This window comes from Dromiciops gliroides, chromosome 3, assembly GCF_019393635.1.
Source record: "Dromiciops gliroides isolate mDroGli1 chromosome 3, mDroGli1.pri, whole genome shotgun sequence".
Classification (NCBI taxonomy): Eukaryota; Metazoa; Chordata; class Mammalia; order Microbiotheria; family Microbiotheriidae; genus Dromiciops; species Dromiciops gliroides.
The window spans coordinates 648,209,332-648,281,420 of record NC_057863.1 but is presented as its reverse complement, the minus strand read 5'-3'; the positions used below and the strand labels follow the sequence as shown (position 1 = coordinate 648,281,420).

At 42.9% G+C, this 72,089-nt stretch overlaps 1 protein-coding gene and 1 pseudogene across 1 annotated transcript; one reads left to right on the top strand and one right to left on the bottom strand.

Annotated features, from left to right (window-relative positions):
* The first annotated feature begins 19,351 nt into the window (after window positions 1-19,351).
* LOC122748239 lies at window positions 19,352-20,419 on the top strand (annotated as a pseudogene).
* Window positions 20,420-26,378: 5,959 nt separating this feature from the next.
* On the bottom strand, window positions 26,379-58,860 carry LOC122751722 (carcinoembryonic antigen-related cell adhesion molecule 20-like). The gene is made up of 13 exons (XM_043998871.1): window positions 58,809-58,860; window positions 54,139-54,495; window positions 39,421-39,702; window positions 37,542-37,820; window positions 36,239-36,517; window positions 34,299-34,580; window positions 33,556-33,658; window positions 32,599-32,639; window positions 32,104-32,165; window positions 31,591-31,617; window positions 29,952-30,047; window positions 28,365-28,460; window positions 26,379-26,566 (listed from the first exon to the last, which is right to left on the bottom strand). The coding sequence occupies exons 1-13, from the start codon at window positions 58,858-58,860 to the stop codon at window positions 26,513-26,515; spliced, it is 2,010 nt and encodes a 669-aa protein (XP_043854806.1). The 3' UTR covers window positions 26,379-26,512.
* Window positions 58,861-72,089: the final 13,229 nt, after the last annotated feature.

Genomic DNA, 72,089 nt, shown 5'->3' with positions numbered 1-72,089 from the left:
ATTCAGAGATAATATTTGATAAGCAGTCAGCACAATGACTAGCACATCCTGTTCAAAGCCTTCCGAACATTGTGTGCCTGATCCAAAGATACCTGAGAAATCATCCTTCCTCACTCCCTCACTTTACTGATGAAGCAACAATGGCCTAGACAATGCATTAGAGTTCCAAGGATGCAGGGACCCGCACTCAACCTGGAGTCCAGATCTCCTCATTCTCAGGCTGAGGAGAGAGATTCTGCTCCACCTTCCAATGAGCAGATGCAAGAGACCTTCCACCTGCCCTATTCATTGTCCCCAGGGCGGAGCACTTCCTGTGTATGGAAGTGCTGATGGAAAACAAGCTGGCATCCTGGCAAAGTGAGGCCAGAGGGGCCCAGGGCAATGCCCCTGTGTCAGTCCCTCCCAGAGACCACATTCCAGTCCGAGGCAGTCACTTTCAAGGGCCAGAGGGAGCCTATTATTCTCCAAGAGAGAAGTCCATGACCAACCCTTGGGTCCCTTCTCGGACTTTTCTCTTTCCTGCCTTTGAATCTACAGCAGATGGATGGGATATCGGAGTGGAAAGGGAGCCCAGAATATTTTAAGTAGAGAACACAGAATGTCAGAGCATAGGAGTACATATCAGAACACAGAACACAGAGATGGAAGGGGCCTTAAAATGGGACAACTGGGGGCAGCTAGGTGGCACAGTGGATAGAGCACCGGCCCTGGATTCAGGAGGACCTGAGTTCAAATCCGGCTTCAGGAACTTAACACTTACTAGCTGCGTGACCCTGGGCAAGTCACTTAACCCCAATTGCCTCACTAAAACACACACACACACACACACACACACACACACACACACACACACACACACACACACACACAAAGAATGTGACAACTGAAAGAGACTAACAGAGAATACACAGTCAGTGAGTAAACCTTGATTAAGCATCTACTATGTCCCAAGCACCTGCTAAGTATTGGGGGCCTTAAAGGTCACCATCTCTTACAAATGAAGAGATAACAAGAGGAAGGGACTTGGCCTCAACATCAATAAATGAGTGTCACCCAAGGTCACCCAAGCACCCAGTTCTCTGGCTTCACATTCCAGTTTTCAGTCAACAAGTATTTAAGTGCCTACTATGTGGCAGGCGCAGTTCTAGGCCTTTAGTTCACTTCCTATCTACCCTATCTATATCTTCTTTGTACATAGTCTCCCCCATCACACGCTAAACTCCTTGAGGCCAGGGACTCATTTTGCCCTTCTTGGTAACTCAAAACCTTAGCACGATGCTTGGCACAGAGTAGGTGATGAATGAATGCTTATTAACTTGACAACTTGATTTGACTTGATTTGTGACTCAAATCCAAGAGTCGAATATTTCCTGCTATTGCAGATAGTTCATAATAATTAAGGAAACAATCAGCTATATGATTTAATAGCCAAACAGCCAAACTGACTCCCAGTCAGTCCAAAGACCCTGAATATAGAGTGAAATAGATTTTCATGTATGAAAAATAATAAAAATAGGACCAATTAATTAAAAGAAAACAAATCATCAGGATCCCAAATTAAGTAATCTGATTTCTAATTGGAGGAAAGATTAGGGACTTCCCAAGTTGGGAAGTGAAGAGTGAAAAGGTGCAATTCCCTGAATTCAGAAAATAAGGTATCCCACTCCCCCCAAGTATCTGTAAACAATCAAAAGAATAGGGAAACAATAACTGATTGACCAGCGGGGGACCAGTTATCAGATAAGACAGATGGGTTACTTGAGATGTACAATTGTTTTTTGGGGATTTGGGGGGGTTTTTTTGGTGGTTTTGTGGGGCAATGGGGGTTAAGTGACTTGTCCAGGGTCACACAGCTAGTAAGTGTCAAGTGTCTGAGGCCGGATTTGAACTCAGGTCCTCCTGAATCCAGGGCCGGTGCTTTATCCACTGCAACACCTAGCCACCCCCGAGATGTACAATTGTGAGGAAACTCCTTGCATCAATCTTTGGGTCCTATCAGATTTCTGGTCAACATATTCAGGTCCTTAGTCAATGGTCTCTAAGCAACAGGAAAAGGTGATCCAGCTTCCCAACCATGCAAGGCTAGGATCACTTACTATTTTAATTCTCTCGCTCCCCTAGAGGAGCTTACAATCTAGCCAGGAAAGACTGATGAAAAGGCATGGAACCAGAGCAGGTCAACCTTGGTTTATTCCATGTCTGAAGAATTACATTTTTTTGTCGAGATTGTCTTGGTGTCTGAAAAACTTTATGGGACTGGAAAAGCTAAGTCTGAAATGTGACCCATGACAAATTAAATTTTTAAAAATAATAAGCTATCTCTTTTGGACAAAGAGAATAAGGAAGTAATTGGGCTTATCAGTTTGGGGCAATGGCGTAATGTTAACAGACATTTAGAGGAAACCATGACTTGGGGCCCATTTTACTTCTCTATTTTCTATCAATGAGAATTATTTTCTACTAAAGAAGATCAAATAAATGTGGACAGAAAGGGGTGCTTGAGAAGAGAATTCTTGCTTGGATGTAGAATAGACTAAATAGATTTGGAGGTTCCACCTGTAATTAAGGGAATGGAATCTAATTATGAGTAAGGAGATATAAAAAGAAGTCCTAATGACATTCAATGAATCTAAGGCTTAAGAACCTAAAGATTGAAATGCCCTGTCTTGACACTGCCCATCTGGTTGGCCACCAAAAATAGCCAACAATGGCCTTAGGTACCAAGAAATTAGAAGTGGAAGGCACCTCAGAAGCCATGAGACCAATTCCTTCATATTACAGAAAAGGAAACCAAGTCCCAGAAATGGGAAAGTGACTTCCCCAAGGTCATTAGAGCGAGAAACATCAGGACTGGGCTTCAAACCCAGGTCCTTTCACTTGAAATCCAAGACTCTCTATCCAAGGCCTTGCTGCTTCTCTCCTCAGGTGATCTTATAAGAAGAGTACAAATAAGATGAGGAATGAGAAGTTTGAGAATGCTGTTGTAATTTTTTTTTAATGGTGAGAAACATGGACTCCACAAAAGCTAAATCACTGAGCCTGGAATCCATTTCCAGCAAGATAATGGAGTGAGCTATTAAACAGATTAGTGGTGATCACTTAGAGAAGGAGAAATCAGAAAGAACCAATGAGGTTACTGAGCTTCATTACTAGACTCAGGGATGGAATTATAATAATGGTAATGATAATAGCCATCATTTATAGAGCACTTCAATCTGTTCAAAAATCTTTACAAGTACTATCTCATCTGATCCTCACAAGAGCCTTGTGAGGGAGTGGTGTTATTATCTCCATTTTACAGATGAGGAAACTGAGTCAGACAAAGGTGACTAACTTGCTCAGGATCACACAGCTAGTAAGTGTCTGAGGCTGGATTTGAGCTCAGCTCTTCCTGACTCCTAGTTAAGCACTCTATCCATTCCATCCACTAGCTCTCTCTTCTATCTACCTCTGAATTCAACCCATTCCTGATCAAGAATCCCTCCTACTTCCTCTCCAATAATTGATCATCTAGATTTGGCTAGGAGACCTCTAGGGCCAAGGAGCCCACTACCTCCCAAGGCAGCCCATTTTACTGTAGAACAATTCTTTTTTCAATCATAAAAGTATTTTATTATTTTCCGGTTACATGTAAAAATAGTTTTCAACATTTGTTTTCATGAGATTTCTAGTTCCAAATTTTTTCTCCCTCCCTCCCTTCCCTCTCCCCTCCCCAAGACAGAAAGCAATCTGATATAGGTTATATATGTACAATCACATTAACCATATTTCTGCATTAGTCATGTTGTGAAAGAAGAATCAGAACAAAAGGGGAAAACCTCAACAAACAAGTAAACAAAAACAAAAGTAGAAACAATGTGTTTCAATATGCATCCAGATTCCAAAGTTGTTTTTTTTCTGGATGTGGAGAACATTTTCAATCATGAGTCCTTTGGAACTGTCTCAGATCATTACACAGCTGAGAAGAGCTAACTCCATCACAGCTGATCATCACACAATGTTACTATTACTGTGTACAATGTTCTCCTGGTTCTGCTCACTTCACTTAGCATCAATCCACTTATGTCTTTCCAGGATTTTCTGAAATCTGCCTGTTCATCATTTCTTACAGCACAACAGTATTCCATTACATTCACATACCACAACTTGTTCAGTCATTTCCCAATTGATGGGCATTCCCTTGATTTCCAATTCTTTGCCACCACAAAGAGAGCTGCTATAAATATTTTTGTGCATGTGGGTCCTTTTCCCTTTTCTATGATCTCTTTGGGATACAAACTAGTAGTGGTATTATTGGGTGAAAGGGTATGCCCAGTCCCATAGCCCTTTGGGCATAGTTTCAAATTGCTCTCTAGAATGGTTGGATCAGTTCAGAACTCCACCAACAATGCATTAGTGTTCCAATTTTTCCACAGCTTCTCCGATATTTATTATTTTCCTTTTCTGTCATATTAGCCAATCTGATAGGTGTGAGGTGGTACCTCAGAGTTGTTTTAATTTGCATTTCTGTTGAGCAATTCTTACTGCTAGGAAGATTTTTGTTCCCAGTTTTTGCCTAAATCTATATCTTCCATCTTTGTTGTTCAGTCATTTTCAATCATGCCCAACTCTTCATGACCCCTTTTGGGATTGTCTTGGCAAAGATACTGGAGTAGTTTGCCATTTCTTTCTCCAGCACATTTTACAGATGAGGAAACTGGGCAAACAAGGTTAAATGATTTACCCAGAGTCATGTAGCCAGTCAGTGTCTGAGGGCAGATTGGAACTCCAGTCTTCCTGACTCCAAATCCAGCACTCTACCCACTGTGCTACCTAGCTGCCATCTTCCATCTAAATTCCAGCTATTAATATTTGTCAAAGCTTGAAATGAATCTGTGATCTCATCGATTTGCATATTCCTTCCAATGAAGCACATAAATTGTATCCCATCCACACCTACTCAAGCTGTTCATCTTTTGTCTGGATCTCCCAAATTTCACCAGCAGGGGCTACCCCAACAGGAACAAAGAATCCATGAAATAAAGAGTGTCTACTGTTCCTGCTTCTGTCTTCTGGGGCCAACAGGAGTGAATCTAATCCTTCCTGTACAAACAACATACCTTCCCATAGTTGAAGGAAATCTCAAGGATGTGTAGGGCTGGAGCACTCCTCTATTATCAGCCTATCACCCAAAGTTGTGCTCTTCACCTCTCTTACTACCCTCAGTTCCCTGTTTGGCATGCTATCCAGCTTGTAACTCTCTTTCCTAAAACTGGGGGCCTGGAACTGAACCCAGTGCACTCCGTGGAGTATCAGTTGGGCAGAGGATAGAGGGATTATCTCCTTCCTGGCTTTGGGGTCAGGGCTTCTCAAGGCAGTCCTGAGCATCTTTGTGCTGTTATTTTCTTCATTCATATGGAGTTCAAAGCCTAGGAGACACCATTCCTTCTAATCCTCTTCGTGTGAATGGTTACCTAGGCTGTCCTTTTCATTCCTGCTGCTTGTGAAGTGTTTTTTTAAACCAAGTGTCTGTTCTAAGGATCCTCCCAGCTCTGACATTCCCTGTCCTAAGGGTCCTCCAAGCCCTGACATTCCCTGTTCTAAGGATCCTCCCAGCTCTGACATTCATGTTCTAAGGGCCCTCCCCACCCTGACATTCCCTGTTCTAAGGGCCGTTCCATCTCTGACATTCCCTGTTCTAAGCATCCTCCCAGCTCCAATATTTTAGATTCAACTGGAAATCATAATACATTAATTTTCTCACAGAAAATCTCCTTATAAAAATTAAAAGGCCACAAAATGACTTTTTTTATTATTTCACAGTGGTGTAGAGCAGGAAAACCAACTACCTGTGACTCACTCTTTCTCAACCCCAATAATCTGTGACTGTTATTCTCTCAGAGAGAGGCCTCAGCCTAGTGGGGGATGGGGAAGAGGGGTCAGGCAGGCAGCAGGGAGCTGAGCCCAGCCCTTCCCTGCCCATTTTTCTAGCAGTGTCACAGCAGGGAGAGCTTGCCCAGGTCACAAGGTAGGGCACTGAGGTTCTGAGGGTCAAGGTCTTCTTCTGGTCTGTTTCCTCAGCCTCCCAGAATGCCCCACCCTACCCAGCCCATCAGGGTTTATCTTCCTCTTAGCATGGTCCCCATGGAATGAAAAGTCTTTGTCTGTTGTACCAGCTTCCACTTTCATTCCCCTACCTGTAAAATGGGAAGAAGGGTGGGAGAGAACCGACCTTGCCCTGTCTCTCTTGAAAGATTCAGTGAGATCATGGAAAGCCTTGCATCAATTGGGTGATTTTGGAGGATTTTCTCTACAGAAGCTCACCTGAATAAGCTGGGGCCTAAATGGAAGAGGTGGAAGAGGAGAAATTAAGAGAGAATGAGATGGAAGTTGAGGGGGTGCCCATCAATTGGGGAATGGCTGGACAAGTTGTGGTATATGAATACAATGGAATACTATTGTGCTGTAAGAAATGATGAGCAGGAAGAGTTCAGAGAAACCTGGAGGGTCTTACATGAGCTGATGATGAGTGAGATGAGCAGAACCAGAAGAACATTGTACAAAGTATCATCAACATTGAGTGTTGACCTACTGTGATGGACTATATTCTTCTCACCAATGCAATGGTACAGAAGAGTTCCAGGGAACTCATGATAGAAGAGGATCTCCAAATCCAAGAAAAAAAAAGAAAGAAAGAACTGTGGAGTATAGATGCTGATTGAACCATATTATTTCTTTTGTTTTGGGTGCTGTTGTTTTTTTTTTTTTCTATTTTGAGGTTTTGCATCACTGCTCTGATTCTTTCTCTTGTAACAGGATTAATGCAGAAATAGGATTAATGTTATTATGTGTATATATATGTGTGTGTGTATATATCTATATCTATATGTATATGTATAGAGATATATAGATATAACCTATATCAAATTATCTGCTGTCTAGGGGAGGGGGGAGGGAGGGGAGGGAGGGAGAAAAATCTGAAATTGTAAAGCATGTATAAACAAAAGTTGAGAACTATCTTTACATGTAATGGAAAAAATAAAATACCTCATACATTAAAAAAATTGATGTCAAAATTTGCTTTTACATGTAATTTGGAAAATAAAATTATAAAATAAAAAAATAAAAGGAAAAAAAAAGAGAGAGAATGAGAAAGGTTTGCTATAGAAGGTAATCCCACCTTAATGGGACTTCAAGGAAACCAGGAGGTGAAGATGAGGAAGAACATTACAAGCATGGTGGACAGCCCCCATGCCCATGAAAATTCCTGGAGTTGGTAAATGAAGTATCTTCTTTGAGGAACAGTGTCATTGTACCGAAGAGTAGTTGGCCAGGAGGAGTATAACATGGGGGAAAGGAGGAGGTGCAGATTTTGAAGGGAGTGTCAAACAGAGAATTTTATATTTGATCCTGGAAGTAATAGGGAACCACTGCAGTTAAATGAATAGGATCAGGGATGGCCTATGCTCATGTTGATAGCTGATGGACTAGAGCAGGGAGACCAACCAGCAGGCTATTGTAATAGTCCAGATATAATGTTATAGGGGTCTACACCAGAGTGGTAGCAATTTCAGAAGAGAGAATGGGGCATAGGTGAGAGATGATGTGAAGGTAAAATTAATGGGCCTTGACAACAGACTTGATGGGGGGGGGGGAAGGGATGGCAGTGAAGAGTTGGGAATGGCATTTAGGTTTCAAGCTAGGGAAATGGGGGATGGTGGTACCCTAGATATTAATAGGGAAGTTTGAAAGAGGGAAAAATTAGGGGGCAAATATAATGAGATCAAATTTTGAATATGTTGAGTTTAATATGTCTACTGGACATCTAGTCTGTGATATCCAATAGGCATTTGGAGATGTGAGAGTGGAGGTCAGCAGGGAGGTTAGAGAAGTCTAAGTATACATAGGCATTAGCATAAAGATGATAATTAAATCCATGGGAACTGTTTTGATCATTAAGTGAAATAGCATAGAGGGAGAAGTCCCAGGAGAGTTTTGTGGGACATCCACAGATATCTAACATGACCTGGATAAAGATCCAGGCTAAAGGAGACTTGTTGTTTATCCTTTGTTCTCAGAGAGGACCAATGACATCAGGACAGTGATATCTTGACTTGCAAGTGAATTGGATTTAAGTGAGGTGGGGCTGTGCAAAGTCACCAACCTCACTCTCTCCTCCAGAGCCATCTGGGTCCAGCAGCAAGACATAGATCCGGATGACGGAGATGGCCCAGGACGCAGTAGGAGACCTTGGCCTTTTTAAGCTAAGGTCTTTCCCAGGTCTCCATTTGTCTGGGCAATGCCCATTCAGTGAATAAAGGCTAGGGAAGAATTGAGGCAAAAGGTGGCCTAGTTTGCCTTCACAAAAGAATCAGTCTGGGAAGGGAAGACCCTGAGTGTTTCTGGTCAGAACAGAAACAGTTGCTGTTTTCTCTCATTCTGAGCCATCAAAACCCAAACAATGAACAGGTGAGGCTTGGGCTGGGGCTCAACTGACCAATCAGTGAGAACCAGTATGATTTGGTTTTAGAGGAATCCGGAGGTAGCTTCATTTGTATCCCAATGAGCTTTATCTTTTCTTTCTTTTTTTGTTTTCAACAAACATTTATTTTATTTTCCAGTTACATGTAAGGGTAGTTTTCAACATTCATTTTCATAAGATATAGAGTTCCAAATTTTTCTCCCTCCCTTTCCTCCCCCCTCCACAAGATCGCAATCAGGTTATATATGTACAATTCACAAGTGTTCTTTGTATCAGTTCTTTCTATAGGGGTGCATAGTAAGCTTCCTCATTAGTTTCTTGGGATTGTCTTGGATCATTGCACTGCTGAGAGTAGTTAAGTCATTCACAATTGCTCATTGAACAATACTGCTGTCACTATGCACAATGTCCTCCCAGCTCTGCTCACTTCACTATACATAGATGTTCATTAGTCTTTCCAGGTTTTTCAGGGATCATCCTGTTTGTCATTTCCTGTAGCACAAGTCCATTCCACTACAATCATATAGCACAGCTTTTCCCATCATTCCTCAATTGATGGACATTCCCTTGATTCTCAATTCTTAGCCTCCACCAAGAGTTGCTATAAATATTTTTTGTACAATTCCCCCTTTTCTATTTTTCATGATTACTATTGTTAACTGTTTACCTTCCATACTATTCCCTTCCCCATGATATTTATTCTATTATCCATCTTCTTTCATCCTATCACTCTTCAAAAGGGATTTGCTTCTGTCTGTCCCCTCCCCCACTCTGCCCTTCCTTTTTTTGCCCCCCCTCTCTTTATCCCCTTCCCTTCCTATTTTCCTGCAGGGTTAGAGAGATTACTCCACCCAATTGAGTGTGTACATTATTCCCTCTGAGCCAATTCTAATGAGATTGAGAGCTTTGAGTCAATTCTAATGAGTGTTAGGCTCATTTACTGCCCAATTTAAACAGATTACTCCACCCAGTTGAGTGTGTCTGTTAGTCCCTCCTTGAGGCAGCTCTGATGAGTTTAAGGTCTTTGAGCCTTTTCTGATGAGTGTAAAATTCATTTACTGCCCTGCTCCTCTCCCATCTCTTCCCCCACTCCATAAGCCTTTTCCTGTTACTTTCATGTAGGATTTCACTTCTTTTTTTTTTTTTTAAGTGAGGCAATTGGGGTTAAGTGACTTGCCCAGGGTCACACAGTTAGTAAGTGTTATGTGTCTGAGGCTGGATTTGAACTCAGGTACTCCTGACTCCAGGGCTGGTGCTCTATCCACTGCGCTGCCCCAGGATTTCACTTCTGCCCTTCCCCTCGCCCAGTGAATTCTCTTCACCCCTCAGTTTAACCCTAAAGATATCATCACCTAGCTAAGTGACACAGTGGACAAAGCATCACCCCTGGACCCAGGGGGATCCCAGCCAAAACCCAGCCTCAGACACAAGACAGTCACCCATTGTACAACCCCGGGTATGTCCCCCAGCTCCAATTTTTTATGGTTCTCTAGGGTCTTGTATTTGAAAGTCAAATTTGCCATTCAGTTCAGGTCTTTTCATCACAAATATCTGAAAGTCTTCTTTTTCATCAAAGTCCCATTTTTCCACTGAAAGATAATGCTGAGTTTTGCTGGGTAGGTGATTCTTGGTTGTAATCCCATTTCCTTTGCCCTTTGGAATATCATATTCCATGCCCTCCAGTCCTTTAATGTAGAAGCTGCTAGATCTTGTGCTATCCTGACTGGCTGGGGCTCCACAGTACTTGAATTCTTTCTTTTTGACAGCTTGCAATATTTTCTCCTTGACCTGAGAGCTCTGGAATTTGGCTATAATATTCCTAGGAGTTTTCCTTTTGGGAATCTCTTTCTGGAGGTGATCAGTGGATTCTTTCAATTTCTATTTTAGCTTCTTCTTCTAGAATTTCAGGGCAATTTTCCCTGAAGAATATCTTGGAAGATGGTGTCTAAACTCTTTCCTTGATCATGGTTTTTAGGTAGACCAATAATTTTCAGATTATCTCTCCTGGACCTATTTTCCAGGTCAGCAGTTTTTCCCAGAAGATATTTCACATTGTCCTCTATTTTTTTATTCATTTGGATTTGCTTTATTGTGTCTTGGTTTCTCATAAAGTCACTGGCTTCCATTTGTTCAATCCTAATTCTTAGGCAATTATTTTCATCAGAGAGCTTTTGTACCTCCTTTTCCATTTGACCAATCTTACTTTTCAAGCTGTTGACTTTTTTCTCATGTCTTTCCTGCATCACCCTCATTTCTCTTTCTATTTTTTCCTCTACCTCTCTAACTTTATCTTCAAAGTCCTTTCTGAGCACCTCTATGGCCTGAGACCAATTCATATTTTTCTTGGTAGCTTTAGATATAGGGGCCCTGATGTTGACATCTTCCTCTGAGGGTGCCCCTTGGTCTTCCTTGTTACTGAAGAAACTTTCTATGGTCCTCACCTTTCTCTCTCAGCTCATCTTGCCCTTTTTTTAACTTGACTTTTAGCTCCTTAAAGTGGGGCACTGTTTCCAGGCTGCAGTATCCCAAGCTTAAGAAGTCCCAGGTGGTATGATTTAAGGAGAATTGGGTTCTTCACTCACTTGGCCTGTTCCCTGGTCCTTAGATGACCCCAGACCAACTTGCTAATCAACCAGCTTTGTGTGTTGTGGTTGGCAGCTCTGATGAGCCTGTGCCCCTCCCCCACCTGGGCCACTGCTACTCGAGCCTACTTCCTGGTTCTCAGCAGGGGTGTAAAATCCAAGCACCAGCATAGACCCCTGTAGTCTCCCCCCTGCCCTGGGCTCAGCCCACTCACCAGACTGTGAGCTTAGTTCCAGATGACACTGGTGCTGATTCGGAGGCCCTGGGGGTCTCCTTCTCTGGTGAGGCCTTCCTGGGACTGGATCTGTGTCAGGGTGACTGTGGGGTTGAGCTCGACTCCTGTATCAGCACCGCAGCTCCCTCCTTCTGACCTTCCAAGCCGTTCTTGGTTAGAAGATGATTTCAGCACATTCTTCTGTGAGTTTTGCTGCTCTAGGCATTTTCCTATGGTGTTATTTGGATGTTTTTTGGAGTGATTGTCTGAGCTTTATCAAAGACTGGTTTTCCAGAGCTCTATTTTAAGAAATCATAAATGAAAACTACATGAGACAAAAGAGTTACTTGTCCCAGTTTGTTTTTTAATGATAGAATAAATAAGTAGGGAAGAAAATAATCTAGCCCCCAAACTCCAAGATACCTTGTAAAGTATAAGCAATCAAAATTTATATTCCATTGGATAGATGTAAGGGTATGACTCCACATGTGGAAGAGGAGGAGGAAGAAGAAGAAGAAGAGGAGAAGAAGAAGGAAATAGCAGCACTGTCCAAATAAAACTGGCCTATTGGGTCCCCCAGGGGACAGCTACTACTATAAACAGATTGTTGTTTGTCCTTCATTCTTGAAAAGGACCCATAACATCAGGAAGGTGATGTCTTGACTTGCAAAGGACATTGAAAATGAGACAAAAGAGTGGTCAGACAGATAAGAGGATAACCAGTATAAAGTAGTCCCATGAAAGCCTATGAAGGAGAGAGTATCAAGGAGAGTGATTCATAGTATCAAAGGCCACAAAGAAGCCAAGGAGAATGAGGACTGAGGAAAAAAAGGCTGTTGGATTTGGCAACTAAGAGATAATTGGTAACTTTTAAGAGAGGAGTTTCTGTTGAATGTTCAAATCAGGAGTCAGACTACACAGAGATGAGAAGAGGTTAAGATTAAAGGAAGCAGGAGCAGCTAGGTGGCACAGAGGATAAAGCACTGGTCCTGGATTCAGGAGGACCTGAGTTCAAATCCGGTCTCAGACACTTGACACTTACTAGCTGTGTGACCCTGGGCAAGTCACTTAACCCTCATTACGCCGCCCCCTCCCCCCCAAAAAAAAGATTAAAGGAAGGAGATGTCTGGATTTTAGACAGCCTTCTCTCTAGGGGAAAAGGGTGGAGAGAGATGTGGAATGGTAGTTATTAAGGATGGATGATTCAAATGAGAGTTTTCAGAGGATATAAGAGACATGGGTATGTTTGTAGGCAATACAGAAGGAGCCAGTAGATTGAAGGTTAGTGATAGAATGAGGATGACTGAAGGAGAAATCTGCTGGAAAAGACAAAATGGAATGGGATTACTTGTTCAGATAGAGGGGTTAGCCTTGGTAAGGAGAAAAGTCCCCTCTTCATGTAATACAAAGATTAAGGAAGAGATGGTGTCAGAAGGCATCTGATAAGAGATGAAGAGAGGGGAAGAAGAGGGAACCCTCGGAGAATTACATCCATTTTTTCTGTAAAATATGAGATAAGGCTCATGGTTGAAAGAGTAGAGGGAGGGGAAACCATGAGAAGTTTGAGGAGGAATGAAAATTTTTGAAGAATAACTATGGTGAATAAGATAGTGGGTTAATTAGAGAGGTGTAAAAGAATTGCCTTGCAGCAGTGAGTGCCCACTTGAAGCTGTGTAATATAACTTGTAGTGCACCCAGTCAGAACAGTTGTGTTATTTTCTCCAGTTGTGTTCAACAGCTTGTGTATAAGAGTTAAGGGTAGTGGGACTGATTCAAGGCTGAGGTTTTATAGGATAAGATCTTAGATAAGATAAGGGGTCCAAGGACTTCAGAGTAGAGAACAACATGAAGTTAGATGGGTTCACTAAGGGGTCAAGAAGGTAGAAAGAGGAAAGTGTGGTTAGTGCCTGGGGAAGAAAACAGGAGTCAAGAGACTGGAGGTCATGGTATGGTTTGCCAGGCCAGGGTTTGGGGTTGCAAAGCAGAAGGAGAGGTGAAGTAACAATAGATTGTGATCAGTCAGGGAATGTCAGAGTTCATAAACACAGGAGCTTGTGAGCCAAGGATAGGACCATATTTGTGTGTGGTCATTGGAAATGAAGTAGAGGAACTGTGATGTTTGGGTATTTGGGATAGTACCAATATGTACAAGTTCCCTAATGTGAAGGCAAGAGTTGGTGAGGAGAGAAAGACTGTGAGCCAGGGACTGAACTCCTTGAGCAGAAGGCTGTTCTGGGGGCCTTTAGACATCAGCTACCAGAGTCTCGGTTGGGTGGCAGATATGGAGTGAGTGAATCTCAAAGTAGGAGAGCTCACTGAGTGATAGATGGGTGATACACCTCTGCTTCATGCTGCATATGATGAAAGGTTATTCGAGAGATGGAGATAAAAATGTCTTGCTGACCTGAAGACTCATCTAATTTAAACTCCCTTGATAAGCTATGGACCAGATTTGGGTGAATGGATTGCACAACAAAGGTCCACCTAATATCCAACATAATAAAAATGTGGCTTCATTATGAAGAGTTAAAGAGCCCATGTCGAAATCTTGGGAACTCAATGACAGATTGTGACAAGAAGCCTGGTGAGGACAAGTCAGGTGGTATTTGGCATCTGGAACTCGTCTCTGTAGATCTGCTTGTTAGTTCTGTCAATCAGGGCTGCCAGCCAATTAGCTTTGTGAGTGTGGTCAGCCCTGTTTCCTGTGGGAGAGGAGACTTCTGGAAGAGAGAAGAGAGGAAAGCAGACTTTGGCACATACAAGAGAGGGAGAGGGACACTGCGCAGCTGGTTCTCTTTGAAACTGCTGTTTCCAGGTGGTGGTGAGTTTGCAGATCGTATATTTTTTCCTTCCACTATTCCCTTTTTCATTATCCCTAGCTTTATTAACCTCACTTGTATTTTAAATTCGTTCCCATTAATAAACCCTGTTTTGATTATTGAAAAGAGGCTGTTAATCTCCTTTCTTACCCCAATATTACGGCAAGCCACCCAATTAACTCTCTCCATACTAAATTTGGCCCTTACATGACTTTGTCCCCAGTAATTACCATGCTGTGGTAACTGGTCTATATTTTGTTATTCGGTTGTTTCACTCCTGTCTGAATATTCCTGACCCCATTTGGGGTTTTCTTGGCAGAGAAACTGGAGTGGTTTGCCATATAGTTCTCCAGCTCATTTTACAGATGAGGAAACTGGGGCAAACAGGGTGAAGTGACTTGTCCAGGGTCACACAGCTAGTAAGTGTCTGGTGCCAGATTTGACCTCAGGAAGATGAGTATTCAAATTCCAGGTCTGGTGCTCTGTGCACTATGGTGCCACCTAGTGGCAACTGACCTTTATATAAGGCTTGAAAATTTGTAAAGCACCTTACAAACCTCTCTTTGAGCTGTATACCAACCTTGTGAGGAAGGTACACAGCTATTGTCCCTATGTTACAGGTTAGGAAATTAAAGTCTAAGTGATTTACTAAGGCTCACACAGCGGTGAGTGTTGTGGAAATATTTTAACTGACTAGGGGGGGACTAATCTAACTGGGGGGCTATATCTTATTGGAGGACTAATCTGGGGACTTTTGACTGGCTGGCTATCTGACTGCTATTAATTTAGTATGGGCTGTTTAAAAATTTCTCCACACCGCTCTCAAATTGATAAGCAAATGATTAAGAAGCCTCTTAATTAAATAACCAAAGCAGAGTTTATTTACAAAAATCAATGTAAATTATAAGGGTTAAGAAATGCAAATCACGGGGGCAGCTAGGTGGCGCAGTGGATAAAGCACCGGCCCTGGATTCAGGAGGACCTGAGTTCAAATCCAGCCTCAGACACTTGACACTTACTAGCTATGTGACCCTGGGCAAGTCACTTAACCCCAATTGCCTCACCAAAAAAAAAAAAAAGAAATGCAAATCATGCTACCTGTCTGCTTTTAATAGAATAAGGGCGGTTGCTGCCTCTTGCCTTAGCTTTCTCCTTAGCCCCTTAGGGTCCTCACCTCTGTTGCCAACCCCCTGGCATCTCTAGCGTCTCTGTATCATAGCCCTTCCCTGCTTTCTCCAACCTCCTATACCCTCTCCTGTTCTCTTAATCTTCCAGCCTCCTCCCGGCCTCCTCCCAACCTCCGTATGTCTTCTCCTTCTGTTCTCTTAATCTTGTAGCCTCTCTGTGCTGACCACCTGGCTTTCTCCAACCACCATACTGTCTCCTCTGTGCTGACTGCCCCCCTTCAGCGTCTCTCCTTTTTCTATCCTCCAGCATCCCCCCCTCACTGTCTCACTAGCTCTCCACTTTTTCTCTGTCTTCCCCCACCACCACCACTTTATTAATCTTCTCTCCCAGGTGAAACCCGGGCTTGCTGCCCCCAGGGCCAGCTGAGTCCCGTGCTTTGCAAGCCGGCAGCTGGGGCTGGACAAAGCAAACCCCAGTGTCCCTGAGGGTTTTTGTGGGCCTTTCTGCTGTGTGCCTGCCGTGCCGTGGCCTGGGGTTTTTCATCCACACAGCTTAGCCCAGCTCAGAGGCCCCCCACAGCTGAAGCGGAGGGGGGGAGGGGAAGCTCAGCTTGTGGAGCCTGAGGCTAATTTCAATGCCCACCATGTCAAAGGTGGACCTGAAGGGAGAAGAGGATTTTTCTCTGTTCTGGTAACATCCCTAGCCTGGTTCCCCTCGATGCATTGGCACATCTTCAAGTTATCTTGATCTGACCTCAATGCTTCTGTCTAAAGAGGAGGTGGAATGGGGTGAATTACATCATATGAAGAGGTGCAAAAAACCTATTACAATAGAGGGAAAGAAAAGAGGGGTGAACATTGTCTCAATGCTTCTGTCTTCCTGCACTCTTCTTGACACTGTGCCCTCTTTCTGCTGGGTTCTATTGGGCCACCTCACCACCAACTGCCCATGCCCTCCATTCTGTCTGGTCTTCCCCTGTATCCTTGAAACAATGGGCTAGCATCAGCATCCTCTTTTTTATTTTTATATTACTTTCACTTCCAAATACATCTCTGTCCCTTCCCCTACCCAAGGAACCAGTCCTCCCTTGTAACAAAGAATGTGAGAGAGACAGAAATAGAGAGAATAGTTCTGTAAAACTAACAAATGGGGACAGTCTAACAGTTTATACAAAGTTCCCCACTCATAGTCCCCTCCCATCTAGCTGCATTGTCCTTAAAAGAAAGCTAACAAGGTCATAGCAAATACCCCAGAGGGTCTTTCAGCTTTCTCCTGACACCTAAGTCAGGAGTCAGAGGGATGTGGATGTAAGTCCTGGGTTGGAATCCTGGTCCTGTGGTTTATCAGTGAGTGATATAACCTCAGGTGAGTCCTCCAGTCTCATATGCTTTGATAAGTGAGAAGAAAGCAGTGGTCAAGTTGTTTCATCTACTTTAAATTCTAGAATGGGGACCTTTGTGTGAAGCACACCTCTCCTGGAGGTAGAAATAAGCCCCAGTACCTTGCTGAGAGGACAAAGGGAACTCAACTGATGGGTCCCCAGGGACTGGAGTTTCTATCATGATTGGACACTGAGAGGGGAAAGAGAACTGTCAGACTCTTCTGGGAAGAGGTGATCTTTTCTCCTAGGTTGATAAAAGTAAAACCACAATTCTGGTTTCTTTTCCCTGATTTTCTCCACATTGGATTTGCAGACTGAAATGTGGCAGGTTGGGAGAGAAGAGTTGGTAATGGTGGCTGGCAAGAGAAGCAGCCCTGAAAGTCATTCCCTGTGCCTTCTTAGCATGACTCTGGCAAGCTCTGGAGATCTTTGTCTAACAAAGGTCCAAGCCCTGTTATTTCATCAACTTGATGGGGGTGAGGTCCCTCGATCAACCTCCCCCCCCCCCCCCCCCGCCAAAGACCATAGTTATATTTTTTAACAGATCAGTAAGTTCATTGCAAGGAACTCCCATTATGGAAATTCCCTCTACCGATGCAGATCAGAACTTGCATTCAACAGCCTTAGAGAGCTTCCTGGTACACTTTTTTGTTTTGTTTTGTTTTGTTTTGTTTTGTTTTGTTTTGTTTTGTTTTGTTTTGTTTTTGCAGGGCAGTGAGGGTTAAGTGACTTGCCCAGGGTCACACAGCTAGTAAGTGTCAGGTGTCTGAGGCCAAATTTGAACTCAGATCCTCCTGAATCCAGGGCCAGTGCTTTATCCACTGTGCCACCTAGCTGCCCCCTGATGTTTTGTTTTGTTTTGTTTTGTTTTGTTTTGTTTTGTTTTGTTTTGTTTTGCTTCCTGGGACACTAAAGGCCACATTACTGAAGTAACTGGACCGGTCTCACAGCCAAAAGTCAAGATTGGAAGTCTTCCTGACTTCCTTACCCAATATGTCATGCTGCCTGAGCCTTTTTTCCCTCCTTTTAAAAATTTTTATTTTGAATTTGTGAAATAAAACAAGCATTTTCATAACATCGTACAATAAATAAAAAATGATTGTACATGAGACTGCAAATCTACTATGCACAGCTTGCTATTCTTTTCAAATATACAATTAAATTATCATGTAAATGTTCTTCTTTTTTTTAATCCCTCCCCCCACCCCTGCCCTGAAGGTGGCTACCATTACACACACACACACACACACACATATACACACACACACATACATATACACACACATAAAATTATTCTATACCTGCTACTATCACTTCTTTCTCTGGATTCAGTTAATGTCTTACTGCATGGGTCCTTTATAGCTAATTTGTGTATTTATAATAGTCAAAATGACTAATTTGATCAAAGTCCTTCTTAAAATAATCCTGCTGTTACTGTATACAATGTTCTCTTGGTTCTACTCATTTCACTTTTCATTATTTTGTGCAAGTCTTTCCACATTTTTCTAAAAGCATTGGGCTCATCACTTCTTATAGCATAGTAGTATTCCACTGCAATTATATACCACCATTTGTTTAGCCATTCTCCAAAGAATGGACATCCCTGCTGGAGCCTTTTAATGGATGCAAAGTATTTTGCATTTGACTGGTCCTATCCCCTTTCCAAGGGCAACTAGGGGATTCAGTGGATAGAGTGTCTGGCCTGAAGTCAGATGAGTTCAAATGTGGCCTCAGACGATTATTAACCGTGTGATCTTGAGCAAGTCACTTACCCCTGTTTGCCTCAGTTCCCTCATCCATAAAATGAGCTAGAGAAGGAAACAGCAAACCACTCTAGTATCTTTGCCAAGAAAACCCCTTTGGGGTCACAAAGAGACAAAAATGACTGAACAACCGAAACAAATGCCCTCCCCATCAGTCCTCTTGGGAAGCAGGATTATCTTTTCTCAGCCAGAAGCAGGATGCCTCTCACATGTCACTGGGCTGGCCCACAGCCCATCAGCGACCAATGCCACCCATTCTTCCCATCTCCGACTTTGGGGAGAATCCCTATGTGGTCATGCTCAGTCCTTCTGTGGCTTTAACTTCCTTCTCCATCTCATCCCATAATATTCATCCATCTCTTCACATCCTGGCCTCCCCCTGAAAGTCAATCAGTCAATTGATAAGCATTTATTAGGTATGCTCTATGCATCAGGCACTATGCAAAGCACTCAGGATACAAAGAAAGGCAAAAACTAGCCCCCTCCTTCCCTTTATTGCTTCAAGACAGCTTGAAATCTACAAGTTGGATCTGCATGCCATCTGTGCCTCAGTCCAAAGCACTGATAAAAAATGTTAAACATTTTTACTGTTACTTTCCATATGTCCCTGCCAATGGTTCCCACCACAAATCCCTTATCTACTCCATCTAGAATCCCCCAGGAAGCACGAGGTGCCCCACTCAGCCCCCTCCCAAATCTCTGGAGTGTAAGGGATCTGGGAGTGGGCCCAGTGGGAATCCCATTGTATTCTAGAAGAAGCATGTGTCCTGAACACCCTGTGCCTGTGTCTGCTAATTTAATAGTTCTTGGGAGAAACATCCGGAAACCTACCACAATAAATAACACGGATATGTGTTCCATCTTTGAAGCAATGTATCTCCTATTTCCCCATTGGTGTTAGTTTAACCAATGACATCTATTACCAATGTTAATCCCAAATAAATAAATCCAATTAGAATCCAGTGGGGGGGGGCAAGTTGGGGAGGGAAGATGGCAGCAGCAGCCACTGAAGCCACAAACTGCATCATGGAGAGTTTTATGGCCACCTTGGCTAATGGGATGAGCCTCCAGCCTCCACTTGAAGAAGCGTCCTGCACACAGCCTGAGAGCAGCAAGAAGCCCAATGCTGAGGACATGACGTCTAAGGATTATTACTTCAACTCCTATGCCCACTTTGGCATCCAGGAGGAGATGCTCAAGGATGAGGTGCGAATGCTCACTTACTGAATTCCATGTTCTATAACCTGCACCTGTTCAAGGACAAGGTGGTGCTGGACATGGGCTCAGGCACTGGCATCCTCTGCATGTTTGCTGCTGAGGCCAGAGCCTGGAAGGTCATTGGGATCAAGTGCTCCAGCATCTCCAACTACACTGTGAAGATCATCAAGGCCAACAAACGTGACCACGTGGTGACCGTCATCAAAGGGAAGATGGAGGAAGTAGATGTGATCATCCATGAGTGGATGGGATACTGCCTCTTCTATGAACCCATGCTCAACACTGTCCTACATGCCTGAGACAAGTGGCTGGCCCCCAACAAGCTCATCTTCCCTGACCAGGCCACACTGTATGTGACCGCCATTGAGGACCGGCAATACAAGGACTACAAGATTCACTGGTGGGAGAATGTTCTTCAGCTTCAATGTCCTGTATCAAGGACATAGCCATCAAGGGGTGGACCCCAAGAAGCTGGTGGCCAATGCCTGCCTCATCAAGGAGGTGGACATCTACACAGGTGCATGGATGACCTTATCCTCACCTCCCTCTTCTGTCTGCAAGTGAGGAGGAATGACTATGTCCGTGCCTTGGTCACCTACTTCAACGAGTTCACCCGGTGGCACAAGCACACAGGCTTCTCCACAAGTCCCGAGTCCCCTTAAACGCACTGGAAGCAAACTGTCTTCTACGTGGAGCATTACCTCACGGTGGGTGAAGATGGGCGAGATCTTTGGCACCACTGGCATGCGGCCCAATGCCAAGAATAATCGAGACCTCAACTCCATCATCAACCTGGACTTCAAAGGGCAATTGTGCGAGCTCTCCTGCTACACTGACTGCCAGATGTGCTGAGCTGGCCCCGGCGTCATTCCCATGGGCCCCTGCCCTAGCTGGCCCACCCCACCCCAGGAGCCGGCCCCCACACTGGGGGCCTGGGGGTCCCAGCCCCTTCCCCATACTCTGTCCTCCACCCCCACACCCATGCCCTGCTCCCTCCCATGGGTGACTGAGGAGCCCAGGCATGACATCGTGACTGTGTTTTTCATAACATGTTTTATATGATTGCATTCGTGATAATAAACCGTCAGCTGGAACCTGGTCAGCAGAGTTTGGGCCAGGCATGGGGAAAGGCTGGGCCATATCTCTGGGGTCCTCCTTGTCACCCACCAGCAGCCCCAAGGTTAGAACCTCCCTCCCTCTGGGTCACCCTCGCCAGCATGTGCCAATCGTGTGGCATCTGGGGACATGGGCCTCAGTCTCCTGCTGTCCCTGCTGGGGGTAGAGCCAACCTGGCCTGGGGCAGCTGCTTCCTGAAGGTCCTGTTTCCTTCCCAGAAGTGGGCTCCAACCCCCACCCCCTTTGTTCTTAGAAGTGGCCAGGAAGAGAGCAGAATTGGAGGAATGGTGGCCCCCATGCAGCTGAGTGGGATGGGAGTACACCCACTGACCCCTGTAATAGAGACTCAAGGAGAAAGGAGGCCGAAGCATTGATTTTATTTCTTTCAAAAGAAAGGTGTACCACACTCACTGGGACAACCAGGAGGTGTGACACACCGGGATTAGGAATCAAGCAGTTTTTATACTTTTTACAGATATCTAATTTGAGCAAAAATGAGGCAATTGGGTTCAGCAATAAATCACTTTTTACAGACATTTGATTTGAGCAAAAATGTGGTAATTGGGTTCAGCAATAAATCTTTCTCCTGGGATGTTCAGTGATAAGTCCCTCTCTCCTGGGTCAGAGTGCCCCAACCTCAGGGGTTCAGTCATAGGTTATTTTGCAAAATTTCATGTTTCAGCAACAATTTATCATATCTACATAATGTCTCGGTGCAGACCCTATGAAGCAATTTTTAAGTTGATATGCCTATATTTAGAAAGGGGGGATAGTCGCTTCCCATTATTGCCTCTCTCTAGAAAAAAAAATAGAGGGAGAGAAATAGGGGGCTGTAAAGGGCTTTAAGACTTTGAGATCAGATCACTAGGCCGAAGGGGGGGGCACTTTCCATCTCAGTGGAGGGTCATATCCATATGTCCCTCTCACAGCCAACCAGGAAAATCCTGTCATCAATACAGAGAGCTTGGGCTTCCAGAAGGCGCCCCCTCCCCAACAAGGAGCTCCTCTATACTCATTGCACCCAGTGATGGCCCAGGGTATATTCACAAAAGAGTCCCAGACCACCCCACAAATGGCTTCTCTTGTGAGCTGTGTCCAACTGACTCCATTTGGGGTTTTCTCGCCAGATACTGGAGTGGTTTGCCGTTTCCTTCTCCATTCCATTTTATAGGTGAGGAAACTGAGGCAAACTGGGTGAGGTGACTTGTCCAGGGTCACACAGCTGCTAAGGCAGCATTTTAACCCATGTCCTCCTCAGTCCAGGGCTGGGGCTCTACTAGGCCGCCTCCTTGCCTCCAGAAGACTAACAGGCCTCAGTAGGGAGAGGAGAGGACCCACTCCCTATTCAAATACTGCCTCAATTTACAGACGCCCCAAAATGGGCGGCCTGTCTACACCTGTCTCCAGCCTCATAGCTACGCTGTTCCCCCACCCTCCATCCGCTGTGGATTCTTGGGGGGGGGGAAGGGGCGGGGTTTCTGGCTGTGGGGAGAGTGACTCCTGTGAGGCCTCTCCAACCCTTGGGACCTTGTGTGGACTGAGAACCTCCCACCCAGGCAGCTGACGTTCTCACCCTTCTCTTCCGGGTCCTGGTGACCCCCGGGTGAGATCCCAGGTACTTCAAGCTGCGGGAGGGGGAGGGGGGAGCACAGGTTAGAGCCGAAGATCTAGATGACGGAGGGGGCCCCCTTCCATGCCCCACTGCGCCCCTCTGTGGTTGCCTGCTGGGCACCTGCATCACCTGGCAGCGCTTGTGCACCGGCAGGGCCGCCTTCAGGGAACCCTCCCACTGACCGAGTGAGCGACCCCCGGGGCCCCCCCAAAATGGGCAGCGAATAAAGTCCTTATTCAGCGAAAAAAAAGAAAAAAGAAAAAGAGTCCAATTGAGGCAGTCCAGTCCAGTGGAAAGTGCAGGGAAATTGGAGCAGAAGACCTGACTCTACCATCCCACTATAGCTCTGTAATCTTAGGCAAGCCATTCACCTCTCTAGACCTGTTTCCTCATCTGTAAGATGCAGGGGGATTGACTAGACCACCTGTAAGGTCCTTTCCGGCTTTAAATCTGTGTTCCTATGAATCTCATCAAAACCCAGTTTCCATCTCTTTTTGATTTTCAGTTGACTAAGTCCAAATTTAACAAATCATGCTGGTGCAGAATTTCAATGAGCAAACCGTGTGTGTGTGTGTGTGTGTGTGTGTGTGTGTGTGTGTGTATGGATGTGTATGTGTATATGCATATGTATATGAATGTATGTATATGTGTGTATGTGTATATGTATATATAAGGATGTGGGTGTGTATATGTATAGGAATGTATGGATATGTGTATATGGATGTGTATGTGTATATGCATATGTATATGAATGTAAGTATATGTGTGTATGTGTATATGCATATGTATATACATGTATGTATATGTGTGTATGCATATATGGATGTGTATGTGTATATGCATATGTATATGAATGTATGTATATGTGTGTATGTGTATATGGATGTATATGTGTATATGCATATGTATATGAATGTATGTATATGTGTGTATGTGTATATGCATATGTATATGAATGTAAGTATATGTGTGTATGTGTATATGTATATATAAGGATGTGGGTGTGTATATGTATAGGAATGTATGTATATGTGTATATGGATATATGGATGTGTATCTGTATATGCATATGTATATGTGTGTATGCGTATATGTATATATAAGGATGTGGGTGTGTATATGTATAGGAATATATATATGTATATATATAAGGATGTATATGTGTATATGCATATGTATATGAATGTAAGTATATGTGTGTATGTGTATATGTATATATAAGGATGTGGGTGTGTATATATATAGGAATATATATATGTATATGTATATATGGATGTGTATGTGTATATGCATATGTATATGAATGTATGTGTGTGTATGCATATATGTATATATAAGGATGTGGGTGTGTATATGTATAGGAATGTATGGATATATGGATGTGGATATGTATATGTATATGCATGTATGTATGTGTGTGTATGTGTGTGTGTATGTATGTGTATGTATGCATCAAAACTTTGGGGCTGTTTGCCAGACTCTTTTCCCAGATGAAGAAAGGATTTAGAAACCCCTTGGTTCCCTAGAGGTAGAGAGAACTTACATTCTCCTGGAATGTAACGTGGTAAAAATTATTTGTGGTAAAGATTAATATCGAAAGTTTGCGCATGCTACTGAGCGGCTTCTGAAGGACCTTCCTTTTTGGAGAGGAAAATGCAAGGAACTTCCGTAACGCCAACTTTAAAGTGATGGCAGGAAGGGAAGTTCACTCTCTCTGGCTGTTGACTTAGCCATGGCGCACACAGGGAGTTCAGGCTGGTGTTGTCCGAGGACCTGGTGGAGCACGTGTTGCATACTCTGTTTCAGGCGACTGCTGAGTTACTGCAGACTGACTGGGTTGGTGAGTTAATGACAGAAAACCCTAAGTTTAGTGTTAAGACTATCTATCTGCATTTCTACTTCCTTATTTCATTAATTGGTTTCACCTTTGTGGTCTAATTAATTCCCAAGCAATAAAACCTGATCCTTTGTGAACTAAAGCTCAGAGGCTCCTTTTCTTATTGGCCTGGGAGATATATAGATATAGATATAGATATAGATATAGATATAGATATAGATATAGATATAGATATAGATATAGATATAGATATAGATATAGATATAGATATAGATATAGATATAGATATAGATATAGATATAGATATGGATATGGATATGGATATGGATATGGATATGGATATGGATATGGATATAGATATAGATATAGATATAGATATAGATATAGATATAGATATAGATATAGATATAGATATAGATATAGATATAGATATAGATATAGATATAGATGGGAAAGTATAAAAGGGGGAGATTAATGCTCCATGTATCCAATTTTGACTCTCACAGTAAGGACTGGGTCCAGGGCAGAAATAGTTTTTGTTTTGTCTCTGTATGCCCTCCCATACACAGGACAGTGCTTTTGCACCAAGTTAAGTGTCTAGTAAAAACTTATGCCTTGAATTGGGAGAAATTCTTCACAAGGAGAAACTCTGATTCAGAAATGTAACTTCTTCATATAGCCCTCACCCACAACTAATTTAGGGACTGAAGACAGTCAGCCCAAATGGGCCAGATATCAGACAACATCAGTAAAATCATTTCAATCCTGAAACCAGTTCCCTAACTGGCAAATCCTGAGGTCCAAAGTCTTTGTCCTTCACATATTATCTGCTGGTGTTTATTTTTGTTTGGCTTGTCTACTCCATTTGGTATAAAGGGGAGTTTTTGTTTTGTTGATAAGGGGGACAGTTGTGGGAGGAAGTGGGTAGCTTGTGATGGTGATTCAAAGAAAAGGGAAGAAAGAAAGAAAGAAACCGATGAAACATGGTGGTGGGAGTTTGAGGGAGAAGAAGGTAGAAGGAAGTGGAGAAGGGCCCAAGCTAACAGCACAGTGTGGTTGTGATGATGCTACATTTAATATATATTTCAAAAACCAGATCTAAGAAAAGTTCACAATGTCATCCCTATCACATCTCTTCTGGTTTTCTCTGTATATCAAAATGATCATGTGTAGAAGCAGCTTGTTAGGTTCATAATTTTAACAGAGCCAAAAAAAATCATTGTAAGTTCTCTCCCTGACTCTTTGTCTCTCTCACTCCATGCCTGCAATCATTTCATGAAGGATTTCTTTTTTCAAAGAAGTTGCCAAGATTTAATCCCCATTCCACTCACCCTGAACACAGCACACATTTAGGGAGTCAAGATCCCAATGGAATTTTCCCCAGAAGGTTTGTTTTTGGGGTTTTCTTTTTAATTTGGTGCTTTTCCCCAAACAAAATTAACACCTAACATCTAATTAAAATCAAAATTAACACCAAAATTGATACCTATTGCTACATGAGTGCAAGGACTGGTTCTTGCCCAGTTTGTTTCTCCCCTTGTGCCAAGCACACAGGGCAGCGAGGTGGCACAGTGGCTAGAGCACCAGACCTGAAGTCAGGAAGACTCATCTTTCAAGGTTAGCCCAAATGACTTCCAGCTTGTCCCCACCCTGGTTATGAGACTTCACATCTTCAAGTCCTACTTCTGCTTTCTCCAGTCCTGACTTTTCTTGATTATCCTGGTTATTCACCTTGCACTCTCAGCCTGCTGCTACCTACAACCCATATATTCCCTTTCCCAAATCGATGCTCATGTCCACCTTAGGTGGCAGAAACAGGAAAGGGGAGAGAGAACCACAGGAAAATCCACAGTTATCTTTTCCAGTAAAAGGATTTCTCTCCACTTGACTGTCTTCCTCCAAGCTCCCCACTCCCATCAGGTACTGAATTATATTCATTGTGTCATCCACTCACATCCTCCTTCATCCAGGTGTGGAGATGGCCCTGGACTATCTCTGTCTCTACCAGCAAAGTACAAGCACTGGAAAAACTGGAAAGGCTTTGAGTCTGGGCCTTGAAATGAATTATGCCTGCCATCTCATAGATTCATGTGGATGAAATCAAAGGTCTGAGAAGAATGGAAATTAATCATAATGACAGCAACAACAACAATTATAGTAATAGACATTTATTTGGTGGTTTAGAGTGGCAATGGGCCATCCATAAATTGTTTCCTTTTGTCTGCTCACAGAAACCCTAGGATACAGTGCACTATTCTCCTCATTTCAAGGAGAGAAATGAGATCCAGAGAGTGGAGATGGCCTGCCCAGTATCACACAGCAAGTAAATGATGGAGCTGGGACTTCAGCCCAGGTCTTCTGAATCCAAGTGGGAAAAAGACTAAGTGACTGGGTCAATTGTGAAATAATCATCCGTATATGGAAATGACAGTTTCTGTTCAACAAAAAACAAAAATCAAAGAAGGGTCACCCGGTCCTGTTAGCTTCCCCTGATGAAAAGGGCAGCAAGAAACCCTGAAGTATTGACATGAGGAGGCTGGTCTGTGGTTTGATGCCCCAATGTGTCTCTCTATTTACCCCTCACCAGGTCACTTGGAATACAAGACATGGCTTACAGCAGTCACACAGAGGCTACCTAACCTCAAAGTCATATTGCATGGAATAACAGAGCTGGGAGCACCCTTAGACAAGGAATGTCAGAGCTGCAAAGACCCTTAGAACAGAGAATATAAGCACTGGGAAGGGCCTTAAAACAGAGATTGTCAAAGGTGGAAGGGCCCTTAGAACAGGGAATGTCAGAGATAGAAGAGATCTTAGAAAAGGCAATGTCAGAGCTGAGGGAGGCCTTAGAATGGAAAATGGTAGCTGGGGAGAACCTTAGAATAGGGAATATTCAAGGTAGGAGGATCTTAGAATGTCATAATAGGGAGAGACCTTAGAACATGGAATGTAGAGACCTTAAACAGAGGACATAGAATGGCAAAATTGGAAGGAAGTTAAAAACAGAGAAGATAGACATTATGACAAAGAATAACAAAATTGGAAGGGTTCTTCCAAACAGAATAATGTGGGAATGTAAGAGTCATAAGTGCCTTTAGAGACCAACCAACCCTGTGCCTCCTCCCCCAAGGTAGAAGTCCCCTCTATGAAATGCCTGCCCAGCCTACATGTGAACATTGTTGGTGATAAGGAACTCCCTACTTCCCAAGGCAGCCCAACCCACTATCTTTTTTGTTTTGTTTCTTTGCAGGGCAATGAGGGTTAAGTGACTTGCCCAGGGTCACACAACTAGTAAATGTCAAGTGTCTGAGGCTGGATTTGAACTCAGGTCCTCCTGAATCCAGGGCCAGTGATTTATCCACTGTGCCACCTAGCTGCCCGCACCAACTCACTATCTTTAAAACAGTGCTGGTGTACCAGTTAAGACTTCTCTTACTTATGGTGGAAACTGCTCTCCACATTCAGGAAAAGAACTATGGAATCTGACTGCAGACTGAAGAATACTATTTTCACTTTTGTTGTTGCTTTTTTGTTATTGTTCTTGTTTATTCTTTCTTGTGTTTTTTTTCTTTTGTTCTGATTAATGTGGATATATGTTTAACATGGCAGTAATGTATAACCTATATCAAATTGCTTGCTGGTCTCAGGAGGGGGGAGGGAAGGGAGGGTGGTAGAAAATTTTGGAACTCAAAAAATATCATTACATGTAATTAAGAAAAATTAAAATTAAAAAAAAAGACTTCTTGGGGGCAGCTAAGTGACACAGTGGATAAAGAACTGGCCCTGGATTCAGGAGTACATGAGTTCAAATCCAGCCTCAGACACTTGACACTTACTAGCTGTGTGACCCTGGGCATGTCACTTAACCTCCATTGCTCTGCAAAAAAAAAAAAAAAAAATCTCTTCTCCAGGCTTAATACCCCTAGTTCCTCCAACCCATCCTTGCATGACCTGATTTCCAGCCCTTCCCCACCCCCTGCCCTTGGCCTGGCTACCCTCTTTGACACATGCCCCAGCATATTATTCTCCCTCCCAAAATGTGTCTGGTGAACTGGACACAAGCCTTCAGACAGAGTCTGACTGGGGCAGAGGATTCTAGCCACATCACCTCCCTCCATGTGGACACCAGACTTTGGCTACCCCAGCAAGATCATCAAGGGAGACCAGGGACAGTGCCTTGCCATCATCCTCAGAGACCCAGTTCTCTCCCCCCACCACCACCACCCAGGTACCTCATAGAAGTGTTCCTGTTCCTTTGAAGTGTCCCTGACAGCTGGAGGGACCAGTGCACGACGACGAGGGGGCTTATCATCTTCGGGTGCTTTATTCTGTACAAGAAAGAAGAAAAGTCAGGGGCATGATCTGTCTTAGAATCCAAGTATCTTGGAATTCTGGGAAGTCCAAAATCACAGGATCTTCGAATCACCATCATTCCATTCACAGCCTCAAAGAATCTCACATTCATTTATTTTAACATTATAGATCCTTGGCATCACAAACTTTTAGAATGATAGGACATTTTAGAATCACAGAATTCTCCAACCTTCAAATCAGAGACAAATTTGAGTAACTGGGTCTAATGCTCAGAATCCTCCAGCTCTGGGCTCTCCTAGAGACCACCATATTTGGTGTTTTACAGAGGAGAAAATGAAGGGCCAATGAGGAAGACAAACCTGACCAGGGTCACCCCACCAGTCTAGAAGATTAGGGACCCAATTCTCCTGACTCAAGGGTCTTCCTGCTGCCCAAAGCTGCCTCTCCCATCCAATTTCCCAAATTGCCCATTGAGAATCAGTGCCAGGAGCAAGGCTGCCTGTGTCTTCATCCTCTATCAGACCAACAGCATTGCTGGAGTCATAACAATGAGTATGGTCACCTTTTCAGGCTGACCAAGCACTATTAAGCCACATGGAATTGCAACTCTGATACTGCAGATGAGAGGTAGGGACTTGCCCAGGGTTGTACAGTTAGGAACTGAATCCTATCTCCTGATTTCGAGTCAACTAGCATGTATTAAGTGCCTACTGTATGCAAAGCAGTAGGCTCAGTGCTGGGAATACAAAGAGAGACAAAAACAGTTCCTTCCCACAAGGACCTTCCAGTTTAATGGAGGAGAGAACAATACCTACAAGCTATAGATGGGACAAATTGGACAGAATTAACAGAAGGAGGACACTAGAATTAAGGGAGATCAAAGGAAGCTTTTTGAAGATTGTGGAAATTAGTCTGAGACTTGAAGGAAAACAGGGATGCCAGGGAGTAGAGATTATTCCAGGCAGTGGGGATAACCAGTACAAAAGCTGAAGGTTGGGGGTGGGGGGCAGCTAGGTGGCGCAGTGGATAAAGCACCGGCCCCGGATTCAGAAGGACCTGAGTTCAAATCCGGCCTCAAACACTCGACACTTACTAGCTGTGTGACCCTGGGCATGTCACTTAACCTCCATTGCTCCAAAAAAAAAAAGAAAAAAAAATTAAAAAAAAAGACTTCTCTTCTCCAGGCTTAATACCCCTAGTTCCTCCAACCCATCCTTGCATGACCTGATTTCCAGCCCTTCCCCACCCCCTGCCCTTGGCCTGGCTGCCCTCTTTGACACATGCCCCAGCATATTATTCTCCCTCCCAAAATGTGTCTGGTGAACTGGACACAAGCCTTCAGATAGAGTCTGATTGGGGCAGAGGATTCCAGCCACATCACCTCCCTCCATGTGGACACCAGACTTTGGCTACCCCAGCAAGATCATCAAGGGAGACCAGGGACAGTGCCTTGCCATCATCCTCAGAGACCCAGTTCTCTCCCCCCACCACCACCACCCAGGTACCTCATAGAAGTGTTCCTGTTCCTTTGAAGTGTCCCTGACAGCTGGAGGGACCAGTGCACGACGACGAGGGGGCTTATCATCTTCGGGTGCTTTATTCTGTACAAGAAAGAAGAAAAGTCAGGAGCATGATCTGTCTTAGAATCCAAGTATCTTGGAATTCTGGGAAGTCCAAAATCACAGGATCTTTGAATCACTCCATTCACAGCCTCAAAGAATCTCACATTCATTTATTTTAACATTATAGATCCTTGGCATCACAGACTTTTAGAATGATAGGACATTTTAGAATCACAGAATTCTCCAACCTTCAAATCAGAGACCCAGGGCAAGTCACTTAACCCTCATTGCCCTGCAAAAATCCCATAAAAAACAAACAAAAAAAAGCTGGAGGTGGGAGATGGAGGGTCAATGTGGGAAATAGGAAGGAAGTGACTTCTCTTCCCTTTCCTCTTGACTGGTTTACATTCTCCCCATCCTTCAAGACCCAGCTGAAATCCCTCTCTCAAAGAGCTGTCCAGGGCAAAGCACTTTGTAAACCACAAAACCCATGTGATTTCTAGAATTAGTCTGGTACCCTTTCTAAGACACCACTCAATAACCCCTCGGTCCCACTGAGTTGGAACCATGGAGTTGGGATAAATTCAGAGGACCTGGGCTGAAAGCCACCAATCCCACGCAGACTAACTATGCAGTCTTGGATAGGTCACTTTCCCCTGTGTGCCCAGGTTTCTTCATGGAGCCCAAGTTCCCATTTCCTTGGGAATCTTATGATTTATAAGATATTTTCCCTGAAGAAGACAGAGCACTGGACTTTAATTCACAAAGACCCTTAAGGTCCCTGCCCTCAAGGAGCCCACATCTTAATAGGGGCTAAAAGGCAGTAGTAGTAGTAGTAGTAGTAGTAGTAGTAGTAGTAGTAGTAGTAGTAGTAGTAGTAGTAGTAGTAGTAATTATTATTATTATTGAGGTAATAATAGTGCTAAGTGACTGCTTTCCATATGGGATCTCATTTGAATCTCACAACAACACCAGAAAGTAGGTTCTATAGGCATTATCAGTCAATTAACCAATCAACAATCATTTATTAAACACAAACTTAATCCAGGAACTGAGTATAAAAGGACAGATCATGATCCTTATTTCACAGATGAGCAAACAGAGGTTCAAAGGACTAAAATCAGATGCCTGTGGTCAGGCAGCCAATAAAGATAAGAGGTGGAATCTGGGCTTTTGTGGGCTCCAGAGCAAAAGAAAAGGAGCTTGGTGTGGGAAGCTGGAGACAGAAGTTGGGAGGGGACTGTGAGTCTTCCAGAGAAGATGCCCAGGCAATGGACTGGGTCTAAATCCTGACTCTACTATATGACAGCCATGTAGACCATGGGCAAGTCACTCAATCTCCATGAGCCTCAGTTTCCTCAACTGTGGCCCTCAACGTTGCTCTAAGCTCTCCATTCCTTGACCTCTGAGGTTCATGCCTTCTTGGACATACTAAACTCCATGTGTCTTTCCATTCCCATTCCCAATATTCCCAGACCTTCCTTCCAAATGGATAAATGGAGGTAGGAATGAAGGCCTGGGGCAGCTCCTCTAGACCCCTTCCCTCTTGGGCCCTCAAATAGCCACCTTCCTCGGAACATACCTCATAGAAGAGGTCTTCTGTTGAGTCCTAGGGAGACAAACAGAAAGCATTCACATCAGAGGGTGGGGACACCATGGCTTATGAGCATACCCAAAGTTCTCATTCAGGCCAAGTACCAAATAGTACCACACCCTTGGCTCTTGGTCCTATGTATCAGAGAGAGTCAAGTCAGGGTTTAGGATTGAGAAAAGCAGTGTCTCTCCCAGAGGTAAATGGGAGAGAGGAGCTGACCCCAAGAGAGTAAAGGAGTGATGGAAGAAAGGGACCCAACTAATCAGAGCTGAGAATCTGGCCAAGCCATGGATTGGGGAGAGCTTAGCTTCATATCCCAGAGTGAAGAGAAGAATCCCAGAGCAGGGCTTGGAGAACTTCAGGCATTGGCAGAAAACGATGGTGGAGGGAGAGAGCATAAGGGTGCCTGCAGCTTCTTCACCTCCACAGATGGTAGAGGGGGCCCCCAAGAGCTTTCCCCACTTTTGCAGATGGGGAGGGAGCCACAGGGAGTTTTCCAACCTTTGCAGGCGTGACACGTCTCTGGACTCCTAAGGCATCTATGGACACAGATCCTGACTGACCTGCAGGGAAAGAAACCCAGTATATCCAGAAACAGGAACTGACCCTTGTGAGACCAGTTCTTAGAAGAGTCCTTAGAGATCATCTCTTTCAGCCCTACCCCCACACCCCCGCCAATACTACAAACAAAGAAAATTAAGCCCACAGAGGTCAAGGAACCTACAGGATAAGTTAACAGAACAGCTAGGACTAGAATGCAGGTCATTTTCATTTTCATTCCTGGGCTTGGTTTGGTTTGGGGTTAAGTGACTTGCCCAGGGTCACACAGCTAGTCTGTGTCTGAGGCTAGATTTGAACTCAGGTCCTCCTGACTACCAGGGGTGGTGCCACCTAGCTGCCCCATGCCTGGACTCTTAATATAACTCCCTTTGGAGGTGTGACAGTGGAGTTTCTGGGGAAGGATATCTGGGCTGTTCCATCAGTGGCTCTGCTTACCTGAATGATCCTTTCCTCCTTCCACATGGTCCCCTGTGTACCTGAAATAGAGTACTGTTATTATTGTTGTTCTTATTATGTTCTTGTCCCACTCTGGAATGCTGAATGCTTCATTCCCAAGGCTACAAAGTATCAAAATGGGGCCCAGACATTCCAACTCCTCTATCCACAAGACAAAGACAGCAGGACTGAGAGCGGGCTAATCACCCTCTTTCTTGGAAATTCTTCCTGTCCTTCAAGTACAACTTTAATGCTACCTCTTCCCTGGAGCCCTCTGAGATTGATCCAGACCATAGCTGTGGCTTTTCCCTATGAAGCCTCAAAGCACATTCCCAACAGGCTCCTGATTCCATACATAGTCCAGAATTTACGCCTGGCCCCAGCCAATACCCACCCTCTCCCCCACCCAACCCCCAGCCTGATTTCCAGAGGCATTATGGTATGGTAAAGAGAGGACACCAGACTGGACTTGAATCCTGGCATGTGACTTCCCCCTTCCTGAGCCTCAGTTTCCCCATCTGCAAAATGGAAGAGAATAAAATCTGTACTACATCCCTCAGAATGCACACTACCTACCCCAGTGAGGAAAGGGCTTTGTAAGCCCCAAAGTACTAGAGCATCAGAAGTTCTTAACATTCAGTCTCTCCCGAAGCTCTGGGGAGCCAGAGGACCGAGAACCAACTGGTGCTTCAGAGGTCCTTGGCATCTTACAATCATCTCTCTATAGCAGAGACCCCCTACTTTTACAGATAAAGCAAATGAGGCAGAGGGAGATTAAGGGGCTTGCCCAAAGTCACACACACAAGTAGTCAGTGCAGGGCCAGGATTTGAATCCAGGTCCTCAGATGCTGCATCCAGCCCCCATCCCACTAACCCTCCCTGCCTTGGAACCAAGCACAAGATGTTGCCAAATAGATCCCCCAGTGAACGAATCCTTCCTCCCATTCCAGAGGGTACCTTTTCCTGATGGCCAGGAAATACACCAGCCCGACGGCAAGGGCAATAGCGACCAGAACTCCAATCACAATGCCGGCAATGACCTCAGCAGACAGTGAGGAATCTGACATACCCAGGGAAACAGGATTCAGATTTGTAACCCAGGGCCACAAACAGGGAGTAGGGACTCAGAGGCGTGCCTATAGGGTGGGGGGGAGGGTGGTCCAGGATGTCCCCAGCAGGGAGGAGGCCCAGGTATATGGTAGGGGAAGGAATCAGGGACATCCCAAGGGAGGCATGGCAAGCCCAGGGTGGGAGAGGGATGAGGAGGGAGCCAGGGGCATCTTCTAGGGGTGAGAACCCAGGGATATGTTTGGTAAGTCTGAGGGGCCCAGAGGTATTTCTGGGGAAGTGAGGAGCCCAGAGATGTTCTGAGACAGCTGTGGGAACCAGACCCATTCCCAGAGCATGAGGGTCCAGAATCATCTCTAAAAAGTGGAGCGCCACTCCTTCCTTTGGAGACTGAGGAGGGGGGCAATGACTGGTTAGACCACAGGCTGGACCCACCAAGTCATCAGTAGCACAGGTACTCCCCAAAGCATTGGGGCAATTGCCCCAATTTGTCATGACTATCTGGCTTGGGGACCCCCTCCCTTCTCTATGTTCTCAATTCATAAACAGGAGGGGCTAGATCTATATCTCTCCAGTACCCCAGGGAAGATGGAAAAAGGGTTACTCTCAGGGAGACAAGCCCGGGAACTCACCAAACACGCTGATGGTGACTGTGGCTGAGCGTAACATTTGGGTCAAGTCATTCCATGCCAAGCACGTGCAAGTTCCCTGATGATCCCAGGTCACGGCCTCTATCGTGAACAGAGACCCATTCTGCTCCAAAGAGCTGGTGCTATTGAGGGACCAGTGATACAGGGCAGCTGGCTGAGAATCAGCCTGACACAGTAAGGTCAGAGCAGAGCCAAGCTGAGTCTCAATGCTGTTGACCACGCGAGAGCCAGATTCCCGAGTAATGTTGATTGGATCAGGTCCGTCTATAAGGACAGGAAGGAAGCAAGGACAAAAGGCTCCAGGGGCAGCGGTGGCAGCACATGGGAAAGATTGGCAGATCTGAGAATAGAAAAGCCTGGCAACAGCCCTTGCTAGAGGCGTGGCCCTGGGCAAGTGCCCTGCCTTGTTCTCCTCTAAAATGACGTGGTTGGACAAGATGATCTGTAGACCAGCTCTAACATTCTGTGATTCTGTGGTCTCCGGTCTGGTCTATTAGGAATGGGAGGTGGGAAGTGGGAAGGAGACCTTGGTACAAGGCACAAAGTGATATTTTAAACATTAAAACGCTTTTTATTATTATATCTGTGTGATGTTAGGTCACTTAAGACTCTCTCAGCCTCAGTTTCTTTATCTGTAAAATGGAAGAAGTGGACCAGATGGTCTCCAGCTTCCCTTTCAGCCTGTCTCTTATCACCAACCCCACCCCCCCACCATGAGTGTAAGCTCCTCATGGATAAGAACTGTTTCATTTTTCTCTTCTTTTCTTTCCTTGCCCCAGCATAGTGCCCAGGACATGTTTGTTGGTTAAAAAAATGAAAACAAAAAACATCCTTACCTTTTGACCCAGAGATCCCACCCTGGATAAACACCCCAAGGAAGTCAATGATAATGAGAAATATCAAGATATTCCCAGCAGTATTTTTTGTAGTGGGAGAGAACTGGAAACAAAGGAAAATCTGTCCAGGCTAAAGAAAGTAGGGTTGGGGCAGCTAGATGGCGCAGTGGATAGAGCACTGGCCCTGGAGTCAGGAGGACCTGAGTTCAAATCCGGCCTCAGACACTTAACACTTACTAGCTGTGTGGCCCTGGGCAAGTCACTTAACCCCAATTGCCTCACAAAAAAAGTGGGGTTCATGAATGAGATAGAACCCTATTGTGCCAAAAGTGACAAAGGTGACAAAAACAAGGAAACCTGAGAAGAGCTCTCAAGTAAGCAGAGCCAGGGAATCCATGTATGCACTGAGAACCCCAAGGCAAGTGGAAAGAATGACACCACCAACAAGAGCAAAACCCAATGATCCAGCTTGATCCCCTAGAGAAGAGACATGGGAATGTGTCTCCCTCCTTTCTGGCAGAGGTGGAGGACGGTAAGTGTGGAGCATTGCATCTAATTTCAGGCTCCGCTGATATGGTGGTTAGCTTTTCTAAACAACTTTTTAAATTCTCTTTCTTTTGTATTTCTTGCTATAAAACATGGGGAAGAGAGTAAGGGTATGATGAAAAGGAAAGGAAAAAAAGTTTAGGATAGGATCAAGAGTAGATTTGTAATTTCATTGACATAAGAACTCCTTTATGGGGAAAAAAAAAAAACCTTTTTCCAGTGCAGACCAGCACCTTCTCTTTACTTATAATCTTAGTGGTTCACTTCTAGTACGTAGAGGGTAAAAGATTTGACCAACATCACATAACTAGTATAAAAACCAGAGGTATCCAGAGGTGGCGCAGTGGATAAAGCACTGGTCCTGGATTCAAGAGGACTTGAGTTCAAATACGGCCTCAGACACTTGACACTTACTAGCTGTGTGACCCTGAGCAAGCCATTTGACCCTCATTGCCCCACCAAAAAAATAAATAAATAAAATGTTAGCCATCAAAAGCAATAAATGCTTTCTGGGTCAAAATGTTGTACAGGCTCACTTACAGTTCACAGTCAAAGCCACTGGCTCACTGCTATTCTTGAAGATCAAGTTTGAGGCAGTACACTGATATTGTCCCGCATCTTCCCTCTGGACCTGTGCTATGGTCAATGTCCGGTTCTCCTGGGACAGCACCAGCCGGTCACTCAGCGGGAGGATCTGGTTGTTTAAGAACCACTGAACCTCGATCTCAGAATCTGGAGTATCGCAGGTAAACATCACTGCTCCCTTGCCTTCCACGATGGAGGTGTCATTGGACAGCATGTAGGGCTTGGTCACCCGCTCTAGAAAGGAGAGAAGGAGACAATACCTCCAAGGTTCCAGGTTCTCTCCCTGGGACCCAAGCTCAGGGAGCCTCAAGATCATCCAATCTAGCTCCTCATTATATAGATGAGGAAATGGAGACCTGGAATCATGAAGTAACTCATCAAGGAAACCAAAATGAGTAAGAGCAGAGCTAGGCTTCAAATGCAGGTAACTGGAATTCAGTGATTCAGTACTTCGGACTCAGCACCTTCCCTGGGTTCAGCCCCTTCTCTCCCCTACTGCCCAAACCAGTCTCAGCTGTCACCACTCTGATTCACCCAGGAAAGGGAAGCCAGGAATTTCCTCCCCAAGGAAACTGGGTGAAACGTCTCCAAGCAAGCAGAGATCTGGGGTCAAGGACAAATAGCCCAAGACCACGAGTCAGGAGGCCTGGGCTATGATCCTGCTTTCACTAACTAGCAGTGAAGGACAGGCTCCTTCCCTCTTTGGGACCCATTCTCATCTGTGAAATGAGGTGATGACCTCCAACCCCAACTCTAGCTAATAATGTGGGTTCTAAGCTCTGACATTCTTAAATCTAAGGGCCATCCCAGCCCTGACATTCCCTGTTCTCAGGCCCCTCCCAGCTCTGACATCCCCTGTTCTCAGGCCCCTCCCAGCTCTGACATCCCCTGTTCTTCCATCCCAGCTCTGACATTTCCTCTTCTCAGGCCCCTCCCAGCTCTGACATCCCCTGTTCTTCCATCCCAGCTCTCACATTCCCTGTTCTTCCATCCCAGCTGTGACATCCCCTGTTCTCAGGCCCCTCCCAGCTCTGACATTCCCTGTTCTCAGGCCCCTCCCAGCTCTGATATCCCCTGTTCTTCCATCCCAGCCCTGACATCTCCTCTTCTCAGGCCCCTCCCAGTTCTGACATCCCCTGTTCTCAGGCCCCTCCCAGCTCTGACATCCCCTGTTCTTCCATCCCAGCCCTGACATCTATGATACTACCTCCTAGTAGAGAAGGAGGGGCCTGGCCACAGTGGCCTCACCAGGACTCACCAACCACCTTGACAGTGACAGACGCTGAAGAAGACTTTGCGGTCTGAGTGTTCTCCACTGTACACTTGTAACTCCCTCCCTGATCCTTGGAAGCCCCTGAGATGTGGTAATTGGAGGCAAAAATTCCCAAGAAAGATTCATTTAAATACCAGGCATAGTTAGGAGCAGGGTTTGACTCAGCCTGACACGTTAACCCAAGGTTGAAGTTCATTTCTACCCCAATGGTGTTGCCCCGAATGTACTCAGTGTCCGGCGTGATCGTGATCTGGTCTGGTCCATCTGCAAAAAAATGGAGAGAATGTTAAGGCTCCTCATTCTTCTTAATATGAGTATTATAGTACGAGATCCTGTTTGGGGAACAGCACAGTCAGCTTGGAATGCACGAGGGGGAGTAATATATAAGGAAGAAGTAGGCAGTTCCTATGACCCATACATCTGCAAGAATGTGTAAAGCACCTGTTATGGGCCAGACACTGTGTTGGGAGGTGGGGGTTTAGATTTTCATTGCTCAGCTTTTTCAATGGCGTCCAACTCTTTGTGATTCCGTTTGGGGATTTTCTTGGCAAGGATACTTGAGTGGTTTGCCATTTCCTTCTCCAGCTCATTTTACAGATGAGGAAACTGAGGCACACAGGGTGAAGTGACTTGCCCAGGGTCACACAGCTAGGAAGTGGCTGAGGCTGAATTTGAATTCATGAAGATGAAGTGATCTGATTCCAACCCCAGTTCTCTATGCACTGTGGCGCCACCTAGCGACCCATTGGGGATAGATATGAAAACAAAAATCCCTGGCCTGAGGAAGCTTCCTTTTGTTCTATTAAGGGAGATACATGCACATGGAAGTGTTTATAAAAGAGCAGCATAGACTTAAAATTAGAAGGGACCTGGGAAGTCATTCAATTCAACTCCCTCATTTTGTAAACAGAATAATTAAAGCTAAAGGTTAAGTGGACTTACCCAGGGTCCACACAGCTAGTAAATGTCTGAGAATGAATTTGAATAAACCACTTTGGGGTGAGGGGGAGGACACATGAGGAAAATCCTCAGAGTGGAAGTGGCATTTGAGTTTAGCTTTGAAGGAAATGATATATTCCAAGAGACCAAGGTAGAGGAGAAAGCTGACACAAAGTCATAGAGATTGGAGATGTGTGAAGAACAACAAAAATTCACTTTGGTTGGGATGCCCATGGACCCACTGACCCTGGATCAGCTGCATGCTTGCCCTGTCCATGCCCTGTCCATGCTTGCCCTGGCCCCATGCCCTTGGATGATGACCCTTACGTTCAGAATCCAGGGCTAGCCCATCCCCCTGGGGCTGCACCCCTGTTCTCAGGACAGCTGATTTCCTCCCCTGGTTCTCTATGGTCCCTAGCAATTTCCAACAACCACCAGTTGAAGTCACCTCCCAGGGATAACCACTCACAATCATCCAGAATCTCAGCACTTTCCAGGGAAACTGGGAGAAAATCCTTGAGGGCATCCCTGAGAAGATAAAGGTTGAACTAGATGCTCCTTGGAGCTAGATTCAGACTCAGAAGACCTGGGATCTAATTCTGGCTCTGGCATTAGCTTCCACTATGAATTTGGTAAGTTAAATCCCCTCAGCTTTCTTCTCTGAGGTAAGAGGAGGGCACTGGAATAGATCACCTTTGGATTCTGTGTCATGATCTTACAGCCCCAGCTCTGATATTCTGTGATCCAGAATCTGTCGTTCTGTGACTCTGTGGGCCATCCCATCCCTAAACAAGAGCCTCCCCTATTACATGCCTAACAAGTGGGCAGCCCTATGATGGGGACCTCACTACCTACTCAGCTCATGCTGCTCAGGAAGGATACATGGTCCAGGTTCAGGTCCCTAGAGAAAAGCAAAGATACTCACAGTAAACAATCACACTGATGATATCACTTGACTGGAAGCCCACCGGATTGCTGGCTTCACAGTAGTAGTCCCCGCTGTCCTGTCTGGTGACATTGTGAAAGGTGAGGGTCCTGTTATCCAAAGACAGGGACAGTTGTGGGTGGAATAGGAGATCAGTGTCATTCAGAAGCCACCGGATGATGACGTCCACATCCTCAGTGTCACATGTGAGCCTCATTGAGCTTTGGAACTCAATGATGGAGCTTCCAGTATCCATGGAGATTCTGGGTTTTGATGGCTCCTCTGGAACAAAAGAGAGGGAGAGAGGTTGGCTGGAGGTGCCAGGGAAGAGGGCACATCCACAGCCCACACAGTCTGTCAGCCAATAAGCATTGATTAAGTTCCTACTATGTGCCAGGCACTGTGTTAAGCTCTGGGGATTAAAAAATGGCAAAAGACAGTCCCTCATGGGGCTCATAGTCTAATAGGGGACAGAGAACATGCAAATGACTACATACACACAAGATCTGTACTGGGTAAATAGAAAATAATCCATGGTGAGAAGCCACTAGAATTAAGGGGGATTAGGAAAGGCTTTCTGGAGAAGGTGAAACTTTATCTGGGACCTCAGGGACGCCTCCAGGAAGAACCAGACAGCTATTATAGGAGCACAAAAGCCTAAGGCTAAGGGGACATTTTATGGAGGGGGAAACTGGAACCCAGCACCTGCCCAGGTTCACGCACAAGGAGAGCTGGGTTAGCCTCACAATCACTCAAGGACAGAGGTTGCGCAGGGTTATTGCCCTGATTTTATAGATAAGAAACTGAAGCCCAGAGCACAAAGTTTAGGGTAGAGGAGGAAACTGAGTCTGAGACAGGATCACAGAATGAGATCTGGGACTCATCTACTTTGGACTCAAATTATCAGGAAGGTTGACCTGACCTTAAGCCTATAAATAGGCTTCTCTATTCCTTCCTTTCACTGCTCCTGGTTTTGCCCAGATCAAGACTCCTTCCCTCCTCCATAGGACAGACCCTCAGCTCTCATGACCACCGAGCACAATGCCTCCCCCATCCTTCCCTTCCTGAGGCTGTTGTTATCGGGGCCTTTTGTAACCATGTCTCACTCTGCCTGACCCCATTTGTGTTTTTCTTGGCAAAGATACTGCAATGGTTTGTCATTTCCTTCTCCAGCTCACTTTACAGATGAGGAAACTGAGGCAAAAAGGGTGAAGTGACCTGCCCAGGGTCACACAGCTTGTAACTGTCTGAGGCTGGATTTGAACTCAGGTTTTTCTTACTCCAGGTCCAGCTCTCCTGGCTGCCCTTCCCCATGCTCACGATGCCCAATTACTTCAGTCAATCCTCATGTGGATTTAGAGTTGGGAAGAGGCCTTAGAGGGTCTAACTCCTTCATTTTAAGAGAAACTGAGTTGTGGAGAGTTCAGGAATAAATGCAAAAGATTTAAATTGATAATAATAGCATTTTCACTGAGCTTTAAAGTATAAAAAGGGCCTTACAAATGTTATCTCATTTGATCCCCAACAATGCTGGGAGGTAGGTGCTATTATTAACTCCATTTTACTGATGGAGAAGCTGAGGCTGACAAAAGTTAAGTGACTTGTCCAGAGTCACACAGCTCAGAAGCATCTGAGGCTAGTTTTGAACTTAGATCTTCCTGATTCCAGGCCCAACACTCTATCCCCTGTATCGCCAGCTATTCAACAAGAGAATGGAGGAAAAAAACTGGCATTTAGATCAGTGGTTCTCCAAGTGTATTCCAGATGCCCTTACGGGTCCCTAGGGACCTTTTCATGGGTCCATGAGGTCAGAACTAATTTCATAATAATACTAAGATGCTTTAATTTCTAATATAGGGAATATTGATAGATATAACCCACACACACAAAAAAAAAGCTCAGGGGAAGGGGAGAGAGATATTTGATCATTTTTAAGAGCAGAAGGGAGTCCTAAGCCCAAAAAAGTCTGAGAAATGTTGGTTTAGATAAGGGAAGCCATTGGATGGTAGATCAAGACCTAAAGGGGAGCTTGGAAGTCCTTTAATCCAAGCTCCTTATTTCATAAAAAAGGAAACTGAGGTCAGAGAGATTCAGTGATTCGACCTGGGTGATACATGGAAATAAAAAGCTGAGCCAGGATTCAAAGTCAAATCCTGTGACTCTTCTCTAGAGCCCCTACCCAAGGCCCTCCATGGCTCATCCAAGGTCAAACAACCTGGCTCAAGGATGTGAGGCAGGATTTGAACCCAAAACCCCTGGGTTGATTCCACTGTGCCAAGCATGACAAGGCCCACCGTATGGTGACCTAATTTGGGGTGCAGCCCTGGCCCCACTGATTACTAATGTTGTTACCTTAAGCAAGTCTTCTTCTCTCATGACCAGGGCAGGGATCATGTTTTTGCCTTTCTGGGTATCTCTAGAGCTTAGTAGAGTGCCTGGGACATAGTGGGAGTTTACTTAATAAATGTTTGTTGACTGACTGATGGACTATCCAGACCTCGGCTTTCTCAGCTGTGAAATAGGGATAAGAATGCTGATTATTATTGAACTCATGGGGCCTTCCTGATGACAGCACTTCAAAAACATTAAAGCATATCACAGCATAGCAGGAAAAGGGCTGGACTTCAAGTAATAGGACCTGGGTTCACATTCCAGCTTTGTCACCTGTTCTCTACGGGACACTGAGTGTACCCTTACTCCCTCTTTAGGCCACAAAGTCTCCCTCCACACAGTAAGATGGTTAGCCTCAAAGGTCCTTTATCACTCAAGAACCTGTGTGACCTTGAGTTAAGTTATAGAATCATAGAATTGCAAAATGTGACATGAAAGCATAAGAAATGAATCTTTTTTTATGAACTAATTATTGTATTAGGACCAAGGTTTTTCCCCTTTTCTACTTCCTTATCCAGAAACCAACCAGTGTGGGAAATTCCTCTCAGAAAATTACCTAGGACAAGATCTACTCAGACAGTAAAAGAAATTCTAAGTTTGGGCTAATGGGTGCATTCCTGTTCCTTGTGTTTGCTCTGACAGGTCCTGAGTAAATGTTGATTCTTCCTATTATCAAGATAGGTGATATGGAAATTGATGTCTCTTTGACCAAGATTTGAATGATCTGAGTCATATATCCCAAGACAGCCCACCTCCCATTTGATTAACCAATCAGAGATGATTAGGCATCCCTCAGGAACACCTCCTCTTCAAAGGACATATTAACTGTGACCCCACCACAATCAAGGGTCTTTGTTCTGAGAGAAATGTCCAAATGACGATCCTTTTATTGATAACCTTCTGGCCTTATTAATAAAATTATTAAATTACCCAGAAACTGTCTCTCATATGTTTAATCATCACAGAAGAGACCACACTGACCTTTTAGTCAAACCCATATCCACTAGGACACACCTGACAAGTGATTGTATAGTCTCTTCTTGAGAACCACCTAAGGAGGATCTTACCACCTGCACTGGGGGACAGCACTAATCAGGAGGAAATTTATTCCTGGCATCAATCATAAGTTGGGTTTAGGGCAATTTTCCCCTCACTTCTCCTAAATGGTAACAACATTTATATAGTGCTTACTATGTGCCAAACACTATAATAAATGCTTTATAATTATTATCCCATTTGGTCTTAACATAATCATAATAATGGTATTTATATATGACTTTAAGGTCCACAAATAAATTGCTTTACAAATATCTCAGTTTATCCTCATAACAATCCTGGGGGGTAATTGCCAATATTATTTTCCATTTTATGGGTGAGGAAACTGAGACACAGTAAAGTGAAGTAACCTTCCCAGTGTCACATGGGAAGTATCTCAGATCAGATCTGAAATACAGTCTTCCTGACTCCAAGTTCAGCACTCTATCCACCAAGCCACCTGACTTTCAATGTCTACTTCTGCCCTGTGGGACAAAATCAAACTATTCTTATCTATCATCCACATGCCAGTCCTTCAAAAGAATGTAAATAGGAGGCAGAGTCAAGATGGTGAATTAGAAATATCAGACCAGGTAAAAACTATCAAAATTCCCCTCCAAACAACTATAAATTAATGCCTCAAATCAGATTTTCTAATGGCAGAACCAACAAAAGGTCAGGATGAGACATTTTTCCAGCCTAAAAAAACTTTGAAGGTCTTCAGAAGAATTCTGTGACACCAGGGTAGAGGCCTGTAAATAATGTCTACACACAGTAGCAATAACTTCAGGAGCTCTCAGCCCTAAGATGGAAAAGTGTCAGACAACTGTCAGAAAAAGAATACAGGACACCCTTTGCTGAAACTGGATGTAGTTGGTGCTGATTAGCAATTCTATTACCCAAACTCCATTCTGGGTCACAGTTCCAGGGCTGAGAAGAGTACAAGCACTTGTGGCTGCAGGGGAGCAAGTGCTCTTCCTGAGTAAATATCAGAGCTCAGACCAGAAGAATAGTGACCACACCTGTTCCTGGGTCACAACACCATGGAAGCACTGAAAATTTACAGACTCCCAGAACTAGCTTTGAAAACAGTAGCACAAAAAAACCCTGAAACTTGGCACAGTGCTTCCTCACCTTAGGTAACCAGAGCCCAACTTAAACAGAAAGTTAAAAGTGAAAAAATAGGCTGTAAAATTAGCAAATAGAAAAATACAGAACTTGACTTTAAAAAGCTACTACAGTGGCATGATAGACAAATACACAAACTCAGCAGAATACAATAATGTGAAAACAGCTATAACCAAAACCTCAAAGAAAATGCTAATTAGACCCAAACCTAACAAGAATTACTGGAATGGTTAAAGAAAGAGATAAGAATGATAGAAGAAAACTTAAGAAAAGAAATGAGAGCAATGCAAGAAAATTATGAAAAGAGAATTAACAATTTGGAAAAAAAAAAGAGGCACAAAAAATGCTAAAGAAAATAACATTAAAAACAGAATTGACCTAATGGTAAAAAGAGACGCAAAAATTCAGTGAAGAAAAGAACTCCTTAAAAAGCAGAATTGGTCAAATGGAAAATAGAGGTACAAAAGCTCACTAAAAAAAATAATTCCTTAAAAATTAAAATTGGGAAAGGGAAAGCTAATGACTCCATGAGACATTAAGAAACAATAATACAAGGTCAAAATAATGAAAAAAAATGGAAGAAAATGTGAATATCTGATTGGAAAACCAACTGATCTGGACAATAGATTGAGGAGAGAAAATCTAAGAATTATTAGACAATCTGAAAGTCATTTTCAAAGAATGAGCCTACACATCATATTTCAAGAAATTATAAAAGAAAACTTCCCAAATATTTTAGATTCAGGGGGTGAAATTGAAATTGAAAGAATCCACCAATCACTTCCTAAAAGAAATCCCAAAACTGAGACTCCAAGGAATATCATAGCCAAATTCCAGAGATCCCAGGTCAAAAAGAAAATGCTTCAAGCAACAATAAAAAAAATTCAAATAGCATGAAGTCACAGTCAGGATCATACAATATTAAACAGCTTCTATGTTAAAGGAGAGGAGGGTTTGGAATATGATATTCTGGAAGACAAAGAAGCTAGGATTACAATCAAGAATAACCCACCCAGGGCAGCTAGGTGGCACAGTGGATAGAGCACTGGCCCTGGAGTCAGGAGTACCTGAGTTCAAATCCGGCCTCAGACACTTGACACTTACTAGCTGTGTGACCCTAGGCAAGTCACTTAACCCCAATTGCCTCACAAAAAAAAAAAAACCCAAGAATAACCCACCCAACAAAAGTGAGGGGAATTGTTCAGAGGGAGAAATGGATATTTCATGAAATAAAGAACTTCTGAGCATTTCTGATAAAAAGACCAGAACTGAAGACAAAAAATTGACATTCAAAGACAATATTCAAGAGAAGCATAAAAAGATAAAGATAAAATCATGATCATAAGGGATACAATAAAGTTAAACTGTGTACATTCCTATATGGGAAGATGAGACATGTAATTCCTAAGAACTTTGTCATTTGTGGTGGTTGTTATCATTGCAGTCATTTCAGTCGTGTCCAAATCTTTGTGATCCCATCTGGGATTTTCTTGGCAAAGATAGTCGAGTGGTTTGCCGTTTCTTTCTCCAGCTCATTTTACAGATGATGAAACTGAAGCAAACAGGGTTAAGAGACTTGTCCAGGGTCGCATGGCAAATAAGTATCCAAGACCAAATTAGAACTTAGAAAGGTGAGTCTTCCTGACTTCAAACCTGGCACTATATTCACTGAGCCACTTAGCTGCCCCAGACTAATTTTCTTAGTTGCCTACAAATTCAGATTACAAACAATTAGATCTTTCATACGAGCGTCCCATTGTAGCAATGTAGAAGTACTTTAATGTTACAAGATTCATTATATTTTTTTAATTACATCTTTACCTGCCCCAGTTAGAGATTTACTATGAAAGGAAGAAGCAGGGTTATACTTATAAGGGCATCAAAAATGGTCCTCTAAGTGCACAGAATGACTCAACACTGGTATAATAGGATAAAATATCCTTCATTCTGTTTGATTTCAGGTAAGAGTCATAGTTAATATTTGGAACAATCATTCAACCAAGTTCCATTTTATTTCACAGGGTATAATAGCAAAACTCAGAATTAATCAAGTGGGAGACAGTCCCGTTCAAAAAGGAAATAATATAATAAATGGGGAAACTTAGTCAAGAGGATTCTACCTTAGTCTCCACCAAGGTTGTTCCCTCAGCCTTTCCCAAGCACAGGCATCCACCTGTAGTACTGGATGCATTGAATAGCTGGTGGCATTTCCCTCAAATGGTGGATTACTGACTTAATAATCATCCAGACAAGTATACCTGAATTCAAAACTCAGAATAATATCAGATTACAGTCCCAAGAGATTTCACCTCAGATAGCAAAGTTTCACTAATCATAGCTTAGGGCTGGATAAGTGATTATTATTCTCATGCTGTAATAAGTAAGTTAGCAATAAGAGTTTACCAGGATTTACACATAAAAATTCAATCAATATCTTTTTCTTCTTCTTTTTCTTTTTCTCTAGTTTAAACTCATCCTGGTGGATTCTGGACTTCCATATAGATAATAATATATTATTGTCCAATTAAAAAAACATTAAAATACTGGCTAATTACTATAAATCTCCAGATTAACAGATATCCATCTCTTAAAGTATCACATATTAATCCCTAAAGTATAATTAAATCTTTAAGACTGGAGTCTGTTAAGACTAAATTGGTTCAAGATGTAAGTATATACTTCCAGTTATAACTTCATAATTTTCATAATCATAAATCACTACTATACTATAAATAAACTTGTAAATCCTCCCTCTCCACCCCCCCCCCATAAAAGAAAGTTTATAATGGAAGAGAAGACCCAATTTTCTCAGTAAACCAAATCACAAGTTACTTCATGGGTCTGATAAGATCTTTTTTACCTTTCCCAAGCAGATAGTCCCAAGAAACTTGACAAGTTTACCAATAAGGACATCTCTCTCTCTCTTTCTCTCACTCTCTCTCTCTCTTTTTCTCTCTCTCTGTTTCTTTCTCTCCTCTCCTCTTTTTTCTTTTCACAAATTAAGTATTCTTCCCTTTTAAAATATACCCAATTACATACTTGATGGATTTGGGGGGGGGTGAGGCAATTGGGGTTAAGTGACTTGCCCAGGGTCACACAGCTAGTAAGTGTCAAGTGTCTAAGGCTGGATTTGAACTCAGGTCCTCCTGAATCCAGGACCAGTGCTTTATCCACTGTGCCAGCTAGCTGCCCCTAGATGGCTTTTAATATCATAACAATAGTCTCTAATAACTTAAGAAATAATTTTACAGTATCCAGATTAAAGAGTTAAATTTTCCAATGATACAATTGCAATAATTTTTAAAATATTATTTCCCATACAATGGTTTCCTAAAATCTACAATACAAGAACATTTAGAAACACAATAACATTCACAATATCATAAAACAAAACTTGTTGCCAGTCACATGACATCAATTTAGTGGAATGAATTTCCAAATGAATAGAAAATCATTCATTTTATCACCTTACACATTTTATACTAATAATTTTTAAAGTCTAATACAGATTCCCAGTATGAGATAATTATGTTCAATTAAAGAAATAATAAAAGTACTGGCACTGTGTTAAGCATTTCACAGTTGTTATATCATTTTGATCCTTACAACAACCCTAGTGGATACTATGATTTATCTCCTTTATGGATGTGAGAAAATAATTATTAATAATCAATTTTGGGGAGACCCAGAGATCGCTTTTTCAGTCCTTTCTTGCCCCCCCCTCCCCCAACCTCCAGAAAGTCAGTTGTCCTTGAGAAACTTCATCAAATCTCATATGGGACAAACCCTAGGGAACAAAAGGAATGGAGGTAGATTATTTTGTCTACATGAGTGAAGGACTGCTGGGATTAAACCACACCTAGATAATGGACTTTCGCTTGAGCAAACTTGAGGTGTTTTGTATTCTTTTACCTGATGTCATTTCTAAAGTTCATTTTAATGTAGACTACCTTCAAGTCACATCAACCAATAAAGTTGAATGATGCTAACCAATTAGATTTGTTTGATGTATAATGAATGACCCAATTAGCTTTATGGTCCACCCCTATGAAAGGAGGATTTTTTAAAAGCCCTTGGAAGATGCCACACTGGGTCTTCTGGGACTTCTAGGACTTCTGGAGTGTCTTCTGGGTCTTCCTTGACTCTCTGAGACCACATGGTTTCTGTCTATCTTGATGTCTCTCTTGGGTCTCCTTGAGACCATATGCTGTCCTTCTGGAAGACCACATGGGTCTCTTGGGGGCTTTTCTCCTGCTTATACTAACTAGCATGCTGAAGCTCTCTCCCTGCTTTCTCTACCAAGTCACCTGAGACCATGAGAAGTTAGGGAGACATGTGGTCAATCCTTTATTAGTATAATGTTGATAAATTAATAATATGTTTACCCAAAACTAGTGTCTATAGTAATTATTTTTAAAATAACACATGAATTAGGAAACTGAGATAAATAGAAGTAAGGTAACTTATTTAAGGTCACACAGCTGACAAATTTCTGAGACCAGATTTTGACTCAGGTTTTTCAGACTCTTATCTTAATACCAAATAGTAAGTGTAATTTGAATTAGGTTCTAATATACCACAATTATCCTATTTCATTTCAGAAGAAAATTTTGTCCAAATCTAATCTGGATTTTTAATCACTAGTGGTAACATTTAAAACTTCAAATAACTTTTTCCCCAAGAATCATTAATTATCTGTACTTTAAAATTCAGAACTTATTTTATCAATTAGCTTAATTTCAAATATTCATGGTAACACTTCCAGCTCCCTATAATTATCTTTTTATTTCCTTTTAAATAACAAAAAAAAAAATATCCTTTTCTATTCACAATCTAGCCACTCCCATTCCCACAGTCCCCAAGATTTTTCAGTTAGCCCTGGGCCAGAGATAGGAAGAGGCTTTATGTGGCAACTTCACATTCCCATTTCCCTGCTTTGGAGTCCAAGAACTTTATGCTGCAATTATATTACTATGGTTTCCATATCATAAAGAATAAACATATAACATTTCTTATTTCCCTCTGATCTCGAGATCAAAAACTTTCATCAAATCTCTCTTTTCAAAATTCCGAATCTCTTTTACTTTCAAACCCTATTTACCTAAATTTCCTCTCTTCCTCTCTCTATGTATCCTTCCAATGGACTTTGATTAAAGCCCTCCAGAACAGAACCTTTCTTGTTCTCCTTTCACATTCTGATCTAACACCACTCCCTTACTTCCTTCTATTTACTCAGTTCCTGTAATCTGTATTTCTCAACCATATCCCAGACTATCTGTAGAACTACTCTTCACTCCACTAAAGTTTTCCTTAATAGATTTCCTTATCCATGACCAATTAATTGCTAACTGTTACTTTATGAGTTGCATAGTCTATTACAACTCAGGCACCTTAGCTATTAATTTACTTGAACAATTATTTCAAACTATCTTCAAGTCTGTTTATTCTCTAGTAGATCAAATCACCTTCTTAAACAGAACAATACATATTTCACCTCCAATAAGGAAACAGAGACTCTTGCTGCTCACTTTTAATCTTAATCCTAGGTGCAAACTTCCAAAACTCTATTAAGATACTTTTAGCAGAAACCTTTAAGCCATAACATGAAATTTACCACAAAGATATTATATCACAGTTACAAATCCCAATTTCCAATTCATTTATAATGCTACCTCACATTTTTTCCTTAAGTTGGGTGCAATCAGAAGGTGGCGGCAAAGATGTTGGCACCCAGAGACCTAATAATCTGTAACTCAGAACACAAGACAGGAAGAAGCCTGAAGTGACTTATACTTTCTGTTGACTCACAGGAATGGGGTGAGGTCAAAGTTCTCACAGACCTAACTAACAACTTACAAATGCCTGATATATTCAAATAACAATTATTTTTCAGTCATTTTATTCATGTTCCACTCTTTGTGATCTCATTTGGGGTTTTCTTGGCAAAGATACCGGAGTGGTTTTGACATTTCCATCTCGAACTCATTTTACAGATGAGGAAAGTGAGGCAACCAGGGCTAAGTGACTTGCCCAGGGTCACACAACTAGTAAGTGTCTGAGACCAGATTTGAACTCAGGAAGAGGAGTCTTCTTGACTCCAGGCCCAGTACTCTATCTATTGCCCCACCTAGCTATCCCTTAAATACCAATTAAGTTCTGTTATATCGTTCACAGAAATAACACAAAGCATTTTTTCAAATTAAATTTTATTTACTCTTTTGTTGTTCCCTGATTCACACAAACTTTTTAAAAATCATTATTAGGGCAGTCAGAAGGAGTTTACAAAGACAGTGGTTGTGAATCACTTATGTTGGAATGATCTCTAAAGAAAATGAAGGGATGAAAAAGAGGGATGCACTGGGAGAAGAGGTAGAATGGGGAAACTTTTCTCACACAAAAGAGGTATGCAAGAAAAAGCTTTTACATTGGAGAAGGAAATGGGGTGATGCCAGGCAATGCTTGAACCTCACTCTCATTGAAATTCATTCAAGAGGGGATAATTCATATCAAACTCAGTTATGTGATGAGAACTGAGTTTTGCTGTCAAGAAACAAGGCAAATTCATGTAAATTAGGATCAAGAGAGTTAGATGGATGTAAATGAAATGAACAAAAACCCTATACATAGGTTTATCAAATATTCATAAAAACATAGGATTTCTGTATTCTCTTCATGGAAGGGAGTAGAACTAAAACATCATTCACAAATCATAGGGGGCACCCAGGCAGTTGCACAGCGAATACGTGGTTATAGTTAGGTATACCTGAGTTCAAATCCACTTATTAGGTGTGTGACTCAGGGCAAGTCACTTAACTTCTACCTGCCTAAATGTCATCTATAAATGGGGATAATAAAAGCCCATCCTTCACCGGGTTGTTGTGAGGGTCAAATGAGATGGTAAAACTCTGCAAATTTGACACCACCGTATAAATGCTACAGATTGATGATGATGATAAAGAAGAAGATGTGATGATGGCAATGTATGATGGTAGAGAGGGAAGAATAATTATCCTCTGATACTCCTGAGATACCAAAATAATAAGGTGCCTATTGTATTGGATAGGCATAAAGATATTGCAATCTGTGTCCATAAAATTTGTTAAGAAATTTCAGTCCTGCCTACATGTACCATATAGAGAGATGCATACATACCATATATGTACAGAGGAAGCCCTTTACAGGTATGGAGGGTGGCTTGTATGAAAGCACAGGAGTAAAAGATTGAATGTCAAGGTCAGATAATAGCCAGTAGTCAAGTTTGACTGTAGAAGGAATGAAATTTATCAGGGCAAAATTGGTAATAGGCTATTGGAATAAAGGATTTCAAAGAAAGACAGTGAAGAATTGAGCTGGTTCACCAACAGGTTAAACTTGTGGCCAGCCTTCAATGCCAAGCTAAGGAATCTTTATTTTTTCCTAGAGGTGATAGGTATTCTGGGAATGTTTCTGAGAAGGCAAATGACATGGTCAGAACTACACATTAAGAGGCTTCTTTTAGCAGCAGTGTGTAGGATATATGAGAGGGAAAGCCTAGAAGCAGAGAGACCAAGGAGAGGGTTTCTCTAGAAGTCCATTTAAGAAGTAATAAAGGGGGGACGGCTAGGTGGCGCAGTGGATAAAGCACCGGCCCTGGATTCAGGAGTACCTGAGTTCAAATCCGGCCTCAGACGCTTACTAGCTGTGTGACCCTGGGCAAGTCACTTAACCCCCATTGCCCTGCAAGAAGAAGAAGAAGAAGAAGAAGTAATAAAGGTAGGGGCAGCTAGGTGGCACAGTGGATAAAGCACCAGCCCTGAACTTAGGAGGACCTGAGTTCAAATCCAGCCTCAGACACTTGACACTTACTAGCTGTGGGACCCTGGGCAAGTCACTTAACCCCCATTGCCCTGCAAAAAAAAAAAAAAAATGATGAGCAGGGTGCTATCAGAAAAACCCAGGAAGTAATAAAGGCCTGGGCTGGGATGTGGCTGTGTGGGTCAACAAAAGTTGAAGGAATTAAGAAATACCAAGGGAGTAGAAAGACTCTGCAATTAATTATATATGAGGGAAGATAATAAGAAAATAATCAAGGATACCTCTGGGGGAAATTCGTAGGATCAACAGATATAAGGGAAGATGGCAGTTTCCATTTTTCAAACATATTGAGTCTGTAGAGCAGGCAGGTTTAACTCAAAGGGCCAGTGCTTTATCTACTGTGCCACCTAGCTGCCCCCACTCAATGACCTTTTTTTAATCCTCATTCTTCTTGATCACTCTGCAGTCTTTGACATGATCAATAACCCTCTTTTCCTGGACACTTTCTTCTCTCTAGGTTTCTGGGACACTACTCTCTCCTTGTTCTTCTCCTATCTGACTACTGCTTGCTCTTCTTTGCTAGACCTCATCCAGTTCAAGACCGGTAACCATGAACATTCCCCAAAATTCTATCCCAGACTCCATCTCTTCCCCCTCTATAATTTTTCCTTTGGTCATCTCCCATGATTTCACTTATCATCTCTATGCTGACAATTCTCAAATCTACTTATTCAACCCTAATTTTTTTTGCTGACCTGTAGTCTTCAATGGACATTTTTTTTTTGGTGAGGCAATTGGGGTTAAGTGACTTGCCTAGGGTCACACAGCTAGTTAAGTGTTAAGTGTCTGATGCCGGATTTGAACTCAGGTCCTCCTGACTCCAGGGCCGGTGCTCTATCCACTGCGCCACCTAGCTGCCCCTTCATTGGACATTTTAAACTGATACTGTCACTTCTCTAGTGCAGACCCTTATCACCTCACACCTGGACTATTGCAATAACCTGCTGGTGGGTCTGCCTACCTTAAGTGTCTCCTCATTCCAGTCTATCCTCCAGCTGCCACAGTGATTTTTCCTCAAGCACAAGTCCTATTGTGTCACACCCAAACTCAATAAACTCCAGTTATTCCCTATCTCCTACAGAACCAATATAAAATAATCTTCTTAGCCTTCAAAGCTTTCTCCAATCTACTCCTACACCTTCCTATTCTCCTTACACCTTATACCCTAACAGGCATTCTTACTTGTACAAATAATGAATCCCCTCAAATGTTCCTATGTGTTTGAATTTGCAATGTTTAAAGTTATAATTATGTAAAATATGTTTATTGGTTCCAGCTCCATGGAAATATGTCACAAATTAGAATAATGCAACCACTAGAGGAAAATGCATTGTTTGTACTCATTGGTGGAAAGTTAGGCAGGCATCAGAGAGGGGACTACTTACTAACTGCTACTTACTTCTACTTGCTCTACTGCTTAATACCTATATGACTCTAGGCAAGTAGCTGAACATCCCTGGGCTTCAGTTTCCTCATTTGTAAAAAGAGGGGGTTATGGGGCAGCTGGGTGGTGCAGTGGTTAGAGCACCGGCCCTGGAGTCAGGAGGACCTGAGTTCAAATCCGGCATCAGACACTTAACACTTACTAGCTGTGTGACCCTGGGCAAGTCACTTAACCCCAATTGCCTCACTTTAAAAAAAAAAAAGAGGGGGTAACTGATTCAAGGACCTCTAAGATTTCTTTCAGACACTCAGGAGCAACAGCAGGATTTGAACCCTAGTCCTCTGGCTTCAAGTCCAGCATTCTTTGTGCTACCATCAGGGTCTACCATCTTGGTTATCCCCCAAGATTCCTTTAATTATCTTGCCTATAAAATTCCTGTTCCCTGGACAAGGTCCTGATATTTGAGAAATACACTTCCTTTGCAAAGGAGAACCTTAGCCCCTCAAACTGTGGCATTAATGCTGAGCATCCTACCTCTTTCCTGGAGTCGGCTTCCCCCAACACCCTGCACCTTCCTACATCTTTCCCCTCTCCTTCCTCCTCCCTGAGGGTGAGAGCTAGGCCCTTTGGAGGATCAGGCATATCCCTGCTTCTCCCATTACACCCTTTGTATGACTACACTTCCCTCCAGATGTAGTCTCACTGCTCCCCTGTCCAACTCCACTGAATCTGGTCCAAGTATGTGCAAAAAATAACAACTTGCTTTTGAACTCAAATGTCCTGAGTCTCAGACTTCATCCTTTCTATGAAATCAGGTCAACTTGCAAAGGATGTGAAGACAGGGTCTCCCTCCTCAACCAAAAACTACCAACCCCAAATTTCTTAGATCCCATGGACTCCAGCTCCAACTATAGAGTGACTCTTACCATAGACTTGGAAACCTCCTGTCGCCGATAGCAGCCCACTGCTTCTGCTTTCTACCAGGATGGTAAAGTATCTGGGGCCAGTTCCTTGGATTCCCTTAATGATGAGGGAACTGTTGGATTGCAGGAGTTCCTGGTTGGTGAATGCAGGACCTCGGATCACGTTCCCTGTCTCAGGTTCATAGGACAGGATGCTTTTCATAAAATCGGTCCCTTCAAACCAGGTCACTCTGGTGTAACTTCCCTCTTGGAGGCCATGGAGGGAGAGAAGAACATCTTCACCCACAACAGCGATGGATGGTTGGGGGATGATGGTGAGCTGGGCAGCACCTGAAAGGCTCCATAAGGTAAGGATAGAGACTGGGAGAGGGGAAGAAGACAAATAAAGAGACCAATGAGACTCATTGGACAAGGACAGGGCCACATAACCAACCTACAGTGGAAGCTTCCTTTGAGATGGGACTTTTGTTGTTAATCCTTCATTCTCGAAGAGGACCATGACATCAGGGAGGTAACGTCATGATTTGCAATGAATTAGATTTGAGTGAGGAAGGGCTTTGCAAAGTCACAAGTCTCTCCTCTGGAGCCATCTTGGTCTAGTAGCAAGATATATAAATATACATACATACATATATATGTGTGTGTGTATATACACATATATATCCATATACATGTATACATATATACACATCTATACATCTGCCCTGAATTATAATCCCAGTTCTGTCACTTACTACCCTAGATACTTCATACAAGTCACATCACCTCTTTTTTTTTTTTTTTGGTGAGGCAGTTGGGGTTAAGTGACTTGCCCAGGGTCACACAGCTAGTAAGTGTTAAGTGTCTGAGGCCGGATTTGAACTCAGGTCCTCCTGACTCCAGGGCCGGTGCTCTATCCACTGCACCACCTAGCTGCCCTGTCATATCACCTCTTTAGCCTTTGGTTTCTTTAGCTGTAAAATAAGGAAGGGGTTGACCTCCAAGGTATGTTCCCCTGAGACACTTCTGTGATTATAATCCTGATCAAGTCTCTTTCCCAAGACGCTCTCATGGAGGATGGGAGGAAAAATAAATGGCTTCTAAGGTCTGTCCAGGTCAGTCATTTTCTCTTCTAAGGCCCCTCCCAGCTCTGACATCCCCTGTTCTAAGGCAGCTCCTACTTCTGACATTCCCTGTAATAAGTCCCCTTCCAATTCTGACCTTCCATGTTCCAAGGTTTCTCCCAGCTCTGTCATTCCCTTTTCTAAGGGCCCTCCCAGCTCTGACATCCCCTGTTCTAAGGGCCCTCCCATCTCTGACATCCCCTGTTCTAAGGAAGCTCCTACTTCTGACATTCCCTATAATAAGTCCCCTTCCAACTCTGACCTTCCATGTCCCAAGGTTTCTCCCAGCTCTGTCATTTCCTTTTCTAAGGGCCCTCCCAGCTCTGACATTCCCTGTTCTAAAGTTATTCCCAGCTCTGACATCCCCTGTTCTAAAGTTATTCCCAGCTCTGACATCCCCTGTTCTAAGGGCCCTCCCAGCTCTGACATCTCCTGTTCTAAGGGCCCTCCCAGCTCTGACATTCCCTGTTCTAAAGTCATTCCCAGCTCTGATAGCCTGTGTTCCATATTCTAAGGGATCTTTTGGCTCTGATAATCTGTGCACAAACAGAATGAACAGGTCACAGAATATTGGATGCCATTGCTGGATTAGACCTTCCAGCACAGAATATGGAATTTTGATCTAGAGGGGGAAATGCAAAGCTATTTATTCCAAGCTCTTTGTTTGATAATGGGAGAAGCTCAGGGCCAGAGAGAGGAGCTGGTTTGTCCAAAGTCAGGAGAAGGAGAAGAGAACCCACCAGGGGTGAGGGTGAGGAAAGTCTCTGAAGGACTGACCTTGGGATCCAGGCAATGTTTCTGAAATCCCTCCTCTTCAACGAGACTCGGTGGACGGATATTATTAATCAGACAGCTAGTGGATGCCAGGCCTACGCATCCTAAAACCATCCAGTGAGCCTGCATCAGGGCCCAGAGGTGATGATGGATGCCAAAGGCCCTACCATTGGAGCCCCAGACCTGTCTGCCAGGTCCAATCAAGCTAGAGAGGGTTCCTGTGTGGACCCAGCAATGCCCAGTGTGCTCATCCTCCAAGAATGAGCCTGACTTTATTGAGGGGTGAGGGAAGAACTCTGCATCATGAGCCCCATGGGGTGATGGAAGTTTAGGCCACAGATGCTCTCCAAAGCTATCTAGAGCATGGTGGTTGGTGTCCTGGGCCTGGAGGTTCAACCCCACCTTGGCTGCTCTTTGCCCTAGCCTCACTTTTCCTATCTATAAAGGGGGGATAATAATACTTGAACTATTCGTCCCTGCTTGGGGAAGAAATCTACAATCAGCAGATCTACCTTTGGAAGAAAGGAAAGGAAAAAAACAAGTGTTTACTAAATGTCTACTATATACCACGTACCATGCTAACTGGTTTACAAGTATTATCTCATTTACTCTTCACAACAATTCTGGGAGATAGATGACATTGTTATCTCTACTTTACAAATGAGGAAACTGAGGCAAACCACATTAAGTGACTTACCCAGAGTCCCACATCTACTAAGTGTCTGAAGCTGGATTTGAATCAGGTCTTTCTGACTCCTAGCCAGGCACTCTGTGCCCTGTGGTGACCCATAGCTGCCTTTGAGTGTGGAGGATTGAGGGGAGAGGGGGATTGATCTGGATTTGAAGACGGCTAGACATCTATCAGAGCAATTCAAGAACTCAGACAAACAAAGGGAAGGGGTGATGGTGATCTGTGCCCCTCAACTGGGCTTATGTACAGTTAGCATCTAAATCACCCAGTCCTCCCTCCACCAAGGATACAGTATCAGGTGTTCCACATTAAGAAGGAGTTAAAAGCCAAGCAATAGCCTGGCAAGATGAGCAGGCAAAGAAAGCAAGCAGACCGTTGAAAGTTTCTTTGGTGGCAAGGTAGATCAAAATACACCCTCAGAGGAAGATAATAACAAAGTCAAAGCTCCTACGTCCAAAGCTTCCAAGAAAAATATGAATTGGTCTCAGGCCATGGAAGCGCTCAAAAAGGACTTTGAAGATAAAGTAAGGGAGGTAGAAGGAAAAGTAAGAGAGGCAGAGGAAATTGTTAAGAGAAATGAGAATGATGCAGGAAGATCATGGAAAAAAGTCAACAGCTTGAAACGCTAAGGATACAGTATCAGGTGTAGGTTGTGGTAACTAGGAAAGGACCTGCCCCACTCTTTTCTACAAACACCATTTAGAGGGATGCAGGGCAGGGAGAGGTTCTCACAGGGTCATTTGCCTTGAGCCCTGACCTACCTCCCAAGAATGGCTCTAGTGATTGATTCAAATAAAGGATGAGAACAGAAATATTCCTCCTAGGGGGCAGCTAGGTGGCTTAGTAGATAAAGTACCAGCCTTGGATTCAGAAGGACCTGAGTTCAAATCCAGCCTCAGACACTTGACACTTAATAACTGTGTGAACCTGGGCAAGTCACTTAACCCTCATTGTCCCACCCTACCCCCCCAAAAAAAGAAATATTCCTCCATCAAGAGAGACCAGAGCCAAGGGCAGCTAGGTGGTGCAGTGGATAAAGCACCGGCCCTGGAGTCAGGAGTACCTGAGGTCAAATCCGGCCTCAGACACTTGACACTTACTAGCTGTGTGACCCTGGGCAAGTCACTTAACCCTCACTGCCCCGCAAGAGAGAGAGAGAGAGAGAGAGAGAGAGAGAGAGAGAGAGAGAGACTGGAGCCTGGGGGCCCAGGAAGAAGGGCTAACCATCTCCTCTACCCATCCATTTCCTTATCTATATCAGCCTCTTTTTTTTCTTGTCCTTCCCCTAAGTAGGTCTAGGAAGAAGCATAAACGTGCTCAAAGAGAGGCAGAAGGATAGAATTTTAGAGTTAAAAACCACAAGATGTTAGGATCCAGATCATAGAACATTAGAGGTAGAATCATAGAATCAAACTCATAGGGGGTGGCTAGGTGGAGCAGTGGAGAAAGCAGCGGCCCTGGATTCAGGAGTACCTGAGTTCAAATCTGGCCTCAGACATTTGACACTTACTAGCTGTGTGACCCTGGGCAAGTCACTTAACCCCCATTGCCCCACAAAAAAAATAAATAATCAAACTCATAAGTCTTTTACTCAAAGAATCTCAAAATCTTAGATTGTAACATCAGAAGGTTTGAGCCAGAAAATCTTTAAACCGTATAGTGCAATTTTAAATTAATTAAAATTAAACTTTAACTTATTTGTTAAATTTAAGTAAAATTAAATTTTAAATTAGATGTATTTTATATAATAATTAAAACATAATAAAGTAAATTATTGAGGTTAGACTATAATAAAATAAATTAAAATATAACAAATAAAGAGAAAACTGAGGCACAGAGAGGGAACTGACTAACACAAGGCTACACATTAACTGATATTAATGTCAGAGCCAGAAGGAGGACCCATATCTCCTAACTTGTGGACTCTTTCCTATGCCCTAAACTCAATTATTACCACTTTTCCCCCAACTTAGCTTTCTTATACCAGGACCATTCTGCCAGGAAACCAAATCCAATTCTTTCTTCCTTCATCTCCCAGGAGTCTCATTGAGACTGATAGTCACCCCCACCCATTTCCCACTTTCCCAAGCTTTAGTCTCTCTCACCTGTGAGCAGAAACCTCTTCCAGGGGCTGAAACCCCTATGGGGAATATCCATGAGTTCTGGCATCAAGTTCTGTCTCACCCGGATCTCTTGAAGTATCTGATTAAAGACGGACAAAGGCTTGGAGGCTGGTCCCCACACCAGCCCTAATAGCTTCTCTGTTCCAACCCACCAGGAAGTGTTTCCCAACTCTTATTCCTTCTCTATCTCTGGTGGCTGAGATGGCTTTTCCTCTAACTCTAGTTTCATTCTTTTCCTTTCTTCAAGAGTCTTATGGACTTGGACTTTGGTTTTGACCCTGCCCCTTGGAGGTTGTTATGGGGGGAACTGAGTGACCCAAAACAGGAAACCACAATGATGGGAAGCAGATTAGAGACAGACAGCCTTGCGGAGGTGGAGCTAACTGAATTCCCTTCTGAGCTTTACCTGAGGTGGAAAAGCAGACGTGTTGGCCATAGGCCACTTAGGCTTAAGTTAATTATTTACTTTCTTGAATAATATGTAATACAATAACTATTTTATGGGTTTGTGATGTTATTGTAATGGTTCATCCTCCACCTGCCTATCACAATTCCTTCATACCATATTATTTTGAGCGATGCCTGCCTACTTGAGGGGAGGGAGGTGAATTTTGTCTTGTTTCCATGTAACACCTCCTCTGTGAACACTCCACCAACGTTCACTAGCACTCAAACCTACTGCTTAGGTCTCCAGAAGGGTGACTACTCCCTTGGATTCTAGGGAAAATCCTATGGGAATATATATTACTAACACCATAGCTCTGGGGCCCCCACTAGTGTGTCTACCATTAACAATAATCTTTTGAAAAAATTAGCTAAATTGTAATTACCTTTCAGCAAAGACATTTACTAAGATAGTATATAGTAAGAGCAATTGTTAAAAAAAAAAAAAAAAACCTACCAGAAAGCCTGGGGCTCATTCACCGACAAATACACACATAATATATGGGAACAGTGGGTACAAACCCAATGGATGATGTCAATTAGGCACACATGTGGTATACAAACAAGAGTCTACTGATAAATGTTTAATAACCACCTCTGGAAAATGTACACTCAACACACTTTTTAGGTTAATCTGTATTATTAACATTTTCTTCATCACCTTCTTAAGTCTAAACAACCAATAAAACAATAAATCAAGCCCTGATTTGTAGCATTCACCAACTTCTGAGGTATTAGTGCTCATACTGAAAAATTAACAATTGGATCTCTCAATCCAGTTCAAGCTGGCTCCAGTAAATCTCTGGTATGGTGTATTAAAGAGTACTTCACAATGCTGGTAATTCAGGGTCTTGAAATCCTTTCTCATTCCATAGAGCTCCCCTCAGGAGCAACATTTCTAACACTCCCCTCTTCCATGAGAAGTCATGATGCCTCCTGAAGCTATCTCCTTCTTTGACTTTATTTCCAAACCTCTCTGTCCTTATTGAGTCTCTCTGCTCCCTATTGTGTAATTTAAAATTCTAAATGTGGGTCCTAATCTGTTCCCCCAGTTTTGGGGAAAACTGACTAAAATCACTGATAAAACAAGTTTAGGTTTTTAAGGGTTTATTGAAAGATAGAAAAAGAAAGATTGAGAACAGAATTCCTGCAGCCTGGCAATTCTATCTTTCCTCAATTTCTCTGTGAAGTCGTCTGGAGTCTCTCCTCCACCATGGTGAAGTCAAGAACCACAAGAGACAGAGCTCTCTGCACAGGCTCTCCTTCCTCCTTCCTGTCCCCTCCCAGAAATGGGAGGTTCTTCAAGCTGGTTGGTTGACTGAGCCAGTAGTTCAAAGTTTTTTTAGCTTCTGAGAACCATGCTTTCTTAAGTACTCTCAAGTACCAGCCAGATGTGCTTAGAATCTAGTCAACTAGTAATCCAGTCAAATCAGCCAGTAATCCCCTCGGGTGGGATCCTGAGTATCTGCCAAATCTCATCTATCACATTCCATTATCTTGACACTATGCTGATGTTTCTTTTGCCTTCATACATTGCCATTCCAGGAACCCTAAAGCTGACACCTCATAGTTTCCCAGGACACACAGATCTTTTATAACTCATAGGAACAGGCTAACATCAGTCCTGGACACTTATACCATGAGATACTCATCCATTTATAGTACAAAAAAAAAAAAACATAAAAAGTCAGAAGTGTCCATAATAGGCTCCTAGTCAAATGGAGGCTGGGTGAAAGAAAGGGCACTCCCTCTATCCCTTGACCCTTGGGAACAACACAAAATAATTCATGTGCTTCACAGCCTGAAAACAAGAAAGGCAGCAATATGGGCCATGCCTTTTGTATATCCACTGAGTTCCAGCTCAGAAACCAAATAGAGAACTCTTATCATTTCTCCACACCAGTCTCTGAATCCTCCATGTCGAGGAATGTCCACACCCAACCTTGAAAGTGGTCCCTTTGGCTGCTCTTTTTGTGGTGGCAAGGAATTGGAAATTTAGGGAATGCCCATCAATTGGGGAATGGCTGAACAAGTTGTGGTATATGAATGTAATGGAATACTATTGTGCTGTAAGAGTTCAGAGAAACCTGCAAGGACTTACATGAACTGATACTGAGTGAGATGAGCAGAACCAGGAAAACATTGTACACAATATCAACAACAGTGTGTTTTGATCAACTCTGATAGACTTGACTCTTCTCAGCAATACAATGGTCCAAGATAGTTCCAAAGGACTCGGGATGGAAAATGCTCTCCAAATCCAGAAAAAAACACTGTGGAATCTAGATGCAGATTGAACCATACCATTTCTACTTTTTTGTTTTTCTTTTTTGTGGTTTTTCCCTTTTGTTCTGATTCTTCTTTTATAGCATGGCTAATGCAGAAATATGTTTAATGTGATTGTACTTATATAACCTATATCAGATTGCTTGCTGTCTTTGGGAGGGGGGAGGGAAGGGAGGGAGGGAGAAAAAAATTGGAACTAGAAATCTTATAAAAACAAATTTTATGGGACAACTAGGTGGCACAGTAGATAAAATACCGGCTTTGGATTCAGGAGGACCTGAGTTCAAATCTGGCCTCAGACACTTGACACTTACTAGCTGTGTGACCCTGGGCAAGTCACTTAACCCTCATTGCCCCACACACACAAAAATAAAATAAAATAATTGTTAAAATGTTGAAAACTATCTCTAGATGTAACTAGAAAATAATAAAATACTTTTATGATTTAGAAAGAAAGAAAGAGGTCTGAAACCCAGTGGGGAATACCTTAGCATATACTAAGAATGAACTCTATAGACCAATTTGTCCACATTACATCTGGACCCAAGATTGGTCAAGACAATTAAACCTGATCTGGGCTTCCATTTCACAAAGCTGTTTTTAATTTCATTATTGCCATAGTTGCATTGATTTTGATTTTGCACTTGAGAGATTTTTTTTTCAGCTAACCATTCCAAGAAGCATGGGGAATGATAAGTAAGGTTCTGTCATATCTGGCTACTTTGATCCTCAAGACAATGAATGTCCAGATGTACACTATGCCAGGTACTGTGCAAGGCATGGAGGCTATAAAGACAAGAGGGTTGTGCAAGAGGGTTGAGATGGAGAGCATCAGAAGCACGCAGAGATAGGAATTAACAAAACTTTATCTACTCACAAGAGGAGGGGGAGAACAAATACCAACAGAGGCAAGTGTCAGTGTGTGGCCCCCATTTCCCCAGACCCCTCCTTAGGGCAGCACATACTAAGGTGGATTCTGGACATGGAATCATGCAAGGACAGCTCTGGTCAAAGGTCCAGTGTCCTTCAGGGATCAAATTTATATCAAGTTTTAGACAAAGAACCTACCTGTGATCCATAGGAGAAAATAGTATAGCCAGAATCAGTCAAAGAAGAGTATTTTCTAATCATCTAAAAAGAAGTGAAGAATAAGGGGCTGGGATGTAGTGAACTTATCACTAATTGTGTCAATCCAGCAAGAGGCTGAGAAGGGACAGGGGAGGTAATGCCCAGTCTCTGAATTTCTCAGACTTGGCATCCATATCTTAAGTGTCTGGATCCATCCAAATCAAACTGATTTGGGGGGGGGGGGTAATTAGGGTTAAGTGACTTGGCCAGGGTCACACAGCTAGTAAGTGTCAAGCATCTGAATTCAGATTTGAACTCAGGTCCTCCCGAATCCAAGGCTTGTGCTTTATCCACTGTGCCACCTAGCTGCCCCCAAATGAAACTGATTTTAACTGGCGAATGAAAGGAAAATGTGCCTCCTTTCGTTTATATTCTCCTGGGCAAAAACAAGTGGTATACACAGAAATAAATACAAAACATGGACAAAGTAATTTCAGGAAGCATCACTAACACTTGGGGGAAGAGGCAGGAATGGCCTATGTGAACCTCCAAACCACAATAAGGTTTGGAGGGAGTTAAAGATTCAGAGTGTTGGAGATAAAGAGGGATGGCACACCAGGCAGAAGGAACCAACTGTGCAAAAACCCAGAGATAAGACACAAAATGCCACATATGGAGAAGATAAAGCAGGCCAGTTTGGCCAGAATCCTACCCTAGCTTGCCTTGATGATAATTTCCCCCTTCAAACAAAGGACAAAGGAACCAGGATTGCTATGCTTCTGGCACTAATTCTTACTAAGGAGATGCTAGGTCCTGATGTAGAAATAATAGGCTCCTTGGGGACTGGTGCTCACTCCATTACTGAGTTTGAGATAAAAGGTAAGGAAGAAAGCAATCAACAAACCAATAAATCAAGCCCTGATTTGCTACATTTGCCAACTTCTAACGTATAAATGCTCACACTGAAAATTTACCAATTGGCTCTTGTAAGTTGATTTGAGCTGGTTCCAGCACACCCTCAGGGAAGTATTAGGTACTGTATTAGCCCTCATATTCTTCAGAGGAAATCAGTCCAACATAGATGATCTTCCCATAGCAAAACACCCTTTTCTAGTCATCACTCCATTGTCTCCTGTATTAGAAGATAAATTCCTTCGGGGTTTTGTATTTTTATTCCCAAAACTCAGCAGAGTGCTTGGCTCACAGGAGATGGTCAATACTCTTCATTTATTCATTCATCATAAATTTTCAAAAGTCTAACCCTGAAAACACAAGTAGAATTGATTCTCATGAGGAAAAGGGGAACCAACTTGAAGAGGGTGCTGGGGATATAAAAGGAACTCGCTCACCAACGCGGATTTTTAAAAGACAAATATATATGTTATCTGCAAGGGCAGATCATTGAAGAATTCACACAAAAAAGGAATGCCCAAGTCCCCCAATTCTAAATTGAGTTTCCTCTCTGTCACCCTATGCAGCTCCTCATTTGATCCTCACCCGAATCCTGTGAGGAACGGAGGGCAGGGATCATCCACATTTCACAGGTTGGGGAAACAAGACACAGGACTGGGAACATGGTAGGCACTTAGGGTCATGTTTGTTAACTTGAAAAACCCAACCTCTCCCCTCCCAGCTGGACTTTGGCCCCTTCATCATGCATCATTGCCTCCCTGCCTTCACTTTCTCCCCCACCATTTTCCCCATCTCAGGCTGTCAGATTCCTCTTCCTATAGCCAAGCTGCTACCATCCTCTCATACCCCTCTACTCAAGGGACATTCAAGGGATCCTCATGACCCATAGGTCCAAGTTCAGGCTCCATAATCTGGCATTCAAAGCCTCTATGGGCTGGCCTCAGCTTTCTTCTGCAACCTCATTTACCTTCCACTCCAACCATGTTAGTTCCCTACTCACCCCTCCGTATAACAGCCTTCCCAGCTCTGACATTTCATGTTCTTCCCAGCCCTTATATCCTGGTAGTATCTGATTCTCTGGCCCAGTAATGTGACCCACAATAGATTACAGATAAATATTGGTTGATCAGGATATAATCACCCTAGGTAACCCAGCCAACAGAATGAGTAACTCTTCCTCCTAGAACATTGGTCTTTGTATTTCTGGGATCCCCCTTCTATTCTATCCCTTCTGAAACATATTGTTCCCTCTTTGCTTTAAGGGACTGGCCAGTTCAAACCCTACCATAACAAAGGCTTATGGGACTAAATGCTTCCTTACTGGAAGTTCCCAGCAAGCTATCTCTTCCCTATCCTGAATGGTCCCTATAGAGTATTGACTTCTTATGACTAGAAATTGCTGCTGGACCAAAGGGACACTATGTCCTATTCCTTTCCATTAAGAAATCCACCTACTATAATCCTTGGAATGCATCCTGGACCAAGTTCAATCCTAGGGGACCCTGGCTTCCACTGAAAGGAGTTAGACTGGGGACAAGTAGGTGGTGCAGTTGATAAAGCACTACCCTGGATTCAGGAGGACCTGAGTTCAAATTCAGCCTCAGACACTTGACACAAGCTGTGTGAATCTGGGCAAGTCACAACCCTCATTGCCCTGCCAAAAAAAGGAAAAAGAAAAAAAATTAAGAAAGGAGTTAGTTAGGCTTCCTTTTCTCCCACCATTCAACTCATTACATCCCCATCCACATACCTGGGAATTATTTATATAAAGCTTGGATTTTAACTCTGATCTAGGGTTTCTCCAAAGAGGGGAGTAAAAAGGTACCCAATGCATATTATGAATTAAGTATGGGGTGGGTGTCTATTTCCTACACACAAAAGAAATATGAGCCACAAACACAAGCTCCCATTGGCAGAACACCTTAAAACAGAATTGAATTACTTATCCTATAACTCTCCTGAGTTCTCATCAAAACAGTTCGAGCCATTGCTGAATAGATATTGTCATATATCACCTTGGCTCTGCACTGTCTCCTCAAATTCAATGCCTTGTGGATGACCAGGCCAGTGTTTGGGGTCATCCTTTTCACTATGGGAATCTTCTGTCACTATTTAGTTATGTTAAACCCTATACCTGCAGACATCTCAAAAATCACAAGGTTGATACAAACCTATATATCTCCATGTTGAGACTGATGATTAATCACCTAGGGCCAGGCAAAGAAACACAAAGCAGATATAGGCTAGGATATTTTTGGTTATATTTTGAGTTCCAAGTTATCTCCTTCCCACCTTTCAACCCCGCATTATGTATATATGTGGAACCATACAATATGTGATTCTATATATCAGTTCTTTCTCTGGAGATGGAGAGTATTTTTCTTCATAAGTCATTCCCTAGCTGATCTGAATTATCATCTTACTTAGCTTAGTCATTCAATTACTCTTCAGACAATATTGCTGTATACAAAATTCTCTTGGTTCTGTTCTTTTCTCTCTTCATTATTTCACCCAAGTCTTTCCATGATTTTTTCTAAAATCAACCTGCTAATTGCTTCTTACAGCACAGTGATATTCCATCATAACCATATACCACAACTTATTCAGCCATTCAGGTATTTAAGATGCTGAAAAATTCCTTGATCTTCTTTCTCAAAAGAGGCATTGTCTTCTGGAGTTTCTTGATGGGCACGCCCTCAATTTCTAGTTCTTTGCCAACACAAAGAAAGCTGCTTTAAATATTTTAGAACATATAGGTTCTTTTTCTTTTTTTCCCTAATCACCTTGGGAGACAAACCTAATAGTGACTTTGCTGGCCAAAAAGTAAACACAGTTTTATAACTCTTTGGACAGAATTCTAGATTGTTCTCCAAAATAGTTGGATTACTTCACAACTCCATCAACAATGTATTCATGTCCTACTTTTTCCGCATCCCAGCCAACATTTGTCATTTTGCCCTTCCATCATTTTAGCCAATCTTATAGTAGTGAGATGGTACCTCAAAGTTGTTTTAATTTACGTTTCTCTAATCAATAATGATTTAGTGCATTTTTCATATGACTACAAATGGCTTTGATTTCTTCTTCCAAAAACTTCCTGTTCAAATCCTTTGACTATTTGTCATTTTAGGAATGACTTGTTTTCTTATAAATTTGACAAAGTTTTCTATAAATTTGAGATCTGAAGACTTTATCTGAGAAAATATCTATAAAATTTTTTCCCAGTTTTCTGCTGGATAGAGCACCAGGATGGGAGTCAATAAAACTCATCTTCCTGGGCTCAAATATGGCCTCAGACATTTACTAGATGTGTGACTAAAAGCAAACCACTTAACCCCATTTGCCTATCTGTATTTCCCTATCTATAAAGTGAACTACAAAAGGAAATAACAAACCATTCTAGTATCTTTGCAAAGAAAACCCGAAATAGGGTCATGAAGAGTCAGACATAACTGAACAACAACATTCATACAATAACTATAACACCAGATAGTTTTGATAATTATTGCCTTTTAATACAGTTTAAGATTTGGTACTGCTAAACCATTTTCCTTTACCTCTTTTTCATTAATTTCTATGATATTCTTGACTTTTCTTCCAAATGAATTTTGTTGTTATTTTTTTCTAACGCAATAAAATAATTTTGGTAACTTAATTGGGATGGCATTGAATAAGTAAATTCATTTAGCTAGAATTATCATTTTTATTATATTGTCTTATCCCACCCATTGCGATTGAGCTCACACCATGAACAATTAATATCTGTCCAATTATTTAACTATTACTTTATTTGTATAAAAAGTGTCTTATAATCATGTTCATATAGTTCCTGAATTTGTCTTAGCAGGTATACTCCTGGGTATTTTATACCATCTATAGTTATTTTAAATGAAATATCTCTTACAATCTCTTCTCATAAGGCTTTTTTGGTGCTATATAGAAATGCTGATGGTTTATGTGGGGTTATTTTGTATCCTGCTACTTTGCTAAATTATTGTTTCAACTAAAATTTTAATTGAATTTCTAGGATTTTCCAAGTATACCATTATATCATCTGCAAAAAAGATAGTTTTATTTCCTCATTGCCCATTCTGATTCTTCTGATTTCTTTTTCTTCTCTTATATTGCTAGCATTTCTAGTACAATATTGAATAATATTGCCTATCTCTATTTCCTTATCTGTAAAGTGAACTACAGAAGGAACATCTTTGTTTCACTCCTGATCTTATTGGGAAGGTGTCTAGCTTATACTCCATTACAGATAATTCTTGCTAATAATTTTAAATAGATGCTTCTTATTATTTTGAGAAAAAATCCATTTATGCCTATGTTTGAAAATACTTGAAAGAGTTTTTAATAGGAATGATTTGTATTTTGTCAAAAGCTTTTTCTGCATCTATTAATATAATCGTATGATTTTTGTTGCTTTTGTTATTGATATTCCTTAGTGAAATTGGTCTATAATTTTCTTTTTCTGTTTTTGCTCTTCCTGGTTTAGGTATCAACACCATATTTGTTTGATAAGAGGAGTTTGGGGGCAACTAGGTGGTGCAGTGGATAAAGCACCGGCCTTGGATTCAGGAGAACCTGAGTTCAAATCCGACCTCAAATACTTGACACTTACTAGCTGTGTGACCCTGAGCAAGTCACTTAACCCCAACTGTCTCACACACACAAAAAAAGATGAGTTTGGTAGAACCCTTTCTTTGCTTATTATTCCCATATTCTTATATAATTTCTGCCTATTATTAAATAATGGAATTTGTTGGTCTTTAAATGTTTGGTAAAAATTACCTTGAAAATTCATCTGGTCCTGATGCTTTTTTCTCAGGAAGCTCATTTATGGCCTGTTCAATTTCTTTTTAAAAAAAAAACTGTTTTTTTTTTAGATATTCTATTGCCTTTTTTGTTAATCTAGGCAATTTATTTTTTGTAAACATTCTTCCATGTCACTTAAATTGTTAATTTTTTGGCATATAATTGGGCAAAATAACTCCTAATGATTGCTTTCATTTCATCTTTATTGGTGGTGTGTTCACCCTTTTCATTTTTGCTAATAGCAATTTGATTTTCCTCTTTCTTTTTTTTTAATGATATTAAGCAGAGAGAGCTAAATTTGTAGACTTCAGTTGGGTGACAATCAGGAGGGGGAGAAATCTTGTGACATTTTCAAAATTACATGACTTCCAAGAAGTTGACACTTAACTTCACAAAATGGCAGATAAGGGCAAAATGGAGACACTAATGATATTTTCTTGTAATAGATTCAAAGGATACTCACATGCTCTATAGCCAGAAAAAGAGAGGAAAGAGTAGGGATAGTGTGTGTCCCCGCCCCCACCCCCGCCTTTTAAAGCTCCCCTGGGTCAGCAACCCTTACTGTTAAGTCAGTTTGTCAGTCAATAAGCATTTATTATGCTCCCACTACATACCAAGCACTGATAAGCACTAAAGATACAAAGAAAAGGTAAAAGACAGTCCCTGTTCTCAAAGAGCTCACAGTCTAATAGCGGAGACAATATACAAACAAATAAGTGCCAACAAGATGGATATAATTAACAAAAGGAAGACACTAGAATTACACGAGATTGGGAAAGGCTTCCTGTAGAAGGCTGAATTTAAACTGGAACTTAAAGGAGGCCATGGAAGTCAGGAGGGAGGCAGACATGAGGAGGAGAGGCATTCCAGTCCTGAGGGATGGTCACAATGCTGATGGAATGGAGACCAGTGTCTAGGGATTGGAGTGTGTTGCATGTGGTTAAGAGAATAGAGGAGCATGTAAGAGGACTGGAAATGATGTGGGGAGGAAAGAACAGATGATCACAAAGAGCTTTAAAAGCCCAGGATTTTATATTTGATCTTTGAAGTGACTACCTAGGAAGAGGGATCCAACTATTGGGAAAAGGGAATGGAGCAGAAAAGCATTTGTTAAATGCTAAGGATGAGGGAGGGCTTGAGTTCAAATCCAGCCTCAGACACTTGACACTTACTAGCTGTGTGACCCTGGCCAAGTCACTTAACCCCCATTGCCCCACAAAAAAAAAAAAAGAAAAGAAATGCTATGGATGTGCTAAGCTAAGTGTTAGGGGTACAAAGAAAAAAGTGAGACACAGGCAGAACTTAAGGAACTCCTACTTTAATGGGGGTTTGGGGTGGCAACAATAAAGAAAAGAAAGTTAAGCTTCATGACAAAAGGAAAGTCCAAGTAGGATTTAAGATAGGAAAAAAGTAAGGCAGTTTGATGGTGAGTGCCCTCCAGACCCTTGGTTAACAATGACGAGTCATAGAATCCTGCATCAATTACTGTTGGGAAGAGAAGAGCAGACCCAAGGGTCATGGGAGAGTGAGACTCTAGGTGATCTCCATCAGAGGTGAGTATGGGGAGGGAGGAGGGGCAACATCCAGACAAGAGTAGAGATGCCCAGAACCTAGGAAAACATGGCTGTCCTTTGTCGAGATGTTTCTAGGACTTGGTAACAACCATTCCCAATGGTCACACAGGTAAAATGTTGTGCTGTAACTGCTGCTCTTCAAATGGGCAGGTGCCCCTTAGAGAAACCCCAACATGCTCCCCCATTTCCCCACGGGCCTCTCCCCGTCTTGACTAAAAAGGCAGAAATCACTGTGTTCCCTACATTTACATTATCCACTTTCTATTCATGTTCTATTCGTGATCACAGAATAAGCCTTGAGAGGAAGGGGGTTAATGAAGGAAAGGTTGGAAGACTTACAAGCAAAAATGTCAGAACTGGGAGAAATCTTAGAACACAGAAGTGAGGCCCAGAGGAAACCTTGGAACAAAGCAAAGCAAGATCTTAGAAGATGAACCGTGAGGGCTGGGGAAACTCCCCTGAGTGTTAGAGCTGGAAGGGACTTTAAGGACCACTGAGTCATCTTTTTTTTTTTATTTTGTTAATGTTCCTGTAGACCCACCCACAAAAGCTTGCCAAAGGCAATAACAGTTGAAATAGCCCTTGGATTGGGCACAATAAGGCTGAACAACTGGAGTCTCATCCATTCTCTGGACTCCAGAAGGATTTGAATCTTCCCCTCTGGCTTCAACAATTGAGCACATCCGTGGATTTAGAGGCAAAGGGCTGTGGCCAGTGACCCAGTTATGGTAGTTACAGAGCAGTAGAAGCCTCTGTCTCTCTAAAAAACAACAACAACAACAACAAACCACCATAAAACTTCATTCAGCGTCACTAGAAAGGAAGTTTCCTCATTTGTAAAATGATAACAGCACCTCCCTCCCAGGGCTGTTGTGAGGATCAAACAAGATAATAAAGTGCTTAGCACAGTGCCTGACACATAGTAAGCACTATATAAATGTTAACTATTTTTACTATTAATTATTATTACTGGAAGATCCTGCAAACAGACTCCCCCTCTAGCCCCCTACTAGCAGTACCAATTTAGAAATTAGACTATGTTAAGTGACTTGCCCAGGGTCACACAGTTAGTTGCTAAGAGTCTGAGGCCCAATTTGAAGTCAGGAAGATGGCCTGGTGCTCTGTGAACTATGGCGCCACCTAGTGGCCCTGTCTTCCCCTCTCTAGGTTTCTTTATATCCTTCTGAAAAATTAAGGGAGCAGAGAGGTTGATCTGCAAGGCACCTTCAGTTCCTGACAGTTTAAATCATTCGAGGTGGGGCAGGACTGGAGAAACCCACCCTGGGGCCGTTTCCAAAGTCCTAGATGGAATCCCACCAAGGGCCACTGGAGTGGAAGACGTGCTGTCCTTACCTTGCTGCAATGACTTCCACGGCATTGCTGATCTGGGGGAGCAAAGAGGAAAGTCATGAGTGTGAGGCAGATGCACGAGGGAAGACTCCTACCTTCCTGGTGCAGCAAGCCCTGTTCCTCTTGTCTGCCTGCAGAAAAGGGGAGCTCACTACCTCCCAAAGTCCTCACCAAGCACGCTCCAGGCATCGTACTAGACACTGGTGGTGTGCAGACAAAGTTAAGACCGTGCCTGCCCTCAGGGAGCTTACAGTCTATTTCATTTGTAGATGGTTCTGAGCATTAGGAAGTCCCTCCTTGCACGGAGTAGAAATTGGCCTCCTCGTCATTTTGCTCCTGGCTCTGTCCTCTTAGGCCAGGCAGGAGCACACAAATCCCCCTTGTGTGTGACAGCTCCTCAGATAAGCCAGCTGCCAGCCTGGACTGGCCCCACTGGGCCGACTCTTCCCAGACCAACCAGCAACTGGTCTTCAGCTGCTCCTCCTGTGGCCTAGGAGTCTCTCCTCATCCTGGTCACCTACTCGAGACACTCTCAGGCTTATCAAGTGACATGTCCACACCTGGATGCAGTATTCTGAATGGCATCTGAGCAAGATGGAAGACACAAGGACTATAATCTTCCTCATCCCGGATGCCAGACATCTATGCTCCCTAATCTTTCTTTGCCTGTGTCCCTGGACCCCACTGCCCCCCATCTTTCTTTTCCTAGGTCCCTAAGCCTTACTCGGTGACCTCCAGATTACTGATCCATTTACTAGCTTTTGTAAGGAAATACTGTTTACCAATTGGAGTGGTCCAAAAGTAGAATGAG

Bases quoted from the DNA above. Each gene is read 5' to 3' on its own strand.
- LOC122751722 (XM_043998871.1), bottom strand. From the start codon at position 58,860: ATGGATATTCCCCATAGGGGTTTCAGCCCCTGGAAGAGGTTTCTGCTC. The intron at 30,048-31,590 runs GTATGTTCCGAG...TTTCTTGTACAG, and splicing joins CAGAAGACCTCTTCTATGAG to AATAAAGCACCCGAAGATGA. The intron at 26,567-28,364 runs GTACCTGGGTGG...TTTGTTGAACAG, and splicing joins AACAGGAACACTTCTATGAG to AAACTGTCATTTCCATATAC.